Here is a 72,089-nt window from a genome sequence, read left to right on the forward strand (position 1 = left end):
TGCACTGCAGTTGGTATAGCACAGACAGGCTCAGTTCCCAATGATGAAGGTACTACAGGATCAGATACTGAAAGTGCCTCAGATTCAAGCTCCGAGGGCTTCTCATTTGCATTTACAGTTTGTCCATTTAACAAAGGAAGCAATAATTCACCAGCATCTAAAGTTCCATTAGTTCAGATGCCCAAGGGAATGGGTAGACGAGATCTTACCTCTGGACTCTATACTTAGGGTCCCCTGTAGAGAAGAGCTAGACCTGATCACATGCTGATCCATAGGATCTTTCAAGGGAGTTGAGCTCTGCGATCTTACAATTTTTTCTTTCCTTTTCTTTCCCATATTTACACAAGAAGAAAAAATTGTCCATAAGCGACGTGCCTCTTTGGAATGCAGCTTAGATGTGCCGGTGGCAGTGTGCCAATACTTGCCGCATTTTCAAGGCCCCTGAGGTCGGGTGCTCAATCCTTTGGATGCAGGTGAAGCCTGTGGTTACCTGTTGGGCAGGATCAGGATCAAGTAGGCTGCTAGCCCCATGGTGAATTTTAAAAGAAATGTGTGCGCTCAAAATAGCAGATGTGCGCGGAAATAGCACATATTTGCACTAGTTCTATTTTATAAACTTCCCACACACATGCACAATTATTGATGTGCAAATAAATTTACACACATAAAAAAGGGGCAGGCTAGAGTTGGGTCAGTGTGTTCTGGGATGGGGCCAACATTTACATGTATAAGTTGCAATTTTATAACCTGTGCATACGGAGTGCATACGGCTGTTACCTACGCATATTTACTTCTGTTATTTATCAGGTGTAAGTCAAAATAGAATTCTTTATAGCCAATTACTGACTGGGTGAAGGGACAGGGTAAACTGGAGGGGGTGCAAGCTGAATAACTAGGGAGGTCTAGATGAACTAAAGATAGACTGGGCTCACTGGTGAACTAATTGGTAAAACTGGTCATTTCTTTCACGTGCGCATGTTACAAAATGTGCTGACTTATGCATATAAAAGCCGAAAAGTGGTAAGGAAAATACGTGAACAACATTTCCTCATGTAAATGCCAAAAATAAGGAGCACACATATGTGTGAATAGTTGTATTTTATATAATAAAATAGATTTTAAGACTTTTGCACATGTTTGCCAGCGCACGTGGACATGGAAATTTTATTAACATACATGCATATATGCATGTATATGCATGCGTGTTATAAAATCAGCTATATGTGCATACACGTGCACATGATTTTATATTGATGCATGCAACTGCACGTAAGTGGGGGGAATTTTAGTAGATACGGACATGAATACAATTACTGTTTCCCCAGTTTGTCCCCAGCTCGCCCCTGTAAAGGAGAGGACTTCCTAAACCCCATAGCTAAATTGCCTCCCTTTTACCCTATTAGCCCCAAACCTTAAAACCCTGCTGACTAGCCTAGCTTTTTTTGTTACATGACTTACATGTTGCCCATAGCAGAAATAAAGTTATACAGTAGGGGACCCAGGTGTGCACTTGTGCGTGTAAATACTTAGCGCAGACTTCATGGCGCAGTTCTTGCCTGCTCTTGTCCTGCCCTTGCCCTGCCCAGACCATGCCCTAGCCTACCCCTTTTTGTGAAAAAATTTGTATGTGCTTATTGGGAGATACGCGTGTACTCGTGTGGTTTTTAAAATCTGCGCAGTCATGTGTGTATCTCCCAGCTTTGTTGTGCTTAGGGGATTTAAAATCAGCCAGTTAGTGAGCACTTTATGGATGATATAAAATGAATGGGCAATTGTGGTTGGCCCACATAAGCATGTATATGGGCACGTACCATGCTTGTTTTCAAGTTATCCTCTTAGAAGCATCTTTCCAATGGGTATATGGGCACACATACCTGCTCATATGTCAGCATGCACCCAGGGTCGTGGCTATTTTACAAGATGAGCACATATATGTGTGTGCATGTTATAAAATAGCCTTGGCGCCTACACACATAAGGTTTCAGCCTCATAAGTGAGGGAATTTTATAAGCGGCATGCATTCACCAGTTCATCCACCAGTTCACCCAGTTTAGAGCTAGGTCTTCCAAACCCTTCTGGTTTATTAGCCTGCACTCCCCCCAGTTAACCCAGACCCCTCAAACCCTTCAGCATTGCCTGGAAATATTTTTAACATTTAGACCTCTTTATTAGCAGAAGTAAACTTAAGCAGCCATGAACCTGGGTATTTTGCATGCCTATTTTTTGGCCTCGCCCTAGAATGCCCATCCCCCACCCACATTCCACCCCTTTTTTCCCCCAATGCAAGATATCTATGCATTGGATTTGTGCACACATGTGGGTGGCTTTTAAAATAGTAAGCCCTACTTGTGTGCACATCCCCTAATTGATGTGAATGCCAGGCTTTTAAAATTTATCTTTAAGTGTGAAATTTTGTAAAACGGGTAAAGAAAATATGCATGCTCCTGAATTACAAATATAGGTGTATATTGAAAAATACATACTTTGGGGGCAGAAATATGTGAAATTTTATAAAATACGCAGCTCCGCCCACACAATTTATAAAATAGTAGAGGAAATCTCTATGGACCCACTTACGCAGGCAAATGGTGTACTGCAGGCAATGTTGAAAGTTGGGATCTAAGTTTCTATCTTTAGCAGACAGAGCTATTTTGAAATTTCATTTGAAACAGTAGCTAGAAAAAAAGCAAAGATGGTTCTTCTGTTTTATGTTTTACACTATTATGACCTGGAAGCCCGTTAGTGTGAAGGGCATGTTAAAGCCTATGCCATAGAAGGGATGGATAGCAACCACAGACCAGTTTCCTTTGAAGACATTTGCAAAGTTGCTACTTGGAGTTCACTACATACATTCAACATTTATGTTACTTAAACAGTTTCACATAAAGATTTGTAATTGTGATCTTTTTGTGCTCCAGGAATTATTTCCAGGATAATGATTAATTTCTAACCTCTCTTTGCTCATTTTGTTTTAACTGAAGTTGTCTGAGTTTTTTTTTGTTTTTAAATGAAGACATTTAAATAGACAAGTGTTAAAAAGTTACCTCTCTTCGCAGCTCTTGTTTCTGTTTCTGTTCTGGATGTTTCTCATGCCCTGTTCATGTTTCATCTTGTTTGTTTTGTAGACAATCACTGTCTCACTGTTCCCCTATGCCTGATTCCAATGGATCACTTTCCTTTGGAGATAGAGAAGCTTTATCTAGGTGATGTCTGTTCTTTGAAGGCAGTAATAGTATGGACTCATCCAGCCCATTTCCCTTATCTTTTTGGAGCTGCACATTTTGTTCACATGATATTCTTACCTTGCCTGAAGTACAGAAAGAACTGAGGTGATTGGTGCATAGTGGCAGTTGATCACCCAGCCCCTGGGTATGAAGCAAATTCAAAAGCATGTTCAAAATTCAGAAGTTTGCTACAAGCTTTCCTGGCAGGCACAAGTGTTGACCTATCATTATCTTGGTGTCAGTGCAATATTTCTTCAAAAAAGAGATGTCACTAGTAAATAATTTGTCTTTTTGATAAGAAAAAGACGGATCTTCCACTTTTCAGAGAGATTTTAGAGCTATGTGGCTACTTTTTTAAGTCGGTCAAATGCACTGCTAAAATAGACAAGGAAATGATTAACACTACCTTTGGTAATGTAATTGTAATAAGATTTGCAGATGACAAATTAATTTAGTATTTTTAAAAACGTGATCACATATATTTGTACAGGATAAGACAATCCTCGATGGCTCCCCTAATATGAAACTATCTAGGTATAGAACTCAATAATTAGTATAAGATGTGCCATGCCGAATCAGAGAAAAGGTCCATCAAGCCAGCCTAGCCTCCTGCATCTGATAGTGGCCATGACCAATCTGGGTCATTAGGTAGTACTCACAGATCCCAAAGAGCAGGGTACAATTCCTTGTTGCTTACTCCCAGGGATAAGCAATAGCTTTCCACTATACACATGGCTAATAATTGTTTTTGTACTTTTCCTCCATTTGTTGCCAGAGGATGAGACATCAGCTATGCTTGATGTCCCAATGGCTATGCTTGATGTCATTCTCTGGCAACAAATTCCACAGCTTCATTGTGTGTTAAGTGAAAAAATACTTACCCCAATTTGATTTAAATATGTTACCTGATAGTTACATGGATACATAAGGGAAATTAATCATTCTCTATTTACTTGTTTAACCCCACTCATGATTTTATTATATAAATCTCTATCATATCCCTTCTCAGTGGTCTTCAAGTAGAAAAACTCTAACCTATTTAGCCTTTCTTCATAAGGGAGCTATTCAATCCACTTTAGCATTTTTGTAGCCCTTCTCTGGACCATTTCTAGTTCCACTATATTTTCTTGAAATGGGGCAATTCGAACTGCACACAATACTCAAGGTGTGGTTGCATCATAGATCTATTCAGAGGCATTATAATATTCACAATTTTATGTTTCCATTCTGTTCCATATAATTCCTATTATTCTTTTGAGTAGCAAATGAAAAGTAATCAGTGAAAATGCAAGCTATGGAATGGAATATATTTCCTATAAAGTATTTTTGCATTTTGCTTCCATTTTTAGAAAAATAGTATATCTGTGAAATATGGATGATAATGTTATCATTAATAATTCTTATAGTTTCAGTGGCACTTACAGTTATAAACTGAGATCAAAGTTTGAATGGCTTCATCAAACAAAATAGCAAAGGTAATGACAATCATGCTGATAGCACTACCAAACTGCTCCGATGCTTTGCACACTTGCTGCACCTCTCAGTGACCATTGGAGTCTTCATGCAGCTCTGCTTCTTTCATCGCTCTGCTCTCTATACCTTGGGGTTTTGATGCTGTCCTTCTTGCTGTCTTGGTCTGCACCTAGGTCCCCAAACGTTGGGGTTTTTTAAACCAGTGCTCTTGCTGCTTTGCCATTTCTCGGTGCCCAGACATGTTTTTGCTTCTATTTTTTTATTTTGTTTTTTACTTTTTGCCTTGGGTGTCAGAATTGGTTACATATGACACAGGTGATCTGTAAGTCGTGATCTATACAACTGAACCATCAGTTTGAATCCTCCAGGCATATTGCATAGATCTTACCTGCAAAGGTTACATGCCTCTTTGTCTCTTTCTTCAAAATTCTTTTCAAATGCCCTTATTGTACTTACTGTTTATTAGTTTCATCCATTATTTAGCCTTCTATAGAGAAGGCGACAGGATTAAATCCAGAACTAGTTTTCACATGTTCCTAACTGTAATTGGAACAGTGTTAAGCCAGCCTACCCAATCAGTGAAGAAGCTATGTTCTGGAGGCTTCCTCTACTTAGAAACAGGGGCCTGGTTTTGTATGTAAACAGCTAGAGCTCAACGGTCTATTTAAGTGGCAGCTGGAATTCAGTGTGAATTGTGGCTGCAGCTGTGTGCTCTCTCTCTCTCATTCTTTCTCCTGATAAAATGAACAGAGAGAGAGAGAGAGAGAGAGAGAGGGGGGGGGAGGAGTAAATCCAGAGCTTGTTTTCACATGTGCCTGTTGTCTAACAAGCTCTGGATTTAATTCTTCCATGCTACTCTTCACCCACCTGCACCAGGGTCTGCCTTTCTTAAACACACTTCCAAAAGTATAGGTCAAATTATTACTCAATTAAATTAAATGATGAGCTAAGGGATTCTTTGGAGTCATTAAAATATTACAGGTGATCCACAAAGAACCATTGCCCCCCCCAAAATAAAAATACAAAAAAACAAAAAGAAAAATCTGCCAACTTGGTGCCTATCCTCAGACTCTAAGAAAGGAAGTGAAAGGCCATAATACATCACCACTATGGGCTTAAGCAAAAACACAATACCTATACAAATGATTTGGGGTAGAATATATCCTTTATCACCAAAGCCAACCTGTATAAGATATCTTCTTCCCCCTATCCTCCTTCAACCCAAGATCTTCAACCCAACCTAAACAAATCATTCCTTCAACTAGTCCTTCTTAATGTGCAATTTGCAAACAGCAAATCTTACTTCCTTCAGGACCTAATTGAGGAATTCCAACTTCACATTCTATGTATTACTGAGACCTGAATAGGAGAAGACCCACTGTCACTCTCAGTCAGCTCAGACCACCTCTCTATTAAGTTCACCACTCAGCTGACCCATGAGCAATAGAGGAGGAGGAGTTGCTATCAAATTTAGCCACTCTCTCGCTCTTGATCTAGTTGCTATCATATAAATAGGCAAATCCAGCTGTCTTATACTTAAATTCCAAGGTAATGAAGGACCAACAATTGTCCTCATCTACCACCCAACTGACAATCATAACCCCTCTCAAAGTTAATTCTACCAGCTTCCAACTAAACATGGTTGATCTTGGCCACACTTTGTCTTGATTTTTCATTCTGCATATATCAAGCTAGACACCCCACACAATAATGGTAGACCCTGGTCAGACCTCCACCTAGTCAAGGCCTCTATATCAAACCCAAAACAAAGCCACTTATTCCTACACCTAAACTTCTCAATGACGTCATCCGGCCCTCCTCCTTACAAGCCCGAAGGTTGGTCCCAACCAGCAAGATATTCCTCAGGTCTCACAGTTGTTCCGGGGGGGCTTCCGAATGCAACCGGGAACTTGGTGCCCCAAACCTTCCTTCTCCCGGGCTCCCAAGAAATGCTGTCTGTGCTCCAATTTTATGCACCGACGCTCTCCAATGATGTCATCTGGCCCTCCTCCTTACAAGCCCGAAGGTTGGTCATGACCGCCAAGATATTCCTCGGGTCTCACAGTTGTTCCGGGGGGGGGGGGGGGGGGGGGGGCTTCTGAATGCGACCGGGAACTTGGTGCCCCAAACTCTCCTTCTCCCAGGCTCCCCTTATTGATATTTTTTTTTATTTCCTAATTGTGGCCAGATTTATTGGTATACAATTTTATTCTGGTTTTTGAACTTTCTGCATTTTTACTGCACTCTTCAGTGCATGATGATTCAGACAGATTAACTGATTGGGCACTGGATTAGAATTCTGTCAGCTGATTGATTTGCAAGGCTGATAGAAGGTGTTTAAATAGGAGATGCTATCCTTCCATATCATTCTGATACTTGGAGAGATTTTGTTCAGTTAAATCAAATAACACTAAAAAGTATTGCTTCATTGTTGTTATTTATCAATGTGTTTTGAGGTACTCATATCAATTTTTTCTATTTTATCATTTAGATGCAACAGATTTGAGTCCCCTGATGCAGGCATCAGAAGATTGCTGAAACATTGGTGTCGGGTGGTTTTATGGACTTTGTTTCCTTTCACCAGATTCTGGGAAGCTGTGTTTGAAACTGTTGGGATGAACGAGATAAGCACCATGCATATGAGTGATAATATTATCAAATATGTTGAAGTTTGCATCGTGGTGATTTGGAACCTATGTCTATTTGGAAGATAGATGTGGCACACCTGGTATCTTGTTTATAGTAAACTCTAGCAACAAACTAGGACCTAGATTTATCATTTTGCTATAAATATAACAAAAAAGGGGCATGGTTAGGGTAATTTTTGAGATTCCACACCTATGATATTTTGGGGAGGGGGAGAGGGAGAGAGAGAGAGAGACTGTTTATAAGGCTATCATATAAGTAAACTATTTATACTACTGTAAGAGAGGCAATTGGTAACTCGGGGTGAGGTTTTGGTGGTGGCCTAGGTTTTGGAGGCAGTTTTACATGCACAGTTAGAGGTATGAACAGCACAGTATACATCAGTGAAGATTTGATGTGAATTGGAGTGATAAAAGGTATAAAAAGATGAGATTTGTACAATGTATTCTCGACTCAGTTTGATGCACTCTCTACCTAGCTGCAGTCAAGCTAGGTCGAGAGTACAGTGTACAAATCTCATCTTTGTGTACCTGTCATCACCTGTATACCTGTCTTGAATTGACTGAAAATCATTTTTCCTAAAGAGAACATTGACTTTTGGTTGTACTAACCTGAGTTACAGCATGGTTGTCCAAAATATGTATTTTCAATTAAACTGTGTTCTTATTTTGTCAGTCTGTATATTTTTCTAATTGTCTCACTTTGCCCTTCCGCTTTGTATGCGGCATTGAAGAAAAAAAGTGTAACAATAAAATGATCAAAGCAACAAGTTTTAGCCTCTACTCACTTTTCTGTAGATAACGTCAACAAGTGAAAATGAAGTCCAGTTTGGGAACTTGTTCCAGATTCAAGGGAGGGGGCAGCCTTCCAGCCTTCGCCGGCCTAAGCCAACGAAGGCTGGAAGGCTGCCCCCATACCTACATGACACACAGTAACTATGGTTTGCACCTTTTCAGAAGAAAGAAGATCCATGCATTTTTAGCAATTTCTAGTTGTATTAGCAGTGACACACATAGAATAATATGAATAGAAAACATGCAAATAAATATAATAAAAGAACCTTGGATTAATTCACCATATGAATAAAACACACAAAAATAAGTAATTAGTGGCAAAATACACATCAATTGATTGAAAATATATACTACTGTATTGTTCTGAACACAATCTTAAAGCTTAGAGTCATTGTTTGGTATGATATGTTAATCACTGTCATTATTTTAAAAGTATTTTCTAAAGAGAGACATATTCCTTCAAGGAGATGGCTGATATGTTGTTGAAAAATATTAAACTTGTGATAACTTTTTGAAGCTTATAGTGCCATTCAAGCCCTGTAGCTCCTAAGTCTCATGACTTGCTGTGATAGTGCATGCACTTTGATAGTAGTTTTAAAGTAGTGACCAGGTAACTCAACTTTGTCCAGTCATGGTTTAAAAGTTCAAAATGCAAGACTTTATGGGTTGTGTATTTCTGATTTTGTATTGAAAATAACATTGCAAAACTGAGAATCCTGTGAAATAAAAGTACAAAATAAAGGCATGGGCAGAAGTTGCTTTGTACTTCTAGGATCATCTGGATATTTTATGTAACAGGAATAGGGAACATACCTTTTGGGGCCCGATGTGTAAAGGTTTAGCAGATATGTAAGGATCAGAAAATGTTTTTAAAAATGTACAATATTGAGACTAATGTGCCAATCATTCTTGTGGGTGTATTGCATGTTTTTTAAATAGCTGTGACTAGTGTTCATTGCAACAATTGATTATTATGAATTTGTAAATGATCCTTGATTTTAATATAGGAGTTATTTTGATTATTATGAAATATATAAAGACTGTGATTATTTCTGGCCATGTTATTTCTCAAAACACTTTTTTATTTGTTTGTTGAACTTTGAGCCTTGCTGGAGTGTGATTTGTGTGGCAAAATCAGCTACTTTCACAATGTAAAATGACATCAGAAAGACACCAAGAGCTATATTTAAACATAAAGAGCCTGATATTCAAAATGGCACTTAGCAGGGTACAGTCAGCAGGGGCCACTTAACCAGATAAGTGACTTAGGCCTGGAGAATAGTGAATCGCGCGGTACCGGGGAGCAGGGGGAGGAAGCGGGGGACGGGCCTTTCGCCGTCAGCGAAGTATTTGAGGAGTCCACCCTAACTCCACCCCAATCTAGGTATCGCAAGTGAAAAGGGACTTTTCCCTTTAGAAAATGACCCCCTTAGCCAGCTAAGGGGTGGGGAATGGGCAGATTGGGGAGGAGTTGAGGTGGCTGGATAAATTAATTGGTTCATTCAAAATTCGGAGTTAGCCAGCTGATTTATCCTGCCGTCTCTGGTCAGGCCAAAGGGCTGTCCTAAAGTTAGCTGTTTAACCAGCTAACTTTAGGACAGCCATGCGGTGGCTAAATATGGACGTCCACATAGCTTGAAATAGCTACATAAGTAGTCTATGCTCTAAAGTGCATAAAAGCTTACACAAGCATTATTATGCATTAAATATATTATAATGTGTGTTAACACTTGTGTTACTTAATGCACTTTAATGCATTTCTTTGTATTAGTCCTAAGCAATGTTAACATGGATTTAAGATGGCCTAATACACAGAGGAGGTAATTTTCAAAGGATTTATGTGCATAAATGTAACATAAATGTAAGGTTTGTCTTTTTGCGGACGACACTAAGATCTGCAACAGAGTGGACACGCCGGAAGGAGTGGAGAGAATGAGTCGGGATCTAAGGAAACTGGAAGAGTGGTCGAAGATATGGCAGCTGAGATTCAATGCCAAGAAGTGCAAAGTCATGCATATGGGGAGTGGAAATCCGAATAAACTGTATTCGATGGGGGGGGGGGGGGGGGGGGGGGAAAAGGCTGATGTGCACGGAGCAGGAGAGGGACCTTGGGGTGATAGTGTCTAATGATGTGAAGACAGCGAAACAATGCGACAAGGCGATAGCAAAAGCCAGAAGAATGCTGGGCTGCATAGAGAGAGGAATATCGAGTAAGAAAAGGGAAGTGATTATTCCCTTGTACAGGTCCTTGGTGAGGCCTCACCTGGAGTACTGTGTTCAGTTCTGGAGACCGTATCTACAAAAAGACAAAGACAAGGTGGAAGCGGTACAGAGAAGGGCGACCAGGAAGGTGGAGGATCTTCATCGGATGACGTACGAGGAGAGATTGAAGAATCTAAATATGTACACCCTGGAGGAAAGGAGGAGCAGAGGTGATATGATACAGACTTTCAGATACTTGAAAGGTTTTAATGATCCAAAAACAACGACAAACCTTTTCCGTAGGAAAAAAATCAGCAGAACCAGGGGTCACGATTTGAGGCTCCAGGGAGGAAGATTCAGAACCAATGTCAGGAAGTATTTCTTCACGGAGAGGGTGGTAGATGCCTGGAATGCCCTTCCGGAGGAAGTGGTGAAGACCAGAACTGTGAAAGACTTCAAAGGGGCATGGGATAAACACTGTGGATCCATAAAGTCAAGAGACCGCCAATGAAGAGTGGGTGACTCGCCAGAATGATGGCTACTGCCTGGGCACAATACCCTTATTCAATAAACATACACATGCTTACTGTGACTCAAACATCGCTCTAAGCTTCAACAGCAAGAGGAAATGGAAAAAAGTATTTGCACTCACAAAGAGGGGAGTAGCTGGCTTGTTACGGCGGTTACTACCCCAAACCAAATATGCCTGATACTTCACTTTCAATGCATATACAGCATAGCTCTCTACTTCAACGACAGGGGAGAAGAATAAATGATACTTCACACATCCAGCAGAGCTCTCTGCTTCAACGGCAAGGGAGAAAAAAAAGGGTTCGCACTCACAAAGCAGGGAGTAGCTGGCTTGTTACGGCAGTTACTACCCCAAACCAAATGTGCCTGATACTTCACTTTCCATGCATATCCAGCATGGCTCTCTGCTTCAACGGCATGGGAGAATGACTGATACATCACGCATTTCCAGCATAGCTCTATGCTTCAACAGCAGGGGAAAAAACAAAAAAAACAAAAAAACTGATGCTTCACGCATATCCTGCATAGTTTCAACGACAGGGGTGAAGAAAAAAAAGGATTCGCAATCACAAAGCGAGGAGTAGCTGGCTTGTTACGGCGGTTACTACCCCAAACCAAATGTGCCTGATACTTCACTTCACTTTCAATGCATATCCAGCATGGCTCTCTGCTTCAACGACAGGGGAGAAAAAAACTGATACTTCACGCATATCCAGCATAGCTCCCTGCTTCAACGGCAGGGGAGAAGAAAAAACAGCCAACAAGGGCTGTACAACATAGTCTAGGTAAAACAAATAAGCATGGGTGTAGCTTGCTTATCGCGGCGGTTACTACCTCTACTACCCCTAACTAATCAAGCTAGATATTTCACTTGGATGCAGCTCCATCACTGCTCTCTACATTAATGGTGGGGGTGGAAGGGGAATAGAACAAAGAGCTAAGAGAAACAGATAAGTATGAGAGAAAAAATGTGTGAAGCTTGCTGGGCAGACTGGATGGGCCATTCGGTCTTCTTCTGCCGTCATTTCTATGTTTCTATATGTTTCTATGTTTCATACTATAGCAATTTTCAAAAGCCACTTACTAAAGTGCACTTACACGTAAATATTGTATGGACAATTCAATGGTATATATTGTAACAATTTTCAAAAGCACACTTATGTGAGTAAAGTGCATTTCCGCAAGTAAAACCCAATTTTAAGAGTGCAAATGCTTTTTAAAATCAGGCCCAGAATTGTTAGATCTGTGTTTTGTGTGCAAATACATGCAAAACTGCACAATAATATTAGATTGGGTTACTGCAAATTGTGTTAAGCCACGTGATTTATAGTAAGCCTCTACCTAACGCAAAAACTTATCTACACTTCAAGAACTATAATTACATTTTTGTAAAAGCATTGGCAATGTAATGTGTCCATCAATGTCCCAGCTCTGCTCCCACCTCCATTGTACAAAAAATGTCCACTGCAGCCTGAATAACCTCCTCCCTGTGCCTTTTGAGTCTTTTAATAACCCTTCAAACAACTCTATCTGCACTGAGCAAGTCACTCAAGGGTCTTTTGTGGCCTAATCCACGCCCCCAGAATGAGTCACAGTCTGTTTTGGGCAGAATGATCTTCCATTGCATCCAACTGTGGCTCCTTCCCCCCATTCTGAGAGCTGCCATAAAGAGCTCTAAGCCCCAATGATTCTCCTCCCATTTCCCACTTCATCAACATTCTATAAAGCAAATAAGGATACGTGAGATCCTCATGCCCTCTGAAGGTGAAATTGTCACTGCCTGAACTTATGTTTTCCTTTCGCCTACACATGCATGGAGCAAAGGACCATCACTTCATTCAGCAGCATTTTCCGCTCTGGAATCAGCGGGAACAGGAAGGATTGGGGATCTCCCCTCTTTCCATCTGCCTCATGAAGCATTTCATGAAGTAGGTAGGGTTGCAGGGAGGGAGGGGAGACAGCGGGACTCAGACATCCATTGGCAATTCTCAAGAAGGTCATCAGCCAGGTAGGGTTATTCAGCCCATAGCAGGATATGATTCACTGGAGAGGGTTGCTAGGGCCACAGAGGGAAATTGAGTGACTTGGAGAGATTATGATTAGGAGGAAAGGGGTTTGGACCACACAGGGTCCTTCTTTTGCACTTGCAAAGGGGGATTTGAAGACATGACATCACCATGTGTGGTAATGCATACATGTGGCTGGCCATAGTATAACATCCTATTAACACCTGATGTATTAAAGGGTTTATACCATTTAGTACATCATGTGTTAAAACAGGGTGATTTTAATGCAGCTTTGACTATGAGATAGTCTTCCTTTTTTCTGACATAATGCATTCCATCTGTGGAATTGGTTAGTAGAAGAGAGGTCCTAGAATCACTTTAAGTTGAAGTCCTCTGGCAAATAGTAATGGAACCCCTCTGGATGGGGGAATTACTGAATGTGGCATTTAAAAATGGGGAAAGAGGTATTACTAGTGGAGTGCAAAAGGACAAGATCCTTGGACCAGTACTTTTCATAAGTGATATTGCAGAAGGACTATCGGGAAGTCTATCTTTATGTAGATGATAATATTTTTATCTTATTATAAAGTATAATCAATGTGAAATCTTATTTGAAAAACCTTTTCCCCTATAATAAAATAAAAATATTGTTAATAATAGTACTGTTCATGGTAGTTTTGAAGGGCTTAGGCTGATGGTTGAACAGATCATAGTGGTCGTTTTTTTTTTTTAGATGACACCAAATTCTTTAACAGGGTAGACAATCAGAAAGTAATGGGTCATATGAAAAAAGCTCTAATGAAGCTTGAGGAATGTTTTACAGTCTGGTAGCTAAGATTTAATGCTAAAAAATGCAGAACCCAACTTAAAAACCCAAGGGGTAGATTTAAAAAAAAAAAGCGCGATCGCGTACTTTTGTTCGCGCAGCAGGCGCAAACAAAAGTACGCTGGATTTTATAAGATGCGCGCATAGCCACGCATATCTTATAAAATCCTGGATCAGCGCGCGCAAGGCTGCCGATTTTGGGCAGCCTGCGCGCGCCGAGCTGCGCAGCCTGCCTCCGTTCCCTCCGAGGCCGTTCCGAAATCGGAGCGGCCTCGGAAGGAACTTTCTTTCGCCCTCCCCTCACCTTCCCCTCCCTTCCCCTACCTAACCCACCCCCCCCGGCCCTATCTAAACCCCTCCCTTACCTTTGTCCCTAGACTTACGCCTGCTAGAAGCAGACGTAAATCTACGCGTTCCAGCGGACTACTGGCGTGCCATCATCTGACCCGGGGGCTGGTCCGGAGGTCTGGACCTCGCCCCCGGACCGGCACCACGTCCCTGGTCCCGTCCCCGAAACGCTGCGTCCCGCCCCCCGAAACGCCGCGTCATTCGTCCCCGCCCCCGACACGCCCCCGACACGCCTTCAAAAAACCCCTGGACTTATGCGCATCCCGGGGCTCTGTGCACGCCGGCGGCCTATGCAAAACAGGCGTGCGAGGGCCCTGCTCGCGTAAATCCGGGCGGATTTACGCGAGCAGGGCTTTTAAAATCCGCCCGCAAGGGAGTAGTAAAGTCTAAAGGGTGAAATTCTGTTCACAAATCAAGAGCAGGATCTGTGGACAATTGTATTTGATGACTTCAAGGTGGCCAAACAGTTGGGTGGATAAGGCAACAGGAATAGCCAGAATGATACTTGGGAGAGGAATGATCAGCAGAAAATAAGAGGTGATATTACCCTTGTATAAGTCCCTCGTGAGACCCTATTTGGAATACTGTCTAGAGTTTGGAGACTGACGTTTGAAAGGATATAAACAGAAAAGGGTCTTTCTAGAGCGAGGCTACTAAAATGGTCAGTGGTCTTTGTTGTAAAGAATAAGAGGACAGACTTAAACATGTATAAGCTAGAGAAAAGGTGGGAGGTATAATAGAGGCATTTAAATACCTCAGTGGTATCTATCTATTCACTGTAGGTGGGTCACTTTAAATGGAAATGAGACTCTGGATCAAGGGTTCATGGGATGAACATGAACATAGGTAGATTGAGGAATAATAGGAAGCATTTCTTTACAGAAAGGGTAGTAGATGTATAGAATAGCCTCCCAGTGGAGGTGGTAGGGACATGGAGAGTTTATGAATTCAAGAAAGCATGGGACTAGAATAGTGAATCTCTGAGGGAGTCATAGGGATTGTAGAGCTGAACAATTGTGTGGATGGGCAGACTAGATAGGCCATATGGTCTTTTTCTGCCATTGTGTTTCTATGTATTTCTATTGTCCAGGTAGGTGGTCACCTGAGCGCCTTTGATTTCAAGACATTTTGGAGTTAACTTTCAAAGGAGTTACATTTGTAAATGTAACATGCTATTGTAACAATTTGCAAAAACCCATTTATCTGCTTATAGTGTACTTAAGTGTGTAAAACCTATTGACAATTCAAGGCATAAATTGCAGCAATTTTCAAAAGCCCATGTACATGCATAAAGTGCATTTACACATGTAAACCTTAGTTTTAAGCATGTAAATCATTTTGAAAATTATCCCCTATAGTTTAATAGAAGATCCAGGGCAGAAGAATGGTAAGAATAATGACTTTGTTAGAATGGCTGTATGATGGCACCGGTAGAGTGGGAAAATCTTTGTGTAGAAGACCATGAGTTATACTAAAGGATACAAATCTTTATGATACAAAAGTGAATACAGGTGAGAAGAAAACACGACCTGCATAGTTTTCATAGGAAATAGATGAAAAAAGGCAAAAATATTAGCATTCACAAAGTACAAGTGATCTTAGAAAGAGAAGGATAAGAAAGAATATCTAATAATGCTGAGAGAAAAACAGGGAAAGTAGTCAAGATAGCAAAGGTGCAAGTAGAGGAAAAGAGAGCAACAATAATAAAACAAGGTGATAAGATTTTTTTCAAGAATGTCTGTGAAAGGAAGACAAACAGAGGCAGACTTGTAAGACTGAAAGGATACAAGCAGGTGTGTGTGGAAAATGAAAAGAATAAAGTGTAAATGCTAAATACGCTTGTCTAGTGTTCACTGAAGAAGGAGTAAGAGAAGCACCACAGAGAGCTGGAAGAGGTAGCTATGCCACACCATTAGCATTAGAGAGGGTTTACGCAAAATTAGCAGAACTGAAAAAGGACAAAATTATGGGGTTGGATGGGATACATCAGAGAGCTCAGAGATGTCCTGGCAGTTCTGTTCAGTCAATCATGTAGATGTGAGTGTTCCATGGAACTGGAAAAGAGCAAATGTTGTCCATCATCTTAAGAGTAATAATAGGGAGGAGGTGGCTAGTTAGTCTCATGTCAGTGTTGGGTAAATTGATTGAGAGTCTGTTAACGGAAAGTATAATGAAATATCTAGAATCCAGTAAGATATGGGATCCGAGGCAACATGGGATTGAACTTTAAAGCATATAAGAGTGCTGTTATTAATAAGGGAAGCATTTTTCACTACTATTTAATTGTTTAATTAGATTTTATGGTGAAGATTTTTGTATAATAAAGAATTATGAGAGCATAAATTCAAATGCAGAGTGTTATATTAGAAAGTGTTCAAGTTTACCAGATGGGAAAGAGAATCTAGTCCCATTAAAAGGGTATGACTACAAGTAGTGTTGAGTGAGGTCTTATTTAGAGTTTGTGCAATGTCAGGAGGCAGGCCAAGGTAAGAGCAAGCAGAGTTCAAGCACAGTGAAGAGGCAGGCAACAGATTGGGGCAGGCAGAGAATGTACAGAGTCAAAGGCAAGTAATGGTCAGGGTAAGAAGCAAACAAGGCAGAGTCAGGAATCAAACTGGGTCATAGGAGAAAGGCAATAAAAGAACAGCAACTCACAGGAACGCATGGAACCAAAACCACCAAGTACTGGGCTTCCTTTTATAGGAGAGTAGTGATGATTTCATCAGGATGCACCCACAGGAAGGTCAATATCCAAAACCATTTAGGTGGATAACTCATGAGTTATATTTTATCCATCTAACACCAAGTTATCAATTTAAATGTTTAGTTTTGAATATTGACCTCTCAAAAACCTATGCAACTGGGCCTATAAAAGTACTGAGTTGGTGGAAGCCCGAGACAGAGCTGCAGGATACATCAGAGGATCAGGATGCTGGAGACCATGCTGGACTCAGGACCTTAAGGTGAAACGCTGATTGCTGTGCAATACCCTGCGGTCATCAGTGTGTTACAATCCAGTCATGGAGGCTGAACCACTTGAAAGATACAGAACATGAAGAGGTAATTCAGAGAAAGATAACCAAAATGGTGCAGGGTTTACATTAAAATCAATATGAGATGAAACTTAAGGATCAAATATGTACACCCAAGAGAAAAAGAGACATAGAGGGGATATGAAAGACATTTAACTACCTGAAAGGTATAAATAATGTGCCAGAAACAAACCTTTCTTAGAGAAAAGAATGCCCTAGAATCATGTGATGGGGCATATCTTGTATCATGCTGGCCTGTGCCATTTTGAATGCAAAGATCAACAGGGAAGGAGCCTAGGGGCAGCTCAGGGACCCACTGGACCATCTGTTATACCTTGGGAACATAGGCTAGAGTGGATGAGTAGGGTCAGTAGGGTAGTGGGATGCTATGTTGGTGGAGGGGAGCAGGATTTGGAGCCAGGGGGGAGAAGTTTTGAAAAGGCGGGGTTTGGATTGGGGGGGGCTTGGACATTCACCATGCACATTGATTCTTTTTTTGTTTTGTTTTTTGACCATGAAGGCCACATCTAAAGGCAGCAGTGGGTGGGCAGGGATCTCACAAGACCCTGGGTTTTTTTTTAAACACATGGTGGGGATGGGTGTCTGTGGGTACTCTATGGCCCTTTAAGAAGATGGTATGCATTTTGGGTCCTTCATATCTATTTTTCCCCACAGAATTTGACTACTGGGGAAAATACCACACAGTTTTATAAGCTGTGGTGCCAAGTACTGAATCTTTGGAAGCCCTTGTAGAATTTTTCTGCTCCGGGGGAAAATACAGTGACTTGGCAAATAGACCCCCAAGTTCGGTGTCTAGATCTTTTGAATATCAGCCTTTATGCTATCATGTTTAACCAGCTTTTTTACATTATGCTTATTGGTGCAGGGGATTTTCAATGTATACACACTAATATTTTTTGTTTAATATGCATACTAATTGTATGTGCTACAAACCCAAATTTCAACGGGCATTTTAAATATTTGAGTGCATTAAAGGCTATTTTAGCATACCTCCTAAAATTTTAAAGTGGCTTACAATGAAAAAAATGTGTATCATTAATTTAATACATGGTATTCATTTGGGACAGAATTAGTTAAATGAGAACCAAACAATAGTTGGAAAGAGATTATTAAACTAAGAAAGATATAAAGATGCTAAATTTCCACACTTATGAGGCACCTTCTTCAGCCAAAGAAGAAATCATGGTATTCTCCAGATCTTGGACTTTTAAACATTTGTTAGCCTAATTAAAGTATCTTCTCTCTCCAACTGCCTTTTTGGTTTTCTTTTAAGTAACTGTATTGCTGATGGGCTAACATCAACTTTCATTTTATTAGGGATATTTAATTAATTACACTAACATTAAACATTTTCTCTGACAACAATCATAAATACATCTGTGATTATTATATGCTTATATGCCTCTTCTGAAGTAGACTTGAGCAATAATCTTTCAGGTTTCAGTATAGGTTAATAGATAGAATACAATTCCATAATTTCTTTACAAAACAAACATTACATGAGTTACTAAAATGACAATTTAACTTCATATATGCAAAATGTGTATTACACTACCAATTTAGACATTACACATTACAAATTTATATATATTTCATATTTTGCAATAGTTTATACTTTATAATAAATTCACATGCAAAATGATCTGTTTTTATATCTTTTCCTACTTTGCCCTTTGAAATCAAGCATTCATAAGTAATTAATAAAGTGCTATACTCTTTATAACCTAAACACTTTTTTTCTAAAAATCTTAACATACAAGAAATATGCATTTTTTTTACGTTTATATATTTTTCATCTTATCAGGAAATATTAGCAAGATTTGCAATTGTAGCACATATTTAGTGTGGATTATTTGCCATGCATGATACCTTTTATTGGACCAGCATAAAAATTCTCCAGGACTGATATGACTGTTAAAGCTACTAGAAATAATTTTTCAAGTGATTCCACATGAACACTGGCACATTTTTCTTTCATTCCTAGTATTTGTTGGCTTCCAGAATAATGTGCCGTGCAGGGCTATTTTCTCAATAGGAAGTGAACAAATTACAATTGCCGAATCCCTTAGGCCAGGACATGAGAAAGTTGCCTGGTATTCATAAAATCATCCAGCTAGCCAACAATATATTATTCACAACTTTATACTTCAATTGGGTGAAAGTTAGAAAAGGCCTGAGAAAATTGCAAGAGAATAACTAACTTGGTGATAAGTAAAGTTTTGGTTGAAATGACTTATTATTTCTCTTATTCAGGATAATATCCAGGTTTTAGATATCCATTAAGAACTGATCTAGAAGTCCAAACCAGCAATGATCCAGTTGCTAATAGCTAGATTCAATAACAGATAAAATTGAGCATTTGATTTTCCTAAAATATATTACATGTTACAGTCTGATTGCAATGGTGCTGCCACAGATGAAACATGCCATCAGGAGAACCACATCTGTGCCTTTCAGAAGATGAACTGCTGATTGTCATAATTTCAGAATGATGGCATATCCTGGGCAGAATGACTTTAATGATAGTGCCTGTGCAGAATTTCCAGGACATCCAATAACTGATTCATTTTAGTAAAATGAGTGGATTTCATTTATAATTACTTTTGTTGAAATCTCATTCTGCTTATATAATGGGAATATATGGTAACTAATTGCCATTGTGAAATAAGTTCCAGGTAAGTTTCTCAGTATTCCTAAAATTGTAGTAAGTGTAGCCACGTCCTGCAGGCAGGAAGTTAATTACATAAACAGTTTGTGATTGGAGATGTGCAGCCTTTTTAAATAAAAGTTTGCAAACTAGTTTGATGAAGTTTGCAGGTTCGTTGAGTTAGTTTGTCAAACCTTTTTTTTTTTTTTTTTAACTCTGACACAAATCCTTCAAAACATTGAATCTACATCAGAGATTGAGCAATTTTGCATGATTCGAAGAGCTTGAAGCAAGCAGATCCAATGTAGATTCATGTAGATTGGTGAACCTGGATCTAATTTGGTCACTGTTTCCAAAATTTGCTGGGGGAAGTTTTGTCAACTTTACAAGCAAATTTGGGGAAAATCCTAAAATTCCATCAGCAGGCTGAAATTTGCCTGGTTTGAGTTTAACCTCAAACTTTTGCTCATCTCTATTTGATAAATTATTAGTCATGCAAATACACTATAGTACATCACCTGGACATTCTTAGAGGCACTTAAATGAGCAGCAATATATTCAGTAATTAGAATGGAGAAGAAGAACCTTACTATAAGCCAGGTTGCACAGACTGTTCCATCTTAAATAGTATTTTGCAGTTCACTTTAAAGGAGAGCTAAAGCAATCATGTTCCCATTATCAAAACATATTTCATATCCACTCTTTACAATACAGCTGGCAAAAGTATAAAGACAAAGGAAAGCCAAACTTTGCATTGCCAATAAATAAAAATAACAAAAAGCATGCATCTAGTTGAAAACAAATTGGATATACAGCTGACGTTTTCAGTTTACATAAATTAGTATGCTGGAGTGCGTTTGAACAAGTGCACTGAAAACAGAGAACAGGTTGCTTCCTTAGCTGAATAAATTCCCTCTTGTCACCTGTGACATCAATGTATCACAAAGGGATTTGCTTATCACTAACATAACTTGGAAAGTTCACTGAAACTAATGGACAACAGCTAGAGAAAGTGAGGCCCTCAAACAGATACTGTATCTAAAAACCTTAAAATGTTTACAAGGAACTTGATAACTTTATTTCTTTTATTCAGATTTTTCTTGTTTTCGTAAGCTTTTTGAAAGGCATTGGGGCCTATGGACTAAGTATTTTCCCATAGACAGTAAAGGGCCAATATACTAAAGTGTGTAAATCATGGCCATTAATGGACATCCATTAGTTCATGTTAATGGCCCATGTTAATGATATGCAAATTAGTTTCACATTAATTTATGAGCATTAAGATGTAGTTAGGCCTTTTTTGTTGATGGGTTTCTTTTAATTTTTGTGCATTATTTTTCTATGCAAAGTTGGTCTGCCCAATTTTTCATCTCATTATCTGCGCATAGGTTTTTCTGTAAAATCTCTTGCAAGCTAATTTATATCCATTAAAACACTTGGGTCCATACTCCAATGGCATTTAGACGGATAACTTGTGAGCTATCCAGATACATGATGATTTTTTAATATTTCCACCATTTACCTGGCTAAAGTTTAGCTGGACAACCCTTTTGAGTTAAAATTTAGCTGGATAACATAGGGGCATTCTGGGGCGGAGTTAAGTTAGCCCGATAACTTATCTGGCTATCTCTGGTTGTGCCATTGAGTAGTCCTAAAATTAACTGGATAAACTTATTCAGTTAACTTTAAGATAATCGGGTATTAGTCGATGATGCGGCTGCACTGCTAAATATGCTGCCGCGGTTAGCCGGAGAAGTTTATTCAGCTAACTTTGTAAGATGGCCACTAACTGAATATTTCCCACCTGTTAACATTCGTAAATAGGATTGTGTGTGCTAAAAGTGCTTTGAAATATAGAAGAAATCATTTCAATAACCTGCATGGAGTGGTAGTTACAAGGTTGGGTGAAGGAGAGGGGGAGTGGGTGATGCATATCTTTCCAAAGTGGTCAAATTACTGCTGAGCAGACTGGATAAGCCATCTGCCATCATTTACTATGCTACTGAGTTAACGCTTGTGAAGGCATTAGCACTCTTTTTAGTCCATTGGCACATAAATGGGAAAACCCTTTAATACATCTGGCCAATTGTTAGTTTATGTTCAAGAAGGGGCTGACATAGGGCCTCATTTTCTAAAGTATCGCAGGCCTGCGATACTTTAGGAAATGAGGGGTGGGGGCCGAAACGGGGGACGGGCCTGCGCTAGCTGGCAGCGATCTCACCCAATAGCGCCACCATAGGAGGTGTAGCTATTGGGAGCAAAATAGGCCGCGAAAAGGCCCTTACCTTTTCATCGTCCGCGGCAGCTTCGCGGAGTCGGCCCCGGTGACGCCCCGACTCCTCCTCTTCCGGGGCCGACTCCACCCCCATTTTGGTATCGAACGCGAAAAGGGACATTTCGTGTGCGAAACATCCCTTACTGCGTGCGATACATTTAGAAAATAAGGCCCATAGTGACTGGATTCAGCCACTGGCAAATATCCACAGTTTTTTCAAATGTTCAGGATTTTTCTCACAGGTTGCTTTAAAAAAAATAATTTCTGATGAAATGTAATGTCTGGGCTTTGGATAACACTCATGCTCTTTCACAGTTGCATAATTATTTACTAAACATCTGAGGAATTAATAAAGAAGGATGTATTCCAATCAATGATGATCGGTAATTGCTTTAAGGTTGTGCCACCCCTTGGCATTGTTGGTGCTTTCATTCCTTTTTCTCCTACAGTAATGTCCGCCCCCTTCCTCCCCCCCTTCACCCAGGAAGGCCTGAGAACAGGCACCGTTTTCTGCAGCACTGCAGCAGCTGGAAGACAGATTCAGCAGCAAGAATTTAGAAATTCTGCAGGATACTGAGCAACATTTCCATCTTGTATATTACATTCAAAAATAGTTTTCCAGTCTTGCTCCTAACTGTATAATTTGTTTTGCTTTTTTAATGGGTGAGGAAACGGGATCTCAAGCATCAGCATAGAAAGGAGATGTTGGCCATGAGGAGAGCAGGAAAAAAGAAAATGTGAGGATCAGGGATTGGAAGAGAAGAAGCAGACTGGAGAGAGGAGAGGAAGGACCAAGTTGATATTTTAGCATTGCACCTTAAAGGGACCATTAGATAAACTGGCCTCAAAGTTGCTTTGGAATAGAAGTAGAAGGGTTTTAGCCCCTTATTTCTCACAGAAACTTTACCCTATGAAGCTGGAAGGTAGGTTTCTGGAGAAGACCTGGTGAAGGTCCTTGTAAACAGAAGATATACTAAATTGTGTTGCTCATCTGAAGAGCTCTAAAGTAGCTATTGCTGAGGCTGAGAGGTTATTTTTAATTGGTTATTACAGAAGCCTGTAATCCTAATAAGGCAATTTTTAAGATCATGAAAGTTCTTAGATATGCATCATAGGGATACAGGCCATCTGTGATGAGAGATTAGATAGTGAAGTTTTTTGCTAGTTTCTTTATAAATAAGGTTCTGAAAATTCAGAAACAGCTTTTTTGCAGTGAGAGAGTGAATTTAATTAATGAGAGAGAGATAGTATTGCATGGTAGATGTTTATCACCATTTGCTGAGGTAAGTAGTAAAAAGATACAGTTTATATTGCGCACTTTAAACCCCAACCACCTCATGACTTGATCCATGTCCCTCTCATTTGTATTGAAGCAGTGAAATTATTAACACATTGTTCAGGGAACACAATTATCTCAGGTGTGATTGTCTCCTTTCACCTACTTTAATTAACCCACGCTACCCCCCCCCCCCCCATTGACTCCCCCATTCCCATGTTATTATTGCAGTTGTAATAGACAGCTCTCTGCCACACCATTCTTCGCAACAACAATTAAATTACTAACATGACATACTAAGCATATTCTCAAATCCCAGAGGTGACCATACCCTCACTGCTGAATTTCAACTCACAAATGCCCCGTAGTATCATACTACTGTGATTAATCACTGTTGGAGATGAGGATGCAGGGCCTCGCTCCCTAAATTGGATCCTTCATTACCAATTAGTTGTCTGCGGTACAATGATGTCCTGGTCTGGCAAAGAGAATAATTTGCTCATTAAGCAATATGAACATAAGTTGGGTGGAAAGCAGGCCAAGCCCAGCCATCAAAGCAGAAGACTTGACAGGCTACTTGTCTCACTCTCACCCACCAATACAACAAAAGAGTAGGAATATAGCACTGCTTGGTATTCTCTGCCCAGCCAGCTTTTGAACATTGTACTCATCATGCATCCCAAGACACGTCAAACCCCACCATGAGCACCATGGTAGCAACACTTCACTTGCTGTGGGCTCCCCACCATCCCAGTTGTGGCCACATCCCAGAAGCTGCACTGTCGCCCATAGCAGACAAGGCTCTCATGATCCCTACCTAGTTAAGCTACAATTTTATTGTAGAATATTGCAAAGTGGTGTGGGGGTAACCAAGCCTTGTCTCCCACTAGTTAAGCACAATACCACATGGCACCTGCATACATGTGTGACCACCATTAGTAAAAGTACCACAAGGTGCATGGTTTTGAGGCTATGTCTAGCTGTCACTAGCCTCCTAATTCTGAAAGCAGGCCTTGCCAGATGAGCCATTCTGAGATGAGCATGCATGCACAGATACATGTACAGAGCTGCCATAGAGCCACAGGAGACTGCTGCCTCAGCAGAGAGAACTGAATGGAAGGCTTGAGATGTGATGAATTGTCTGCCCTGGCTCCCCATAGCATTTTGTATTGGATTTCTAAGGATTGTCTACCTTGCCCTGATTTGGACCTGTAGCGCATAATTAATATCTTTGAATCACCACTAGAAAGAGCAGAGGCAAGTGCCATGCTCTCGACCAGTGTTCTGAGACCGCATGCCACCAGCTGTCCCGCAAACCAGGTTTTGCACTGCTTCTGAGAGACAGTACGCCATATAGACTGTCAAACAGGTACAGATCCCATGTAACGCCAACTGCCACTCGAGTAGCAATAAACATTAAGAGTGAAACCAGAGACAGCCCATAGCAAGGAAAGAAATGTGTAGCACTGTAATGCCATAATATGGCCACTGGAGGTGCCTATCTCTGAAGTGTTAGCTCGAGGGATCAGCTTGGTGAAAAGCCTTCCTCTTTGCCACCCCTTTCCTCTGGCTTTTACTTTGATTGGCAGAAGGGGTTTCCAGGCTAGCACTGCCACCCTTCCTTGATGCCAATTGCTAGTGGGTGCCGCTTCTCCAGGTGATGCTGCCTACCAGCGTTTGTCGGTTACCCCACTTTCTTCCTTTGATTGATATCTTTACTGCAGCGAATACACTTAGGAAAACGAGGGTCTGCCTTCACTTGAAAGTGCCTCCAGAACAGGGATATCTTTCATGATCCCTTCTCTACCTGCACTGGGGTAGATGCTGGCACTGTAGTTGAAGTTAGACCCTGTGAAAAATGCTGGGGGCATCGCTCTCATACTCTACATTGCATTGCCTGCTTTTGCTGGGGTTTGTTTGCATCACCCATATCACCACTTATTTTCCTCTTCATTGAAGTGGAGGCAGAAATGCTATTGACCAATCCTCCCAAGTTTTCTTTAGCTACTAGGCCCTCTCGTTCTGATTCAGTGAGTATTAGATAAGATTCTGGTGCTCACTGAATAAGATCAACTTAGAAGAGCGTGCAGCTGGTTTTGGCTTTTGTACTTCTGCTGCTCCACTCTGTGCACCTCCCCTGCTGTCTGCCTTGGACGGTTCTTCTGCTCATTCCCTCTGCTCCAAAGCAAGAAGGAGAGGAGCAGGTGGAGGTAGCACATTCTCTTAAAGTTTCAGTTTCTTTGGCCTTGAGCTACTTTCTACTCATGCCACTCTGTGGCCAGAAATGTTTCTCTTTAATTTTAGGTCAGCACTGACTTTTTTTTTTTAAATCACTGCTACCACACTGGGCTGCCTCTGTATTACTTCCTCTATCCCTGCCAACATCTGTCCTCTCCTTTTTCCTGACATGATGGAATGTGTCTGTATATTACAAATTAATCTATTTAGTGATGCTGTTACTGTTTCTCCACTCTCAGTGCTACTCATCATATGAAAACTATCTATGCTGTGTGCACTATTGCTGACTCCACACACAAAATAACTGTTAAACACTAACTTCCCTCCAAAAAACTGGCAATCTGGTATGACTTTTTCTTTAGTGTCTCAGTGTCCACTGCTTACTTCACTGGTGTCCAGAGACAAAAAATTACTAGCATTACTATAACTGTCTTCACACTGTCTCCCACCCTGACCCACCCCCAGTACAGAAAGAAAGCAAAATCAGCAGTTGTGCACAGTCTCTCTTTCTAGCATAGTGAGAGCGAGACCATTGCAGTACAGAGAAGATCAGAAGCATCTAATAAACAGTACCAAATCCTAAATTTTCTAAGTTTTTCTTTGAACTCTGAGAGAGCTTCCAAGCATATATCCTTCTCTACCAACTACTAGAAAGGAACTACAGAGCTTCTTGTGCACGCTCAGAATTTACAGAGGGAGAATGTCAGCATCACTTGATACAAATAGCCACTATAGGCTATTAGAAAATGTTTCTTTTTGTGCTGTACATTTTTCTCTTGTACTAAGAATGCTTCTCTGGGTGTAGAATCTATTGCCACTTGAGATTTGGTTGGCTGATGGCCTTCTTATCGTCATTGGAAAGAGTTCTTTGTTCTATTGTTTTTCCTTTGTACTGCGGACCACGATGACTTAGATTGGTATTTATTATTTAATAAAATTTATGAATCACTTTCCAGATATAGTTAAAAATTGCCCAACACGATGTGTGTATGTTGCAGGAACAAATATGGTAAGTTTTAAATTTAATAAGGTGTCATTTGTTTTGTCTGATGTGATTGCTGTGTATTGTATGTATTATGTTATTGTTATGTAACATCTGTCAGCTACCTTGATGGCATTACAGAAAGATGGGATACACATTTTGGAAATTAAAATAAATAATTAAGGACCAGGATTGGGATAAATAGAATTGGGGTAGGGGGAGAGGGAGAAAATGAGAGAACTGGGGATTGGAAGGGAGAATAAGAGAGGAACTGGGATGGGCATGACGGGAAATGAGAAATTTCAAGGAAAAGGGAGGAAGAAAGAGGGAGAATCAGGAATCTGGGCTGGGGCAAGGGAAGGAGGTTCTGAGATTGAGGAAGGGCAGGAAAGAGTGGGAGGGGAATCAGAAGAGGGAGGATCTGGGATTGAGGAAGGGCAGGAAAGAGTGGGAGGGGAATCAGAAGAGGGAGGATCTGGGATCAGGGATTGAGGGGTGAGTTTCAGGACCTGGGAAAAAGAGACAAGCAAGGAGAAAGTTCCAGCCAGGAGCTAGAGGTTAGAATTCAAGATCGAGAGAGGGAAGTGTCCCTAGCCTGCTCCAGTCTAGTTCCTCCTTGTATCCCCATCTCCTCTCTAACCTCCCACCTAATCTGGCTTACACACAAACACACACGCCTCTCTAACACACACAAACACTACCTCCCCTCCATTACTGTCTCTCTCACCCCCCCCCAGACACCCCCAGCTGATTCTCTCTCATCACCTCCAAAGATCCCCTTCTCAGCCCCTAACCTTGCCAAAAAGGTCCCCCTTTGTTCCTCTAGTCCCTCTTTTATCCCCAGTTGATGCTCTCTGATTCCCCTAATGATGTTTCCCTCATTCCTTCCTCCTTTACTATAATAATTCCCCCTGTCATTCTCTCCTTCTATCCCACCCCTACCTCAGCTCCATGATCTCCCTCTCATCTCAGCTCATACCTCCTTCACTTATGCTGATCCAAGACAATAAGAGAAGGAGTTGAACAGCAGTGATAGGAAAGGAGGGGAGTGGCTGGATCAGGGAGAAAAAACAGTTTTTCTTTGTTCTGCTCTGTCCCGCCCGGCCTCCTTCCCTCCTCTCCTGTTCTCTGCATGCTGCCCGGGAGTGGAGGGGCTGGAGCAGCAATCAGAAGTCTGTTTTCTGCTGAGTGAGATTCAGCACAGCTGGAAAACAGCACATCTGTGCCCCCTCTCCCCCCCCCCCCCCCAGATATTTGCCACTCTAGGCACAGGCGTAGTGTGCCTGTTGGCAAATCCAAGCCTGAATGATGATGAAAGAGCTAGTTGTCGTAGTCTGTGCACTTAACCCTGAAGGAATGAGGCGGTTGACTAAATTATAACTGAGAATTGCATGGGTAGAATGTTTTACAGTTAAAATTTTGTTAATTCTTTCACTTCTTCAGGGTTAAATAGATAGGCTAGCCTATCAGTTATATAACAGAAGAAAAGTTTGATAACCTGTGCTTACAGGAATTTATGGGTAAATCAAGATCAGTCCTAACATTAAGCTACAGTATCTTATCAGAGGTTCATTACTGACAATCAGTGAGAAAAAGGGACACTTACTTTCAGCAGTTTCCTCCACTGTAAATTCAAGGGAAAATAAAATTTACATACAAATTGTGCAGATGGTATCTGGCAATCACTACCTGCACCTCTTAAATTTGATGGACTGCTAGTGCTTGTGTTTTGGAGGAGCAAGCCTTGGAGAAGCAACAAATATGATGTCACCTCTTTCATTTCAAGGAGCAGGTAGAGATGCCAGTCTTATAATAATTCAGTTTCTTTAATGGGAAGAAAATCTCTGGAACCTCTCTTGCACTCTTCTCTGTCTCCGGGGCTTCTTGCTAGTCATACAGAAGACAAGACCTCACTAGTTGGATCTTTTTCCTTCTCATCGGTGTTGATGACACGAACTATTCCAGGCCTTAGGAGCAGGTTGTCATTCTCTACCTGGCTCTTCTTGTCAACCACCTCAGTATACTTCCCTTTTGATTGCTGGGTAGTCTTAAGGAAGACGTCTTTAAAGCAGGCCTTCCGCTCCATATCTGGACAATAGACATAGTTATAGAGGGCACCTGCCAGGACCGCTCCTAAGAGAGGCCCCAGCCAGTATACCTAATAAAAGGAAACAAGCGGGATAAAAGTTGCGAACAAGTTCTTCTGAAAGAAAATCTTCTCTATGCAAATGTAAGTAAGGTGAGAAAGGATAACAAAATCAAATTGTCCGAAATTTAAAAATGCAAAATTGAGGCATTTTTGGCAGTGAATAGAAACAGAAAAGACGTCGGCAGGTAAGATCACTTGGTCCACCCCATCTGCCCATTTATGAATACTATGCTGTTATAGGTCTTTCCTTGATCTGTAGTTTTCTCCTGTCATCTGTTACTAAAGTACTTTTAGGGTCATTTTCAAAAACCTATGAGCAGGAAATATAAGTGTGTAAAAGGGAGGGGACGTCGTTTTGAAACAACACGACTAATACAACAAAACAGTCTGTTTTGCTACGTGCTATTTCTAAAGAAAACTCTCAATTAAATTTGGTGGTTATTTTGTTTAATTTAAAAAAAAGGTAGATCTCTTACTGCCATCAAAATTTAAAAACCGACTTGGAACTTCCCCTATATCGCCCCCCCCCCCCCCCCGTCCCAAGTCTGGTGCTAGTTTGTTGTATGGCCATACGCTGTACATCCATGCAACGAAATGGCACCGGCCTCAGACCCAACCTGCACCATTTTTAAATCAGGACCCAATGGGGCAGGGATGCATGGAGATGGCTCCTACCTTATTTACACTTTGGAGACCCAGAAGAAGGGGTAATAGACGATGGGGAGCATAGGGAGAAGCCTAGGGTGGTTTCCATTTTTAAATTTCAGTGGTGCTGAGTATTGTTTCAGTGTGGGGAGAGGGACCCAGCCCCTTAGTTTTCTTTTGGTTTTCAGATATTTTTGGTTTCATTATTTTTATTTTATTTATTTTAAATGAAATACATGTGAAAGAAAAATTCCCACACATCTCCCCTGCAATCATGGGACCTGAATCTGACCCATAGGTTTCATTCTCAAGCAAGGACCATGATATCCTCCCCTACTTCCCTGGGACACAGGGAGCACTTCCATCACAGATTCCCCAATCCTAGCAAATTTAGGCAGCTGAAGACCCGACTTGAAGATTGTTCCAGGGATCCTCCAAACTGGGCCAGCCTAACAAATCATTTTATAAAAGCAGAGTGGAATTTATGTGGGTAAATTTCAGTCACTCTTTCTCTTCTTCATAGGGGGAGATGGTGGAATTTTAGGGGTGTGATAGGATTAGCAGTAGAGAGGCAAGGCTTAATATTTTATACTTTGGGGGGTACAAGATGGGAAGCCTTTTGACAAGGGGCTTTCGTATGTGTGTGTGTGTGTGTGTCTGTGTGAGTGTGTGAGTGTGAGCGTGTGTGTGTGTGTGTGTGAGTGTGTGTGAGTGTGTGTGAGTGTGAGTGAGTGTGAGTGTGTGTGTATGTGAGTGTGAGTGAGTGTATGTATGTATTTGGGGGGAGAGGTTCAGTGTCTCAGGACGAAGGATCAAATATGATCCTTGATGGCCCTTTAGGTATTCATGGCTGGGGGTTCCAAGAGCCTCAGCTGGCATGTTAGCCTGCCGATAGGGATGTGCTTTCATATAAAAGAAAGCAGAAAATAGAGTGCGTACTCCGAAATAGTGCCAGTCTCAGGACTCACCAATGGCATTTAGAAGCATGGAACCAGATTGATAGGAATGACTGGGGATCACTTCTGTCCTGGGAGACTACCTTAACGTGCTTGGGGGAGGGGAATCCTGGAGAGAAAGCCTGTGGAGGGCAGGGGGGGCTTTATATTTCTTTATTTCAGGTATATTAAGTCAGTGTGTGCTTCAAGCAAATGGCATGTATGAAAATGAAACAAAACAAAATGAATGATAACCCCCCCCACCCACCAATGAAATGAAACAGAAATGACCCCCCCCCATACAACTCTTCCTGCTAATGCCCTTGGTGAAGCTTCGTGTGGATTGTGATGTTTATTGCAATCCGTATTAAACCTTTTTTACTTATTAATGAGCTGCTTTGCATTCATGGGGAATGAGTGTTCTATATTCTCTGTCAATTAATGACGGGGCAAAAAGAGGTGACATAGGATTCTTATTCAGATCTGTGAGGAGTGGGTAAGTTTTGCTAGTAATTTTATGAGGAGTGGAGAAGCCTGTACTGCAGAAACCCAGTGTGGTGATGGCAGGATAATTTTAATATAAGAGTTGTTATGCTTTAAGTGTGCAATTTTTAGGGGTGTTTTAATTATTTTGAATATTGTTACATTTAATTTAGTTTTAAATTTATAGAATGCCATTCCAAGGGCTGAAACCTCATTCAAGGTGGATAATATAACTCAGCCTTTGTTAGGGGTGGCTATAAATAACTATATGATACATTACAATCAAATTACAATCAATGGTGCCGATAAAATACAGTGCGCTCAGCCGAGCATTTGGACGCAGGGTGTATAGGCACTAACTAATCCCCTTATACAAATGCATGTGAATGAGGCTATTGGCTACGTCGGACCCTTTCCGATTCTCCAACTAGGTACTCTTACATACAGTCTGAAACTTCCCCCAGCATTGAAGATTCATAATGCGTTCCATGTCTCACTATTGAAACCATTAATCCTTAGTGAGTTCTCAATCCAGTCACCTGAACCTACACCTATTGATGCAGAAGAAGACATCAAATACAAGGTAGATGCTATTCTTGATGTCAGAAAATGAGGCAGAGTATGGGAATACCTCCTGTCATGGGAGGGTTATGGACCTGAAAATAACTCTTCGGAACCTAAAGCAAATATCATGGATAAAGAGATGCTTCAACAATTCCACAGAATGCATCCTCGGAAACCAAGACCAGGTAGGAGGTCTGGAGGGGGCCCTTTGAAGGGGGGTACTGTTGCGTCCGTTGGTCTCAGATGGCTTCAACCCTTGGGCCTCACCTTTTTCTCTGCTCTCCCCACTAGCCTTGGGAAGATGGCTACTGCCGCGCCTGCAAGCCTATCTCTCCGGCATCTCTGGAACGGCTATGGCGTTGCCTCCCGCCATGTTTCTCCTAAGAGCTCCTAGGGTGCGCGCGTGCGTGCACTACCCACATCTTTATTCCAGCTACGGCACGAACCTCGGGGGTGTCCCCCTCGAGTGACGTCACAACATCTGGGTATTTAGCCTTCACTTGTTTGCTAGCTCGTTGAGTTAGCAAGGATTGGATTCGTCCGGTCTATGCTACTCTGCCGCTTCCTGCTGCCGCTGGAAGCTCTACCTTACCCTTCGGGGTATTCTCTAACCTGGGTACCCGCTCCTCGGGGGCCCTCTGCTTTCCTTTCAGGTGCCTTACTGGGATCAGGTACTCGCTCCTCGAGGGCCTGCTCTCCCTGCATCGGTGCCTGTTACCATCTACTTCAGCCTGGTGGAATCGCCAACCAGCTTAGAGAAGAGACGGCTGAGGGGGGATATGATAGAGGTCTTTAAGATCATGAGAGGTCTTGAATGAGTAGATGTGACTCGGTTACTTTCACTTTCGAATAATAGAAGGACCAGGGGGCATTCCATGAAGTTAGCAAGTAGCACATTTAAGACTAATCGGAGAAAATTCTTTTTCACTCAACGCACAATAAAGCTCTGGAATTTGTTGCCAGAGGATGTGGTTAGTGCAGTTAGTGTAGCTGGGTTCAAAAAAGGTTTGGATAAGTTCTTGGAGGAGAAGTCCAATAATGGCTATTAATCAGTTTTACTTAGGGAATAGCCACTGCTATTAATAGCATCAGTAGCATGGGATCTTCTTAGTGTTTGGGTAATTGCCAGGTTCTTGTGGCTTGGTTTTTGGCCTCTGTTGGAAACAGGATGCTGGGCTTGATGGACCCTTGGTCTGACCCAGTATGGCAATTTCTTATGTTCTTATGTTCTTATAGCATCTGAAAAAGTATGTTCATTTTATGCATCCTAAAGAGGGATCTTTAGAACTGCATTTCCATTTGATTTGATATGCATTTCCATTCGATTTGATATGCTTCATTTTTAAGACAAAGAGCATCATGTCCTTTTGCCCCTGAAGCAGCTCACACATGAGCGAAACTCGACCTGAGTCAGGCAGCTTGTAAAGATTTGTGATAATAAAGAATCCCTGGTGTTTTTACCGATCTTCTACTCTTTGGTCACTACTTGCAATATTGGATCAGTTTCTGGTTTGTTTCTTTAGGCTGATACAGGCAATGATGGTTCTTGGTGGAGGTCCGAGGGGATCCTGGGTATCTACTGGAAGCTGCAGGTGAGTGGAGAGAGGGTACACAGTGGATCAAATGTGTTGTGCTTGCAACAGGGAAGGAAAGAGGTTGATCAGACCTCGGGATGTTAGCCCCCACAGGCTTGTTTGCTAAAAATTGGAGGTATGAATGACATCAGATAAAGACTAAACTGGTCTATCTACTCTGCCCAGCAAACCATTTGTTAATGGTAGTAGCAACTGCAGCACCATACAGACTACCCAAACAGAAATGTAAACTTTAGGTGTAATAGAAAAGTTTCTCCATTTCTTCATTTCCATTCTCTAGACAGCAGTGATCCTCTGTGTTTTTCCCATGGCCTTTTAAATTCCATTACTGTTTTCTCTTCACCACCTCTTCCGGGAGCATATTCCATGCATCCATCACCCTTTCCATGAAGAAATATTTCCTGACATTGTCCCTGAGTATTCCCCCTTGGAGTTTCATATCATGAGTTTTACAGCTTACTTTCCATTGGAAAAGATTGAATTTTTGTTCATCATTAATTCCATTCAAGTATTTGAAGGTTTATGTTATATCTCCCCTTTCTCTGCTCTGTTCTAAGGTATACATATTAACTGCTCCTTCAGTCTTATCTCATATGGCTTTCCATACTAGGGATGTGAATCGTTTTTTGACGATTTAAAATATCGTCCGATATATTTTAAATCGTCAAAAATCGTTAGGGCCACGATACAATACCAATTCCCCCGATTTATCGTCAAAATATCGTAAATCGGGGGAAGGGGGAGGGCAGGAAAACCGGCACCCTAAAACCCCCTAAAACCCACCCCCGACCCTTTAAATTAAATCCCCCACCCTCCCGAACCCCCCCCCCAAATGCATTAAATTACCTGGGAGTCCTCGGTAGCGGCGGTCCGTGGCTAAATCGGGGGAAGGGGGAGAGCACGAAAACCGGCACACTAGATCGTGAGGTCTTCAGCCGGCGCCATTTTTCAAAATGGCTGCCGCAAAATGGCGGCAGCCATAGACGAAAATGATTCGATGCAAGAGGTCGTTCCGGACCCCCGCTGGACTTTTGGCAAGTCTTGTGGGGGTCAGGAGGCCCCCCCAAGCTGGCCAAAAGTTCCTGGGGGTCCAGCGGGGGTCAAGGAGTGATTTCCTGCCGCAAATCGTTTTCCGTACGGAAAATGGCGCCGGCCATACACGTATGGCCGGCGCCATTGTCCGTACAGAAAATGGCGCCAGCAGGAGATCGACTGCAGGAGGTCGTTCAGCGAGGTCCGGACCCTCGCGAGGTCCGGAACCCTCGCGAGATTTCCGGACCTCGCTGAACGACCTCCTGCAGTCGATCTCCTGCCGGCGCCATTTTCCGTACGGAAAACGATTCGCGGGAGGAAATCGCTCCTTGACCCCCGCTGGACCCCCAGGAACTTTTGGCCAGCTTGGGGGGGCCTCCTGACCCCCACAAGACTTGCCAAAAGTCCAGCGGGGGTCCGGAACGACCTCTTGCGTCGAATCGTTTTCGTCTATGGCCACCGCCATTTTGCGGTGGCCATTTTGAAAAATGGCGCCGGCTGAAGACCTCACGATCTAGTGTGCCGGTTTTCGTGCTCTCCCCCTTCCCCCGATTTAGCCATGGACCGCCGCTACGGAGGACTCCCAGGTAATTTAATGCATTGGGGGGGGGGTTCGGGAGGGTGGGGGATTTAATTTAAAGGGTCGGGGGTGGGTTTTAGGGGGTTTTAGTGTGCCGCTGGACCACCAGGTAATTTAAGGCATTTGGGGGGGGGATTTAATTTAAAGGGTCGGGGGTGGGTTTTAGTGTGCCGGCTCACGATTTTAACGATTATGACGATACTTTACACACACAAACGGCAACAATATGATTCCCTCCTCCTCCCAGCCGAAATCGATCGTTAAGACGATCGAGGACACGATTCACATCTCTATTCCATACAGACCCCACATCATTTTGGTTGCCTTTCTCTGAGCTTCCATCTGTCCTTATCTTTTTTTATTCCACTCTTTTAATTGATAAACATCTGAACAACAGCAATAATAAAAAGCAACACAAAAAAAATTGGATATTAGGATATAATGTTCAAATCCATGTTACCCATGACAATGGTATCGTATTGCTGCCTCTAAGTTTCGTGAAAGTCCTACAAAGTTTTCCAAAGCTCATGAAGTTGTCTGATGTAGTTTATCATAAATATCGGTTTCATTTCTATGTACCATTTGCTGAGTATCATCTGTAAAACTAGGGCTAAAAGAATATCTAACAGTTTATATTGGTTTGTAGAGAGTATATACTGAAAATCATAGGAGCACAAAGTGACCACCCTGTAAGCTATGGGCAAGCAAAGGGGAATATTTTGGTGATAAACTTCCAAATTTGGCCCCAGAAAGGCTGAATTTTAATACAATCATATCATCTCTGCTGTAGAGTTTTGTCCAAACTTTTGCAATGCTAACACAATCCAATGGGATGCAAACCTGCTCTGAATAATTTTACAGAGATCTACAAGAGGAAATACAAAGATTGAGTGAGACTCGCTGAAAGAGAGACCCTCATGGACTGTGACAAAAACTCCTTCCAGTTGCTTGTCCTTATCTTTTTTGAGATGAGGTCTCCAAAACTGAAAACAGCATTCCAGGTGAGGCCTTACCAAAGATCTGTACAGGGGCATTATTACCTCCTTTCTCCTGCTGGTTATGCCTTAATGTGTGTTATAACATTACAGTTCAATTTTCAAAGGAGTTACACATATAAATGTAACATACTATTGTAGCAATTTACAAAAGCCATTTACGTGCATAAAATGCACTTGCACAAGTAAATCCTATGGACCGTTCAATGGCATATATTGTAGCAATTTTCAAAAGCCCACTTACACAGGTAAAGTGCATTTATATGTATAAAACCCAGTTTTACTTGTGTAAATGCTTTTGAAAAGCAGGCCCTAAATGTGGATGTAGGGGTTGGGAGGGGGATCAGGTCATATGCCTCCATTATGTCTAAAAATAATAAATCCAGATGGTGCCAGACACTATGATAGATACTAAATTATGAAAAAGTCTAGCTAGAAAATGAAAGTATGTATTTTGAACTAGAATACATACTTTCATTTTCTAGCTAGACTTTTTCATAATTTAGTATCCATTATTTCTAAGTCATTTTGGGGGTGTGGGGCTGGGGAATCAGGCCTTAAATCCCCGAGGTTTGGGAGTATTTTTCTCTCTTTTTGCTGCCACTTAACTGGATATTTTATAAAGATATCTGGTTAAGTGACAAGTTATCTGGTTACATGCAACCGGATAACTTTAAAACCTAACTGGTTATATTCAAACACAGCTAATTAGATTTTAAAGTTAGCCATCCTCATGTAGCCAGATAACTTTAGGCTTTATTTATAGTGGGTCATTTATCCTGCTGAATATCCAGGATAAGTAATCTGGCTAACCTTAGCCAGATAAATTATCTGCTTGCCACTTTACCAGGCCCGGTACCATCGGGTGTGTAAACCGTGCATACACGAGGGGTGATGTCGGGAGCAGGGAGAGACCCGCATGGCCAGTGGTGGAGCCAATCCCACCGGCGGTAGAAGCAGAAGGTGACCCGCATGGCTGTCTGTGGTCCCTATCCCAGGCAGCAGAATAAGTAGGAAGCCCGCATGCCACATCACAGCCTGCCAGAGGAAGCATGTCCTGCAACTTCTCATGTGCTAGTCCCACGGTGTTCATCATTCGCGGTGCTATGACTTCCTCTGTGTTCATCTCGTGATGTATGAGATGAGCATAGAGGAAGTGCTAGCCCCACGAGTGTTGAATTCCGCAGTTCCAGCATGCAGGAGGAGTCGCAGAATGGCTGCATTTCCCAATGAAAGTGAAACATCTCCATGCAGCAGCAGCAGCAGCAGCAGTATCAGAGGAAGAATAAGAGGCCCTGCGGACCCTGCCTGCCTGGGGAAACGGCACAGGATGAGTTTTCTTGGGGGTTTGTTTAGTCCCATTTGTGAGACTGATGTTGTTCTGAATGATTCAGAAACAAGAAAATAGCAAAAAGTAAAACTGAAGATGGGAAAGTAGAAAAACACTTTTTATTTTATGATCATTTGCAGGAAAGATTGCAAGTAAAAGTCAAATGGATGCATATATATGTGTATGTGGGAACGGGAGCCTGACTGGGATGGGAGGGATGGGTGTGAATGGGTATGTGGGATGGATGCATTGGTGTATTTGTGTGCATGCATGTGCATGCATAATTAGGAGCCTTCCTGGGATGGGTGGAGTATGTGTGCGAATGGGAACCTGCCTGGTATGGGTGTGTGTGTGTGAATGAAAGTCTGCCTGGGATGGATGGGTGGATGTGAATGGGAACCTGCCTGGTATGGGTGTGTGTGTGTGAATGAAAGTCTGCCTGGGATGGATGGGTGGATGTGAATGGGAACCTGCCTGGGATGGGTGGGTGTGTGTGAATGAAAGTCTGCCTGGGATGGATGGGTGGATGTGAATGGGAACCTGCCTGGGATGGGTGGGTGTGTGTGAATGAAAGTCTGCCTGGGTAGATGGGTGGATGTAAATGGGAGACTGCCTGGGATGGGTGCGTGTGTATGTGTGTGCCTTCCTGGGATGGGTGAGGCCTTCCTGGGATGGGTGGGGCACGTGTATGAGAATGGGAAACTGCCTGAGATGAGTAAGTGTGTGTGAATGGGAATCTGTTTGAGATTTGGGAGAATGTGAATAGGAATCTGCCTGGTATTTGAGTGGGTGAGATTGTGTGAATGGGAGCCTACTTGGGGGTGTGGGTGTGAATGGGAGCTTGCCTAGGTTGCATGTATGTATGTGAGAGAGAATGGAGCTGCAGGTGGATCCCATCCTGCCAGCAGGTGAATTGAAGAGGAGGGCCCAGGGCTGCTGGCATATCCCAATCAAAGAAGAGCCCGAGATACCTGATAGTGTGTGAGAGAAAGAAGCACATAGAAACATAGAAACATAGAAATGACGGCATTAAAAGACCAATCAGCCCTTCCAGTCTGCCCAGCAAGCTTCAACTCTTATTTTCCCATACTTATCTGTTTCATCAACCACCAACTTCGACTCTTATTTTCCCATACTTCGACTCTTATTTTAATGTGTCTGAACTTGTGTGTATATACAGTATATAAAAAAGAGAGAAGAAAGTTTGTGCACCCCACTCCTACTAATCCACGACAATCTGAGTATGACTAGAAATCAAAAGTTTCCAGGTATGGAGAGCAAGAATTTTTAAAAATCCTTCTTAGTTTTATTTTTTGGGTGTTATTTGATGTGTCTATTGTTTGGAAATATTTTATTGGTGTTTGGGACATTTAAAAATGTATATGAGTTTTTAATTATTCTATTATTTGTCATCTGTTTTTGAAATATTATTAGTATGTTTTTACTATTATGATTATGTATTTATTATATTTCTTGATTTTGTTTGATGTTTGAGGAGTGGTGATGGTTTTGTTTTTTTATTGTTGCTCTGCATAGCAGGGATGTGCTATTGTTCAGGACAAATTAGGCAATTTCAATGAAATTGCCTAATTTGTCCTGGTTCGGGGACCTCGAAACCCGAACAAATCTTTCCTGAAATTTTGGGAAAAATTTGGTTTTGGGTTAGTGCGCACTAGCATTGGGGAGTTAGCGCGCACTAACCCGAAATTTGAGGTTCGGGCCTTTGTAATTCGGGGGGACCCGAATTTCGGGTTAGTGCACGCTAACTCCCCGTTAGCAGGCACTAACATTTTAATGTTAGTGCACACTAACCCGAAACCAAATCTTTCCCAAAATTTCGGGAAAAATTTGTTTTGGTTTCAGGGTCCCCAAACCAGGACGAATTAGGAAATTTCATTGAAATTTCCTAATTTGTCCTGAACAATAGCACATCCCTATTATGCAGTGCAACAATAAAGAAACAGAACCATCACCGAAAACGAAGCCCGGGCTTTGCATATCCCTACTGCATAGAGTCTGGCTTCTTGTGGTTTCCAGTTCAGGTTTTGTCACGTTTATATTTCTATTTTATGGTTTCTCTATTCTGTATTTGGTGAGGGTCTCTTTATGTTCTGCATGTGTGACTGAGGTAAGATATTCTCCTAATAGGAAGTGTATTAGTGTTTTAGGGTTTTTGGAGAGTCAAGCCCACACACAACAGACCTAATACCAGGTGGGTTCCAAGTATTTTTTTTTTGCAGGGATTTCTTGTTGGCATCACAGCAGTGTATGTAAATATAATGTAAGTGATATTTTTATCTTAGTATACTGGACTATGTTACTTTTCATGTAAAATGTTGTTATAAATGCGTAACTCTAGCTATCTGTGTGGAGTGGGCTAGGAGTAGCTGGGAGAAGGGTGTACATTGTGCAAGGCTGTAAGGTTTGCCTAGGGCATCTAATACTCTTGCACTGGCCATGGATTCTGGGGTAGGGGGTGAAGATCTGGAGATTGGGGAAGGCGTCAGTTTTAGAGTTTGTATCTCTGGAGGGAGCTGGGCTTTTTTTTTTTTAGTGGGCCCGAGACAGAGACTGAATGAACTGGGGTGGGGGGTGGCAGCGCAGTAATTGTTTACACAGGGCAGCAAAAAAGCTAGCACTAGCCTTGCCTTTACTAAATGTTATGTCCTAAAATTTTCGTGCGGATTTTTTCATTAATGTGGTAACATTTTACTTTACTTGCAATATAAAAAGCAAATGAGATGCATAGTACACAATAGTTTAAGTTATGCGCTAAATTGGAAGTAAAGTATAAAAGTGTGCACAAATGTAAATAAAGATTTTATTTCTATTTTATCTTCAATTGTTGGAGATAAAAGTTAATTTAGCTCCAACACTTTCATACCTCTTAACCATTGAATTAGAAACATTTAGAAGTTGCCTGATCTAGAGAGCCCAAGCCTGGGGTCACCACATTCAGGAAGGCCAAGTCGGGGTGCCTGTACCAGAGTTCCAGAGCACAAAGTCTCACAACCCCTCCAGTCTAACCTTCCTGTCCACTTAATCCCTGCTCTCTAATGCACTCCATTCAGCCCACCCACCCATTTAGTCTCCCAACCCCTAATCCACCGACTATTCAGACTACTCACCTACTGGACCCCAAACTCATCACCATACCCTATTAATCACCTATCTTATTTGGGGGGGGGGGGGGTCGTTGGGGGTGCATTAATGGGTTTGGGGCCTGCTGGTATAGTAATGAGTTTGGGGATTAGTAATGTAATTTAATGGGTTAGTGGAATGTGGAAGGAGCGTTTGGGGATTTGGGGGATCAGGGAGTAAATTAATGAGTTGAAGAGTTAGTGGGATATGTTAATGAGTTAGGGAGTTAGTGGGATTTGTTACTGGGTTTGTGAGTTTGTGGCATATGTTAGTGGATTGATAGGTCAATGGGGTATAATATTGGGTTTGGGCATGTAAGTAGGTTAGAGAGTTAATGGCGGTTTGTCACTGAGTTGAGAGGATCAGTGGGAATGTTAATGGGGTTTATTATTGAGTTGAGGGGATTAGTGGGAATGTTGATGGGTGGGGTGTGCCAGTAGGTTGAGGTCCTTAATGGAGTGTATCAGTGGGTTTGGCTCTCCATCCTAAAATGCACTCCATTGAGCCTCCTAACATATTAATGCACTCCACTGACCCTCTAAACCCAGTAACATACCCCACTGATGCTCTAAACATCTAAACTGACCCCCTAAAACATTAATATAATCTGATAACCACACTAAAACAGTAACATATCTCATTAGCCCCATAAACCTAGTAACATACCCCTCTAAATGGCTGCCCTTACAATGTAACATAATTAACTGATGCCAGAAACCAAGAAACATACCCCATTGATTCCCTAAACCTGGTAACACAACCCACTGAACCCCTAACACAGTATCAAGCTTAAATAACGTCAGAAATCCAGTCACATATCCTGTTAATCCCCAAAATCAGTTACATACCCCACTGACCCTCAAACTAGTAAGGTATCCTATAAACCATCCAAACTCAGTAGTGCATCCCATTGACACCCTAAACTTAGTGACCTACTGACCAACTGACACCCCAAATCCAAAAATGTATCCCATAGATCCCCCCAATACACCACACTGAACTCCAAATCCATTAATGTACACCAATGACCCACCAACATATCCCACTGAATCTCCAAATCTAGTAATATACCCCATTAACTTCCTAAGCCTAGTAATTGATCTTATTGATCCTTCAAACTCAGTAGCATACCCATTGACTCTCCAAACCATTGAATATACCAATTGAACCCCTAAACCTTGGAAAGCACCCCACTGATCCCCTATCACATTAACATAGCCTAGTGACACCTCAAACCAGTAATATACCCGAATGATCCCCTAAACCTAGTAATATACTCCAAGGACCCTTCTAACATAGCAGGATAGCCCACTGTCACTCCAAATCCAGTAATATACCCCACTGACTTTGAAAACTAAGTAACACACCCCACTAACCACCAACCCAGTAACATACCCCATTAACCCACTAAACCTAGTAATGCACCCCACTAATCCCCTAATGCAGTAACTTAGCCCACTAACATTCCAAACCCAACAACATACCCCATTAACCCATCCTACCTCCTCTCATCTCCAGAAGGGGGGCATACTGCTGAGGGCAATGAGTCTAGCCTACTTTACTTATTAATTTATTCACTGCACTTTCAAAGACGGGACTAATACCCTTCAGAATCAGATTAGGAGGATTGGTCCCCCAGTTCTGAAAAGGGATTGGTCCCTTATTTGACAGTGTAGTAATATAATCACTGCATTGTCAAAGAAAGGACCAATTCTCATTCAGAATTTTCTGATTGGTACCTTCTTTGAAAGTTCAGTGACCCGCAGTAAGTTGTAAAAATGTATTCCTGGAGCTGGGAGAAAGTAGGCATACCTCTTCCTGCCTCTCAGGAGGGGGAGAGGGGGGATTGGTTGTTTAGGTGGGTGGGAAGCAGGATGATGTTAATTTCCATTTACTTCTCATTAAAACTGATGGGAGTTAAAACTTCAACTCCTGAAATGAAGTGAAGTTTCAGCATGAAAAGGTAAATAAAAAAGTGTGCTAATTTTTGCTGCATTGGAAGTAATTCCATATGCAGTTCATCAGCATGTATTAGCATGCAAAGTGCACTAAACTTAGCCTACGATTTTACTTTTCATGGCACAAATCTTTTGTGCCCTAAAACCCTTTCCTGTATCAGAAGTAATTTTTGCATGTAGAAAATATGCACTAGAACACAGCAAAATCTAAAAACCTTCAAAAAAGAACTAAAAACCTGGATGTTCACCAAAGCATACCAAAACACCCAATGACTCTCAGACATTATTTTCCCTTCTATCGGCACTATGCAAACCATGTGGAACCAACACAAGAATGTAATAGAACACATAATTGAACCTGTATTGTATGACAAACGAACTACGTCTACAAAGCCTACAATATCTATGTTAACAATCTATAAAGTCTACAATATCTATGCTAACAATCACATTAATCTTTCGGACACCCTGTTAAACATTGAAACTTTGTAAACCGTTGTGATGGCGAAACCAAACGATGGTATATAAAAGTCGATAAATAAATAAATGATACCATCAATATTAATACTGTACTACCACAGTTTATTGTATTGGCCACAAAGTAAGAAACCTAAAGGCTTTGAAAACTGATCCCCAATGCATTAGGTTAATCCAATAAAAAGGTATCACTTACATTGTGTTTGCTGATCTTTATTTATGCGTATTAATTATGAGAAAGCTAAATGAGGGTTCTATGTATTTGAAAAACATTTGCTAATTAAGGGGGTTATTTTCCAAGCTGTGTTATGGACTTTTTGCATGTGAAAAGTACCATAACGCATGGTACAATGCTAATTTAGAGTGAAGTTTGGGGCAGGATTTCTGGCCAAGTATGCTGGCTTCGTAAGTTGCGAAGCCATATTCCACAGTTTTAACGCAGCCAATAACTACACCTCTTTCATTTGCATTAAGCTGTATGATATGGCTTTATCACACTTTGTGATGTTTTTGCTCATAGCATTGTTAGTCTTTTAAGCTACCTACCACCACAGGGGGGAGAGAGAGTGAGAGAGAGCAAGAGCAAGCCTAGCCCCAATGCTCTTATACTAGGTAGGCATTTATACCTCTATATGAGGCCCACATTGTTACTCGAGGTGAGGTTTAGGTAAGAGTGTAGGGGTTAGGGGCCACTTTGACATTCAGAGTGAGACATATGAACAGAACAGTGCTTTCTTGTGAAGATTTGATGACCTTCGGAGTGAGGAAACTCACCCAAAGATGAGATTTGTGCAATGTTCTCTCAACCTAGCTTGATGGACTCTCTACCTGGGTAACATCAAGCTAGGTTGACAGAACATTGCACAAATCTCATCCTTGGGTGAATTTCCTCATTCTGAAGGTCATCAAATCTTCACAAGAGAGCACTGTTCTGTTCGTATGTCTCACTCTGAATGTCAAAGTGGCCCCTAACCCCTACACTCCTACCTAAACCTCACATCAAATAACGATGTGGGCCTCATATAGAGGTATAAATACCTACCTAGTATAAGGGCATTATAGCTAGTTTCTCTCCCCCCCCCTCTCTCTCTCTCTTTCTCTCTTCCCCCCCCCCCCAGTGGTTATATATAGGAATTACAGCAGTTGTGGCACTTACCACAAAGTGTGAACAAGTTAACACACTCTGCAGTAATACCTATGTGAAGCACTATCATAGCACACTTTGTGATAAATAAGTTATTACCATAAAACACACCCCATCTTCCTATCCATACAATAGTTTGATGAATCTAGGCCTAAGGCAGATAAAATGCACCAATGACTGCACTGGGTAAAGCAGTGATCACTTTCATTAGCACAATTTCTTCTGTTGTTGTATTGCAGATTGCACATTTCTGTGTAAAGAAATGATTTATAGACACAGGGGCCAATTTACTAAAGGGCACAATCATTTACCATGAAGCTAAAGGTTATTTTTTAGCATGTACACTGAATAGTGGCCCAATTATTAATTATTTAACATGGATGAAAATCTGTGCTAAATCAGACATGTGCACACACTAAAAGTTGGCATGCATGCATGTGCAAAATATTTAAATATAGTGATATGAGCTCATTGGCTATTTTCACTCTATTCAGTAAAGACTGCTAAATTTACTGAAGCCCTAGTAAATGTTGCACCTATTACAAACTGGTGATATCTATTCATGAATCATTCAAAAAATAGTCCAAAAGCATAAGAGTGAAAACATTAAATCAAAAGATAAGACACTCCGGCATAAAAATAAATATTTGTAACAAGGCCTAAAAATAATTTAATTGAGGACCATGATAACACCAGGGAAGGTACTGGGTAAAGTACTTTTCACCACGATACCGGTCATGTATAATCATTAATCCAAAAAGTCTCTTTTTTTGTATTTTAACAAAAATGCTCATTAAAAGTCCATATGGAAGTTGTGGAGATTAAGATATGCAAACAAACTTACTTGTGCTGAAAAGTCAAATTCAACTATACCAGTATATTCAAAAGGACAAATCCAACAATGGCCAACATGGCACCATGTTTCAATGATCTCTGTTTCAGGGGCATCAATTCATTAGAATACTGGCCCAAACATTCATGTGTGAATACATCCAAAACTTTCCAAAAAGTGAAGGATAGCTAACTTGTGCTTTCTGTAAAATATCATGAAGACATATGGAGGTATAAAAATGCAAGTGGAATTCAGAATTTTAAATTTTAAATTTTAAGTTTTTAGATGAGGACTTGCAAACTTAAAGATTGCTAATCATAACACAGTATGGAAAAGTATGATAAAAGAGTGTAGTAACAAACTTACTATCTTCAACTTGGCAGAACGAGCAGCAAAATCTTAGCAGCAAAGGAGATTCTCTTGCAAAGTCTTCTGTGAAAATGCTAGTGGTTAGTGCCATATTTAAAGATGGTGGTTGGGAAAACCCACCATTGACATCATCAGGGACTGCCCTTTGTAATAACGTATGCAAACAGGATTAGTGTAATGAACTCGCATAATTTGTTAAAGATGGCCACTGGGGCCTGCCCCCTTTTTCACATCACGGGAAAACACATCCTAAAAAAAAAATCTAAAATGGCCACTGGGGCACATCCCCTTCTGACATCATGGGAAAGACTAGTGTAATGAACTGGCTTGTTTTTTAAAAATGGCCACCAATCACACCCCCTTTTGACATGGGAAAACTCCTCCTGAAAAGGTTTTTAAAATGACCACCAGGACATGCCCCCTTCTGACATCATGAAAAAGACATTCCATGAAAAGGTATAGGATTCCTTCAAAATAGCCATTGGGGGATATACTGCTGATGTAATAAGGTCCGCCCCTTTGGATGACATCCATAAAGAGGCCGTCAGGATAAAAATACTGCTAGCAAAACCAGCGAAGATTTTTAAAAAAGACAGTCCATACAGTCTCATTATTTAAGCCATGTGGAGCTCGGTGTTTAATTGGAAAATCCAAGATTGTTTCTTTTGTGCCATATGGAGAATAATACAAATATGAATAAAGCAAACAGTGCTTTATTCATATATTTATTTCTATGCAGGAGTGTCTTATCTTTTGATATCTATTAATGTCCATGAAATGGGAGGGAGAGATGTAGAAAGGAGAGAAATAAGGAAAGGTAAAATGGAAAAAAACCCAGGAAATGCATTCAGAAGACAGACAAGAGGAAACATTTCAAACCCTATGTTAAAAACCTTCCATCTCAGACAAAGGTAGATAAATATTTTTTTGTTTTATGCAACATATATTTCTCATATAATTTCTCATTATTAAAAATTTCATGTGTGACAAATGTCTTGCTCTACAACTAAAATATGTTTTATATTTTATTTTGGCTGGTAACTAGAAAAACTTGCTGGCTACCAAATTAAAAAAAAATGTTCTAGCATGGTCTGATGATATGAAAGTAGTGACAAAGCAGAGGGAAAAGCTGATAGTATGCTCAGTTCCACAAGGAGAGGAATCATTAGTAGGAAGGGTGAAGTAATGTAATCTCTGTATAGATCTCTGGTAAGACCCCACTTAGAGTACTGTTTCCAGCTCTGGAGAACACATCTAAAAAAAATGCTTTAGCAAGATGAAGATCATTCCAAGATGGCCACCTAAATGGCTCATGGCCTGCACTATAAATTGCAAATAGACAGGCTTTTGGAGCTGAAGTTTAAAAGGGAGATAGGATAGAAATACTCAAATATCTCGCAATAAGACATTAGAACGCAACATTTTCTGTTGAATGGAAAAAAACTCAAAAAATATTTTGTCATCATATGAAGATATTGGGAGGAAGGTTGAAGAAGCATCTGAGATAACATTTTTTCACTGTGAGGGTGGTGGATATCTGGAACAAGTTTCCAGTGGAGGTGGTAGGAGTCAAAACAGTGCTAGCTTGGTACAAACACAAAGAAATCTTAACTGTAGAATAAGAGTGGAAAAGTGGATCAGCAGTGGATTTAGATCTATGGATTCTCAGTAGGCAGGTATTAATAAGCAGATTAAGTGGACCAAGTTGTTCTCATTGGTTAATATTGCCTTTTTTTTTTTTTTTACAGGTACTAAAGTATTTTCTTTCTTTCTTGATTGTGCCATAAACAAACACAAAGACACACACACACACACACACACACACACACACACAAAACAACTACAATAATAATACAAAGAACAAGTAGAAGGTCTGATATTCTAGATTGTCTTTGCTCAGTCCCCATGGATTTCCTAAGGCAGATGTACCCGTTTTGTCCTCTTCCTATGGTCCCACAAAGCAAACATTCACCAACTTTCAAAACACAAAAATCCTGATGCCACATCCCCCTCCCCAAATTTGGCATAGTTAGGTTTATCCAGTCCAAGGTAATAAGAGAGGATCAAAATATACACATACATATACACACTGTGACACAAACAGACATAAGAACATAAGAAATTGCCATACTGGGTCAGACCAATGGTCCATCAAGCCCAGCATCCTGTTCCAACAGAGACCAAACCAGGCCACAAGAACCTGGCAAGTACCCAAACACCAAGATCATCCCATGCTACACCCACTCTCCTGGATCCAGACTCTCCCTGCTTAGAAAGTCTGCTCTGATGTTGTTTTTCCTGTGATGTGGGTGGCTGAGATCATCTGTAGATGCATTTCTGCCCATTCCATAAGGAGATCTGTCTCCTGTGACATTTGCTGGCTTTTGATTCCACCCTGGCGGTAGATATAGGCTACCGTTTTTGTGTTGTCCGACATTACGCAGGCCGCTTGACCCTGGAGTACGTGGCTGAATTGTAGACGTGACAATCTGACTGCCTGGACTTCTGGGCAGTTGAATTTCTAGAGGCCTTCTTCCTTGGTCCAACACCCCTGGGCCATCAGTTCCTGACAGTGAACTCCCCAGCCCTGGAGGCTTGCATCTGTCATGAGGACCAGCCAGTTTGGAGGGAACAGGGGTACATCCCTGCTCAGATGAGCTTCCGCAGCCATCACTGGAGCTAAGAGCATACTTCCATTGGTAAGTGGAGGTGAATCGAATAATCTTGAGACAGTAATGTGACAGCAGGGAGTGTTGAAGTGGCTGCATGGGTGCCCTCGCCCACGGGACTAATTCCAGGGTTGCCGCCATCACATCGAGAACTTGAAGACAGATCCACACCATCGGGCGTATCATGCTCATCAACAGACCCACTTGGGACATCACAGAACATAGAAACAATGGCAGCCTCTCAGTTCTATTGAGCAGAAGCTAAAAATCATGTTAACCAAATGATAAGTGTAATATCTTATCATAATAAAGTTTGTATAATGAAAATAATTACCCAGTGATTTTCCCATTTCATCATGATAACAGCAGGCCCAAGGGATCGTGCGGGATTCATGCTAGCACCTGTATAGTTGATCTGTTAGGAAAATAGAAGAACCAAAGAGAGACATTATGGGCCTAATTTTCTAACAGCCCATATAAAAGAGCAGGCAAATATGAACATAAATTACACCAATTTTCAAACCAAATTAAAGTGCATGTGTTTGCTTTGAAAATTATCTCACCAAAACCACCTACACACAATTACAGCTTCTGATTTGTATGCAGAAAACTTTCTGGAAAATTTTCATGCATATTGTTGAAATGTAAATATATGCATGAAGGTGCAAACCCCTCCCTACAGGAACGCCTCTTCTTAATCAAGGTAAACTTGACCAGGATACAGGATATACCTGCATAAGCTTAGCCGCATATCAAGAGGAGAAATTTTATAACAGGCCATTTCTGCAGGTAAAGGCTGTTTTACTCATGCAAATGCCTTTGAAAATTACTCTCCCTAGCATGCAGTTTTTAAGTAGGGCAGCTAACTAGCCATGTCTGCATGTGCTTTTCAGCCTACACAGATCCACTCAGTTTTCAAACATGAGGTGCCTGCATGCTTTGTGCTGGACTGTCTGCTAGTTGTGTGGCTAGAAGTATGTGCAAACACTTTCACAATATTAAATGGTGCCGTCAAGCATGGGTGTTAATGGCAGGCCTATTGTGCGCTTTCATTTTTGAAACTGAAATGTGTGTGTGCAGTTTCCAACCACACCTCAAAAATACCTCTTTTGTAGGTGGCCAAAAGTACCCGAATACTTTTCGGCAAATACAAATCCACTTAGCTGGATATGACTGACTTAGGCCTGGATTTTCTAAAATCGCAGGCCTTAGTGAATTGCGCGGTACTGGGGGCGGTGGGGCGAAGCGGGGGGGGGGGGGGGGGGCGGGCCTGCGAAAGTCGGCAGCAATTGCACCACCGCGGTGCTATCGCTGCCGGCTTTCGCAAGCCAGTAGCACCATTGTGAAAGGTGGCATGTTACTGGCGGCGATAAGGGGCTTTACCTTTTCGCCGTCAGCGATGTCTTCACCACATCCGCCCCGGTGCCGCCCCGACTCCTCTCCTTCCGGTGCCGACTCTGCCCCGATCTAGCTATCGAGTGCAAAAGCTATAGGAAATGACCCCCTTAGGTGGGTTAACTCTTTTTATCCACATAAAAGGCCCCTAAGTCTAAAAATTTACCTTTATGAATATAATGACATTTATAGCTTTTGTATCCTTTAACCCATTTTCCTCTTTCCCCAGGAATTAAATTGTTGGTTATTCTTATATATATATACAATTACAGAGATCTTATCACAGGGTTAATAAAATTATTAAAGATGTGCAGCCTCAAAAATTTTATTTAGCTTTTTATTTTCATGGTAGGTTTTCCCCCCAGGTTTCATTTCATTGAATGTTTATTTTGTTTCTGTTTCTTTGCAGAAATGAAATAAATATTAAAAAACAAACAAAAAATGAAATGAGGGTTCCCCAGACTTCCATGTACTCACTCACCCTCCCCCAAAAATTCCTGGACCATAACCTTAATTTTTTGGTCCTCAAAAACTTTTGCAATACATTTACCACTTACCATCCGTCCTCCACCAAGTCACCACTACATCCTGTTTAAAATGGTATTTGAATCTATAATATCTATAATAGTATTTGTAGCAATCTATAGCCTATGAAATATAATATATACTGATTGAACTGTAAAGCCCTAATCTGCTAGAAAAGTGTGACATAAAATAACAATGATGATGATGCTACAATTTTCATGTTTCTGTATTGAAATAGATAAAGATATTACTTACAGCAAACAAATGTCCAATAGCAACAGACAATCCAATTGCTAAAGCTACTGACCCAGTGACATCATTCCTTTTTGAGTCACAACTGGCAAAAATAGTAAAAATCAACTGAAATGTAATTATCAGTTCAATTAGTAGGCCATGACCAGCTGAAAGCTTGTTATTTATCTGGAAAGAGAAAAAAAACATAGCACTATAGCTGAGGGGGACAGATTGTTTTTCAAGACATTGCAAGATTATTTTCTGCTATGCAATAGCAGTTACTATTGGTAACAATAGCTAAACATTACACATGTTTATTAAACACCCTGAACAAATTTCAAGAACAAGTATCATAGGCCTTAAGCATGCAGTACTAGTTTCTAGGCCTTTCTGGCTAAGCACCAATTACAAAACATGGATAATTTGTCAATAAACCAGCATGGAAATTGTGTTCCTTGGCCACTGAGCACGTCCATCTTGTGATGCCAATTTACCTTCACTTTTAGTGGAATAGAAAGATGGGTTGACATCACAGGCTGCTCGTACTGCTGGGGACAAGGTGAAAACATCCATTATCCATGGCAAGTGATTGTCCTGCTGATTTACTGCTAAACTACTTTACTTAGTTTGTTTTTAACATCTCTAAAATGGTTATGGCCAGGCATGGATGAAGAAACCATGAAGATAAGATGCAAATTGTTTCCATTTCTTGCTGTCATGGCAGAAAAGTGCCAGCAACATAGCTATGTTAACCTTTATGTGGGGGAGTGAAAGAAAATGTCTGGGAAGCTGGGCAGAAGTGAAATATTTCTTATCCCTGTTAGATAAATCCAATGAAAGAAGAGGTTCAGATGGGACAGATCTAGATTATTTTTTTTTTTTGCCATGGTAAAGTGAGGATAGAAGATTGACTAATGCACAAATTTAAAGCTACAATAGGATGAGAGCAGAGCTGTGTTACCAATTTCTTATCAATAGGCCCTCATTAGGTCTGCTCCATAGAGAGCAACATTTTTGTTATAAAATAATCTAACAAGAGGCTAACAGGAGCCTCAGGAATCCCCATCTAGCACATCCCTGGTTGGAAGTTAACAATGGGAACTAAACAGAGTCTACTGCAGGAGTTCTCAATCTAGTCCTTAGGACACACATAGCCATTTGTTTTTTCAGGCGTTCCACAATGAATTTGCATGAAAATACATTTGCATGCATTTTCTTCATGTCATCATGATGACAGTGGGTCCAAGGGACCATGCAGGATTCATATTTAATGCCCACCTCAGGGAGGGGTCATGCTTCCCACTCCTGCAGCACATGGAACCACTCAAGCACGGTGGGAAAAATAAAAATCAACTTGGGTTCAGTGGAATGGGGGAAGGAAGGCAAGGCCGCAAAGTGGATTTCCACCATACAAACAAAACAACAGTCCACTCAGCAGGTGAATTCCAAATGAGAAAAAAAGATTTACTTAGAAAATCAGCAGCTATGAAATCAACATCCAGAAAGTTCAATAGCTAGGAAAAACCACTCCATTTGTTCAAAAATTCAAAAACACACCGGTGCTTATAACAGTTCTTAAGTGACTAAGTCTACACAACTCCAGGGCACTCTGCATTTTCTCCCATGAGGATTCTGAGCCCCAGGAATGAAAGTATAGAGTCCTTCTTGAATTTTCTCAATGCACTCACAAACAGCAAGATGACAATCCAGACAAATCGTGTTTCTAATGGTTAGAAATTCTTAGGCCCGCTTCACCTTTTGCAGAAGAGTTGCTTCTCTTCCACAGATCCACTGATGGTATCACTGGACAGGTCATCACTCCCTGCTATCTTTCCTTGCTCCCAATACCTCAACTCCATTTGCATCATCTCACACTCCAGCGATCTCTCTTCAAGAACTTTCCCCACGGCCTCATGAAAAGCACTTTTATATCATCTCAATCTCCCCATCCCTTTGGGAGAAGGACACTCCTATCGCTCACCTACAAGTTAACACCCCTCAAACTCCTATTGCTAGAAGATTCACAATATTACATAAAGCACACACTTTCCTATAACTGGGCCTAAATAGCCTTACATAAGCAAATCTATGTCATGCATGTTCATTGTGGATATTCTGAAAATGTAGCCATTTGAATGTGTCTTGGTACTGGGCTGAGAATCACTGATTTTTTTGTATTTAACAACTATCAGACACTTTCTGTATTTAGAAGAAAAGACTGGAATACTTGAATGGATAGATTGACTGATGCACCCTTGTGGTAACTGTATGTGATACATATTTGGGCTTTGTTATAATTGATAAAGTTTGGAAATGTGTCTGATTTCAAGTAGGCTGGGAAAGGTGGAGGTCCGCATTATTTAATAACTTATCTCTGGGGGAGATTATCCTCATTGTATAAGTCTGCTGTGCTGCAGGGTTTGCTTTGTTTGGGGAGATGGTCGAGATGTGTGGATGACAAAGAGAAAGAGTTGCATTACCAAAGTTTTGCCAACTGTAGTATGGCTATGTTAGTATCAAAGGGCTTAAAGAGTTGAATTGAAAATCTTCATGATTATAGTGTTAATTCAAGATAAAAATTAACACGCCTTTCTTTTATAGTATTATATGGGTCCTACAGTAACATTAACTACTTGTATCAAAGAAAGAATATTCTGGAAATAGAATGTTTGTTGATGAACTTTATAAAAATGAAAAACCTTGAAACTAAATTTATTTATTGTAAGTTTGAACTAAAATAGTTATGGATACATTTTATAGGACGTTCTAGACATCTCTGAGTTGTACTACATAGACTTTATTGTTTTTTAAAGTTGAAGCTTTCCAGTAGTATAACTAAAAAATATCAGTTACCGTGGTAATGCCCAAACCACCTGCTACAGCTGAAGGAGTGACAAGATAGAGAAGACCTGCCCCTGCAATGGCACCAAGACATTGTGCAATGATGTAAAAGATTGATTTGGAAAGACTGATCTTCCTTGTGCAGACCATCGCAACTGTTACAGCAGGGTTGATGTGAGCTCCACTGATATGCCCAAAGCACTGCACCATGCTTGCAATGCTAAGTCCAAAGCAGAGGGAAATTAAAACCAAATGTGCAGGCGTAAGGTTGGTGGTTTCACTCCAGTTGATTGTAGAACCAAGGCTGAGACAAACAAAAATCAGCATGGCCAGAAATTCTCCAGAAACAGCTTTCCAGAAGGACTGTGTCCAGACACCTCTGAATGCCACCATGATGGTTTCACATTTACACCCAGCTGCGCATTTACTGAAAGGTAAAGGAAGACAATCACAAATTTACATTGTTTAAAGAATTTATCATAGTGGTATTCACTTCCAGTTGTCAAGGGGGGCCACAAACCAGTCAGTTTTTCAGGATATCTCTAATGAATATGCATGAGATAGATTTGCATGCACACAGCAAATTGCATCCAATTATATGCAAATCTGTCTCATGCATATTCATTAAAGTAACCTGAAAACCTGACTTGTTTGTGGCCCTCTATGACTGGAAATGAATACCAGTGCCTTATGGGGTCTATGTACTAAAGGACATTGGCATTAATGCTCATGATTAAAATGTATTAAAATAGACATCAACTAATGTTCATGTACAATGAAAATACATTTAATGTTCATATATATTAGTTGCATCTGTGTTAACATTACTGCACAGTAATTCTAAGATGCAAGCAAATGAGCTAAATAAAATGTAAATTAACTTAACTTTTCTAACACTGCAAAGTTAGCTACACCAAGGCCTGGATTTTCCATTCTCACAGAGAATGGTGAATCCAGCGGTAACGGGGGGCGGGCCTGCGAAAGCCGGCAGTGATCGCACCACCGTGGTGTTATCGCACTCAATAGCGCCACTGTGAAAGGTGGTGCAATTGGGCTTGCTACTGGCAATGATAACAGTCCTTATCGCCGCCAGTGAAGATAATGCCACGTCCGCCTCCTCGCCACCCCGACTCCGCCCCCGGCAAGCTATCGCACGCGAAAAGTCCCTTTTCGCGTGCGATAGGCTTAGAAAATGACCCCCCAAATGAGGTGCTTCAGCAGGTCATATTAACTTGGGCATCTGTGGTCCCAAATCCCCCCTCCCCCCCAATACAAAAGGTCCTTCTGTGACCTTGATCCACCCCATCCTTCACTCCCCATGAAAATTATTGTCTTTTACAGATCCCCTTATCATATCCCACTGAAAGTATCTTGGCATCTGGGTATACCCTGTCCCAAAATCTTAACTCACCCCTGAAAGGAACCAGTTTACATTCAGCCAGTAGTGGTGCCAAATACAAAATGGTGCCACTAACACTCTAACTCACAAATGCACTGGAGAATTTTGGGGGCGGAGCAGGAAGGTCTAGATACTTTTGGGGAGTAAGAGAGGTGGTGGGATAGGGATGGGAGACCTGGAAGCCTTGCCATTTCTTGCAGGGGAGGGAATGTTTAATGGAGGAACTGAAGAGCTGACACTACGGGCCGGATTTTAAAAGGGTTATGCGCATAAGGTACGTGCGTAACCCTTTTAAAAAAAACCCCTGCGTTTGCCGAGCCTATATTGCATAGGCTTCCAGCGCGAAAAGTTACACCTGCTTCGAGCAGGCGTAACTTCTTTGACAGAGGTGGGGGGAGGTTTAGATAGGGCCAGAAGGGTAGGTTAGGTAGGGGAAGGGAGGGGAAGGTGGGGGGAGGTGGAAGGAAAGTTCCCTCTGAGGCCGCTCCGATTTTGGAGCGGCCTCAGAGGGAACGGGCTATGTGCATATCTTATAAAATCTGGTGTACTTTTGTTCGTGCCTGGTGTGCGAACAAAAGTACGCATGCGCGTAGAATAATAAAATCTATCCCTATATTGGTAGGGATGGGGATTTTTTCCTAAGCTATGTAGCTCTCTCATTTTGGCCCATTTAGCATATCAGTTTGGTACATATCATGCTGGTTATACTGCAGTTTAGCACCTAAATCCCTATGTGTATGGATGCTAATAGCTGCCTTATCCAGGGCTTCCCAAACCTGAGATAAATTAGTATACATCGGAGTCTCATTATATACACATTTATCTCATGTGGATATCCTGAAAACCCAACTGGCTCTGGGGTCCCCAGGACAAGTTTGGGAAGCTCTGGCCTAATCCATCTATAGTGGTAGGTGTGAGCATCTAGGAGTGGAACTACCAGTGCTATTAGTATGGAAACTGACAATATTAAATATATTTGTAGATATTCAAAATAAAATCTTTAGATCAGGTATTTATTTATTTATTTACTTATTTATTTAGACATTTTATATACCGTTGTTCCATGTAAAGATCACAACGGTTTACAATAATGACAGAGAATGATGGATTACATAGGAAGTATTCATCAACAGACTTTAACATCTATCAACTGAATTCTCAAATACATATTAATTAAAGGTCAGGGCATGAGACGTGAAGTGCAAAAATAAAATAACAAATTTCACATATCATTCTGTATGTAGTATAGCAAACTTACAGCATGGTTATATTGCTGAATATCCCCATCAAAATTGCTACTTAGCCAGATAAACTCTATGGCAGGTCTAATTTAAACGAATGACTTAACCAGATGAATACAAATATCGCTACTTTGGCTAAATTAACAGGATAAGTAGCACCTCCCCAATATGCCTACTACCTACCTACTAGATATCTGACTTTCTACTTAGCAGGATAGGTGACTTGTCTGGCTACAGGGTGGCTGCTGAGCATAGCCAGATTTTCAGCAGCTACCACTGCTACTTATTCAGCTAAGTAGAACTGTGTATTAGATCCCTAATGTTTAATAAATAAAAATATAAGGAACTTGGTTTTTGAAGCAGCATACAAATATATCACCTTTTTCAATGTGATGTCTTTCATTTGATATTAAATAGTTTAAAATGATACTTTTTAACAAGAGAAGGAAGAGATAAAAATTATTGGAAAAAAATCTAGTGCTATTGAATTAGGAGTACCTGGCATCTATAGTTTATTCTCACCAAAATACATGGAGTGAAAATACAAGTTGAGGACTCAATGAGATTTATTCAAAGCAGACTCTGTTACCATTCTATGCCAGTGGCAGCAGTTTTTATTGAATAAGGTCCATTCTGCCTCTCTAGGATTAAATTCTCAAGTAGGATGAAAGGGGGAATTTAGAACCCAATGAGAATTTATCTATACATTTCATTCAGTTAAACAGAACGATGCTTAAACTGAAATAAAATATGAACGAAGTATCAGATAGTGAGCATAAGAGGGCGCATGTGACCACTTCAAGAGCTCCTTTTGTGCAAGAAAAACAAAACAGAGCAGTGCAATGCTTAGAGATGTGACCCAGGCGAACAAAGAAAAGCTATTTACATAGATATGCTGGCCTCTCCATCCCTTGGAACAAAATGTCATGTGGAAGCACAGATTGTGATACAGATATTTTCCCAGGTCACTATGATGGCATTTATACTTAAAGATTGTCTTCCTTTGCTTGTCTATGATAAAGTAAAACATACACACTTAACTGGTGTTTCTTCTTCTGCGTGTGTAACTTTGAACAGAAAGCATCAAGGAACACCCTTAAACAAACAGCGTTTTAACATTCAGTTCTTTCTACAGGGACTCTTTTCAAGTGATAGAATTAACTTTGCATGGAAAGGTAGATTTATAGTCATTTCTTTATGCAATGCTTCTTTTAACGTTTTAAAAATGACTTAATTAATTAAAGCTTAAATATTGTACTAGCAGCATCACTACAAACAGCTGGTTCATTCTCTTAGCATTCCTTGGGCACAGCTGCCTGCCACTTTAAATGGACTTTACATGCTGTAGACTTTGATTTGATAGACAGGCAGGTACTGGTGCAATATTGCATGTGTACCTTGTCTGTTTGCATTGGTGATTCTTCCTGATGAAAAAAAAAATTAAGTTTTCATTTTAACAGATCCTAAATCCAGTATTGAAAGAGTTTTGCACAGAAGCAACATTTATTGTCCTTTTTCATTTCGTTAAAAATGTAATTTCCGATTGATTCAACGGATAGATGAAGAGTCACGTATACTCAGGGAGTAGTGATGGTGGGGTTATATACAGTAAAGCCCTCAAGCTTATTACTGCTCTTCTCAAATCTATATAATAAGAAAGGGGAAAGTCTAGGGCATGAAATATTGATTACAATGTTTTTTGCAATAGCGCTTTCCTCTGGCAATCTGTGTTAGTAATTGGAACCCTGTGTCCTCATCCATCTAAGGGGGAGTTTAACAAAGACTTGCTCTATTGAACTCTCTTCTTCTAGCCTCTAGTACAGAAAGCATTGGTCAATATTTTTGCATATATGTATTTATCTTACCCATTGTGTGCAAATACTATATACCTTAAGCTGAAACATGCTACTGCTTTATGATAATTCTGCTATGCAAGAAACAATGCAACCAGATGCGACAAGGTACATATATGGAGAGGGGAGAGGGCAAGGGCAGGAAAGGGGTGTGTGCTAGTAGTAACTGTAATATAGGATGGGACTCAGAAAGACAGCTAAAGAAATTATGTTCTCGGGAGCCAGGAGAACAGGACGAAGAAAGGAAGCAGCTTTACTAGTCCATTGTGGACTTATCCATGCTGACATGTATTGCATGTTTCTTTTGAAAAGAAAGCTAGTGCCATGGTAGGAAAATTGAAAATTTCATTTGATCCTCATCTTGCACTACAAGAAAATGCTGGCAAAGACATATTCCGGTGCAGCTTTTACCTTGGGTAAATCATACAGAATTCTTTCAGTTCCTCCGAGGCAAATGTAATAAGGTGCACTCAGGAGAGGTACAGTTTTGCTTGTAGTCGTGAGCACATTTTTGTGTGAAAACTTGCCTTCCAATGCAGCAAAGAGTTTTGCACACAAAGAAATGAGCACACAACAATGAGCGTACACATCAGTAACGTCCCTTGTAAATCCCTCGCCAATGAACTCCTGCTTTCCTAATGCTGGAAATTTTACTTAAGGTTTGTAGTGCTACTGTCAGTGTATAGGGCTGACTGGGAGTTGTGGTGCTGGGGACCTGCGCTTTGGATTTATGTGCATGTAGGAAATTTGTGTGCATAAATCTTCCCTGTATGACCCAAAACAAGATTACATTGCAGCGAAACTTATTATTTTATTCAGCAGCAGTAGCTTCCCTGTAAAATCACTCAACACCAGCACAAGCCCCTCCCCCCCCAATGTAATTCTGACTCCAGTCAATTTAGTAGAAGCGGGTAAAAGAAAGACTGGCTGTACATTTGTCAGCTTTCCCTCCAAAGCCTCCGCCTGCCTGTAGTCATCTTCTAAAGCAAGCCAGGGATTGGCCACCAGCACACAGATCTGAATTTTATGAGGATCAATGATCTGCCTCCCCATTTTTCCCTCCAAAGCTTAAAATGCACATACCAGATCAAGAAGAGATCACTGCGCCAGAAAAATAAAAGGCATCCTGTGAGAATGGGAAACCTGGGAATGCTCATGGTTAATGTGTCCAGCTACCCAGCCACCCACAGCATTCATAGGAGCAGCAGCCAGTGCTTCACCCACTCCAGCAGGACACCTGCTGTCCTCCAGCCTAAACTGAGCCACACCGAGCTCCGGCCCGATTCTCCGTGTACCTCAGGTTGGCATTGGGAATCTCTTTCCCCTCTGCTTCATGCTGCTGTGTACCACAACAAAACTGGGGTCCTGATTTAAACATGGATTATGTGCATAAATCATGCTTTTATGCATTCTAAGCTTTTTTTTAGACACATTTTCAGGTTTCTGTGCTTTTTTTCAACCCCCGATACATTAGCACACCATTACCTTACTGCATCGGGAGTTAAATTATTATTATTATTTTTTTTTTTTGCGAGTATATTAAGAAACTGTGCACTGAATTCCACGCACTTTATTAAATGGGTCCTCTGTCAGTCAGTCCTTACCAAAACACTGGCATCAGCACTGGCTATGAGGCAGCATATTCTAAGTTTCTTTACTTAGTAATAAAGAGCGCTGTTCTCAACTCTTAGTCATTGGAGAGGGAAAGGAATGGCAGAAAGAGAGGGAAACAGCCATCAGTTTTAAGGAACATTTATCTTGAGTCCTCTTTAGCTGTAATAATAAAACAAGCATGAAATCATACCATCAGCAGTTAAAGCAAATTCTATGGAGAGCCATAACATGCAATAACCAGAAATGAAGACATACTTAAAAGGTACGGTATTGATATGTTTTATTAAAATTGTGAAACATATTAATCCTGAAGCAGCTAGTGAAAACTGTGTTTTAAAAGTACCAATCTGGTGCAAATTGCACAAGAACCTACAAAACCCAATGTTTATAGAGACACTTGCTGCATACTTTATAAGCTTCCAGTTTAACTCCTGTTTGTCACACTTATGCTGCACATTTTATGTCTCAGATATAAAAGGTTCTTTTCTATTAATCTGTCCCTGTAAGGGAAAATACTCATGCATTGCTCTCCATCTTTAATGTAAATGGAACAACTTCCTGAGGTTTCATGCTCATTGAACAACCTCCTTCAAGATAGTGCCATCCAATCAATACATTATACCAAAGAATGCAAACTTTTTTGGGCAAACAATATTTAGCACAGGGCTCAGCTTAACACAATTTTCAGATAAAGTGCATGTTGGCAATATGAATAACTTAGCAAAACAAATATTTTCGCAACTAGTAGCAAGAATGCTGTCCCAGGCTAGAATATTATAGGCATTCATCAGAAAGTTTGGTAGAATCTCAACCAAACAAACTCAAACAAATAGTGGTAAGGAAGTAAACATTCCTCTTGTAAAGCAATCTGTAAGCACTGATTGCTATAGTTTGGGAGGATAAAAATTGTGAAAGTGAACCACAGCAAAACAATTTTAGAAACCAAAAACTGACCCAGTGAGTATCACAGTGCATGGAGTGCAGTACTAATTCTATTCTGTATGTGCAAGCAGCAAAAGGCAAATGCTGAGTTGTCTCTGCTCCTCCTGAACAAACTATTATGTTGCTCTAATGTTTTTGCAGCTACGGTCTGTTAATTGTCTTCCTCTAGCATTTGAAGATCCAACATGCCTGTCTGAAGTTTCTTTTAGATGGGAAGACAGCTTCATAAACGTTTGATATGGAGAATCTGATTGAACTGGCTTTTCAAAAAAAAAAAAATAAAATTATGAGTTGCATCTGTCTTATCTAAATCTGCCCTCTAGAATTACAGTTTAATTGGAGCTATAAAACCACAAAATAAATAGACCTGCTTTCTCTTAATTTCTCCTAGGTTTTCTCTCCAAACTATATTTTATTACAAAAATAAAGTCTGGACTTTTTTGTTCTAATAGAAAAAAACAATCTTGAATCTTGGACAAATAAAACACTTACCCCCAGCCTCTTGATGCTGGTCTGTCACTCATTCCTTCCTTGCATAGACTGGTACCCTGCCTTGAAGACTCAGTGTACAGGGAGTCGGGTTACTGCAACTTCTCTGATTGGGTTGTTGATGTGCAGGGTGTGGAAACATTTTGAACCATGCCACTACATTTTTTTTTTTGACTCTGTATAGTCTTCTTTCTTCACCTGCTCGTTTGTTTTATACCACTCATTTGGTACCCATCAGTGACAGAGTATATTTTTGGCTTATAAAAGAACAGATTGATTCATTAAGATAGCATATTGCTTGTTCCGATAATTAGTAAATATAAGACCACTTAATGGACAGAAAATGAATCTTACTTGTATCCTAAAGAGTAAGCAGCATTTTAAATGGAAAGTTAGAAACTATTTGTAACTGCTTATCTAGTAATCTATACTGTGTTCTGGTGTAGTTCACACTGCTCTTAGGACATCACTGATACTGTTGGGTTTTTTTGTTTTTATCAGTATGGAAGCCATAGTGAAAGACATTAGAATATCCAATACTAACATACACTGATTATTATAAATTACAACAATGGGGATTCATATATGATTTTTGGTGGGTGTCCAGATTAGCATGGCTGGCATGTTAGTCCACTTAGATACATAGAAATAAATGTCAACAAACAAGTTGTAGGTGAGATGTTCATAATGGACTAACTTACTACATCTGTGACTACCTTTCGAGAACTATGCTCCCTTGAGGTCAGTGAGAAATGTGCTTGGGAAGAGGTTGCTTGAATATGCAAGAAAATTGTACGGTTGAATTACAAGTGCAGTACTTGTTTTTAAAGCTGTAAAATGCAAGGATGGAGAGTGACTTTGTTTAGAGAATGGTGAAAAAGCTGAGGGAGATGAACGGCAGAACTTACAGCTGTAGGAAAACTGTGGAGCCTATGCAATAAACTTTAACATACATTTAAGGCCCTATGGTGCACACTAAAAATAGCGAGCTATTCAGGAAGGCCTTATCATGTACATTAAAGGGGTCCTAGAATATGTTAGCATGAGCATGCAAACATCTTCACGTCTACATATGCAAATGAGGAAATGTCATATGCAAATGAGGGGTTAACGAGCTCATGCTAAATAGCATGGAATGTTCACCCACCACAGTATTTACTAACTGGATGCTATTTAATATCTGCTAGGACCTGGTGTTAACTTATTAAAATGAGCAATGTTTGTGTGCAAACATATTCTTTTATGCAACATTTTATAAGCTGAGTTAAAATCTTTGCATTACAAATCAGTATAATGCAAATAATATCAGGATTTCTTGTCCCACTATGTTTTGCCATGTGTGCAGGGTTCACAATCTGTGCGTGTGCGCACTTGTACGCAGCTTAGAATGAACAGTGAACATGTTGTGCGTCCCATCTGAGCTCGGCCCGCACTCGGGCCTGCTCATCTCTCCAACTCCTCTGCAGGTCCCAGGTTGGCCTCTCCAGCAGCAGCTGGAAGCTCCTCCAGGCATCGGTGTCCTGCGGCAGCAGTTGCTGGGCCTTCCTCAGCATGCCAGGCTTCACGGTGGAGCTCGGCATCCTCCTTGGCTTCGGCCCCACCCCTAGGCACGTGCGCGCGGACCACCCGGTCCCTTATAGGGCCAGGGGCGGGTCCAAGCTCCGCGGTGTGCCCAGATTGAACACAGTACAAGAGGAAGCACCTGCCTGCACTTCCTCGCCTTAGCAATCGGGTTGACACCGTGTGTGTGTACTAGTTTGCCTCCGTGTCTCTTCGCCTGTTCCAGTCTTGTTCCAGTCTTGTTCCAGTCCTGTTCCAACATCCTTCTGTTCCAGTGTCTGTCTGTTCCAGCGTCTGTCTGTTCCTGCGTTCCCTCAGGTAGTACCTCTTGGACTGACTGCTGGTACTGACCTCTGCCTGCTCTTGACCACGCTGATCGCTGCCCGGATACTGACCTCTGCCAGCTCTTGACCACGTCTGATCTCTGGAACCTGACCCCTGCTTTGGCTGACTACTCTTGGACTGATCTTTGGAACTTGACCTCTATGACTACTGACCATGCCTCCTGGATTCCGGCCCTGCTCCTAGCCTTGTCATCAGGCTTCCAGTCTAGACGTCGAACGCACACTCTTGATCCTGGTGGGCACACCTTTGAACTTCCTTTCTGGGAGACCCTGCGAGGCCCACCTAAGTCCAAGCGGCGCAGGTCCCCAAGAGCTCCACCTGGGGTGACCACGGGCTTCCAGTGGTGAAGCTCCAGCTAGCCTCTGTCTCTTCCTGTGCTCCACCTCCTGGTGGCAGGTGCTTCCTGGGTCCGACCAGGGAGCCGCCCTACACTGCTCCAGAACAAGGGTCCACCTCCAAGCGCAACAGATTGCCAAAGCCATGGACTCGGCAAAGTCTCCCGCCACCGGGGCCCTACCGGGTCTGGCCACAGCTGTCCAAGAGCATCAACAAGCCTTGGAATCATTAGCCTCTTCAGTTGAAGAGCTTCTTTCCCAGTTGCAAGATACAGCTCTGGCCAATCCGATGGGTCTGTCGGCCTCCCTGCTACCCAGAGCATCATTGGCTCTTCCAGCACCTCCTCGATTCAATGGAGATCCACACCTCTGTCGGGGCTTCCTCAATCAGTGCTTCATGCAATTTGCACTGCAACCCTCCTTGTTCCTGAAGGAAACCATGAAGGTGACTTTTATCCTTTCCCGCTTAGAAGGAAAGGCTTTAGCATAGGCTTCTCCGCTGTGGGAACACTCTGATTCCATGCTCTCACAGTTATCAGAGATTGTCACCGTTTTCAAGCAGACCTTCGGAGACCCAGGCCGCCAAGCTGTAGCCAGCCATAATCTTCTCCAGCTTCGTCAAGGGTAGAAAACCCTCTCTGAGTACACGGTGGAATTCAAGAGCCTGGCTACCGAACTCGGGTGGCAAGAGGATTGTCTGTTGCAAGCAATCTTCCTAGATGATCTCTCCAGTGCTTTCAAGGATGAACTCGCCATCCGTGAGACTCCCACATCTCTAGAGGAACTGATCTCCCTCACCAGGAAGATCGACACCGACTCTGGCAACAGCGCCTAGAAGTAAAGGCCTCTCGATCTCCTACTCCACGCCCAACGCGTGCCAAAAGTCCTCCATCTAAGGCTTCATTGGCATCACCACCGCCTGCTGAAGAACCCATGCAGGTTAACCATGGGCGACTGGCTCTGACTGAACGTCTTCATTGGAGGAAAGAAGGTCTCTGCCTTTACTGTGGTGCCTCTGGAAATCTTCGGCAGTCCTGCCCAGGCCGACCAGGAAACTGCAACACTTGAGCCCAAGCGCTATTGTCACCGGCCCCCAACTTCTACTTGTAGTCTGCCTTGGCATTGAGTCTTGCTTCTTTGCTACCACTGCCCTTGTCAACACAGGGGCAAGTGGCAGCTTAAGAACATAAGAACATAAGAACATGCCATACTGGGTCACACCAAGGGTCCATCAAGCCCAGCATCCTGTTTCCAACAGTGGCCAATCCAGGCCATATAAACCTGGCAAGTACCCAAAAACTAAGTCTATTCCATGTTACCATTGCTAGTAATAGCGGTGGTTATTATCTAAGTCAACTTAATTAATAGCAGGCAATGGACTTCTCATCCAAGAACTTATCCAACCCTTTTTTAAACACAGCTATACTAACTGCACTAACCACATCCTCTGGCAACAAATGCCAGAGTTTAATTGTGCGTTGAGGGAAAAAGAACTTTCTCCAATTAGTTTTAAATGTGCCACATGCTAACTTCATGGAGTGCCCCCTAGTCTTTCTATTATCCGAAAGAGTAAAATCACGATTCACATCTACCCGTTCTAGACCTCTCATGATTTTAAACACCTCTATCCCCCTTCAGCCGTCTCTTCTCCAAGCTGAAAAGTCCTAACCTCTTTAGTCTTTCCTCATTGGGGAGCTGTTCCATTCCCTTTATCATTTTAGTAGCCCTTCTCTGTACCTTCTCCATCGCAATTATATCTTTTTTGAGATGCGGCGACCAGAATTGTACACAGTATTCAAGGTGTGGTCTCACCATGGAGCGATACAGAGGCATTATGACATTTTCCATTTTATTCACCATTCCCTTTCTAATAATTCCCAACATTCTGTTTGCTTTTTTGACTGCCACAGCACACTGAACCGATGATTTCAATGTGTTATCCACTATGACACCTAGATCTCTTTCTTGGGTAGTAGCACCTCATATGGAACCTAACATTGTGTAACTATAGCATGGGTTATTTTTCCCTATATGCATCACCTTGCACTTGTCCACATTAAATTTAATCTGCCATTTAGATGCCCAATTTTCCAGCCTCACAAGGTCTTCCTGCAATTTATCACAATCTGCTTGTGATTTAACTACTCTGAACAATTTTGTATCATCTGCAAATTTGATTACCTCACTCGTTGTATTTCTTTCCAGATCATTTATAAATATATTGAAAAGTAAGGTCCCAGTACAAATCCCTGAGGCACTCCACTGCCTACTCCCTTCCACTGAGAAAATTGTCCAGTTAATCCTACTCTCTGTTTCCTGTCTTTTAGCCAATTTGTAATCCACGAAAGGACTTCGCCACCTATCCCATGACTTTTTACTTTTCCTAGAAGCCTCTCATGACGAACTTTGTCAAATGCCTTCTGAAAATCCAAGTACACTACATCTACCAGTTCACCTTTATCAACATGTTTATTAACTCCTTCAAAAAAGTAAAGCAGATTTGTGAGGCAAGACTTGCCTTGGGTAAAGCCATGCTGACTTTGTTCCATTAAACCATGTCTTTCTATATATTCTGTGATTTTGATGTTTAGAAAACTTTCCACTATTTTTCCTGGCACTGAAGTCAGGCTAACCGGTCTGTAATTTCCCGGATCTCCCCTGGAGCCCTTTTTAAATATGGGGGTTACATTAGCTATCCTCCAGTCTTCAGGTACAATGGATGATTTTAATGATAGGTTACAAATTTTTACTAATAGGTCTGAAATTTCATTTTTTAGTTCCTTCAGAACTCTGGGGTGTATACCATCCGGTCCAGGTGATTTACTACTCTTCAGTTTATCAATCAGGTCTACCACATCTTCTAGGTTCACCGTGATTTGGTTAAGTCCATCTGAATCATTACCCATGAAAACCTTCTCCAGTACGGGTACCTCCCCAACATCCTCTTCAGTAAACACCGAAGAAAAGAAATCATTTAATCTTTCCACGATGGCCTTATCTTCTCTAAGTGCCCCTTTAACCCCTCGATCATCTAACAGTCCAACTGACTCCCTCACAGATTTTCTGCTTCGGAAATATTTTTAAAAGTTTTTACTGTGAGTTTTTGCCTCTATGGCCAACTTCTTTTCAAATTCTCTCTTAGCTTGTCTTATCAATGTCTTACATTTAACTTGCCAACGTTTATGCATTTTCCTATTTTCCTCTGTTGGATCCTTCTTCCAATTTTTGAATGAATATCTTTTGGGTAAAATAGCTTCCAATTTTTGAGTGAAGATCTTTTGGCTAAAATAGCTTCTTTCACCTCCCCTTTTTTACCATGCCGGTTAAAAGGGGAGGTGTCATGGATGACATTGTCAAGATCCTGAACATTCCTCTTCAGCCACTGGAGGTGACCCTCCGCATTGTTTCCATCCAAGGAGAACACCTTCCATGGCTCATCACCCACCGAACGGTGGCTGTCTGCCTTACTGTGGACACTCTATGTGTTGAAACGTTCTGCACACCCTGTCATTCTGGGGCTGCCCTGGCTCCAGGTCCAAGGACCTCAATTCGATTGGCATTCCTTTCAGTTGGTGCAGTGGGGTTCCAAATGCCAGAAGACCTGTCTATGACAAATATCTCCAGTGGTAACCATCTTAAAGTCCACCACCATTATTGGCTTGCCAAACCAGTACGCCAAATTTGAGGACGTCTTCTCGAAGCAGAAGGCAGACACATTACCACCATTGCACATAGTGAATTGCCCTATAGAGCTTCTGCTGAGCACGATGCCTCCCAAGGGCAGAACCTATCCATTGTCTCATCCAGATGCCCTCACCATGTCCGAGTATATTAAAGAAAACCTAGAAAAAGGGTTCATTAGAACCTCTGACTCTTCCGCAGGAGTGGGTTTTTTCTTTGTTAAGAAAAAGGATGGAGTATTAAGTCCTTGTATTGATTATAGAGGGCTTAACGCCATAACCCAAAAAGACTAGTACCTGTTGCCTCTCATCAGCGAGCTGTTTGACTGCTACCAGGGGCCTCGGATCTTTACCAAGTTGGATCTGAGGGTGCGTACAATCTTGTGCGCATCCAACCGGAAGATATTTGGAAGATCGCATTCAACACTAGGGATGGTCACTATGAGTACATCGTGATGCCCTTAGTCCTATGTATTGCCCCCGCTGTCTTTCAACGTCTCATGAACAAAATTCTCCGAGACCTCTTATACTCCTCTGAAGTCATATACCTGGACGACATCCTGATCTTTTCTAAAGATCTAGAATCACATCGGGATCATGTCAAGACCATACTTCATCGTCTAAGAGAGAGCCACCTCTATGCCAAATTGGAAAAATGCATCTTTGAGCAAAACCACTTGCCCTTCCTAGGGTATATCATCTCCTATCGAGGATTCTCTATGGATCCAGAGAAACTTCAAGGCATCCGAGCTGGTCTCAGCCAGTTGGCCTCCATGCTTTGCAACGCTTCCTTGGTTTCACAAAGCTTTATTGCCAATTATTCTACCCTAGCCGCTCTGCTCACCGCCATGACAAAGAAGGGGGCTAATACCCGTGTATGGACTCCCAAAGCACAAGCCACCTTTCAAATGCTAAAAGAAGCATTCTGCTCCGGCCCTTGCCTGAAATACCCAGACCCAAGATGCCCATTCGTCGTAGAAGTAGACACATCTACTATTGGGACTAGGGCAATATTAAGTCAATTTTCTCCCAAGGGTACACTGATATCATGTTCATTCTATTCACACAAATTCTCGCCTACAGAACAAAACTATACAGTCGGAGATCGGGAACTCCTCGTGGTCAAGTTGGCCCTCCAAGGGTGGCATCCCTGGTTGGAAAGGGCACAACATAAATTTACCATTTTTACCACTCATGAAAATCTCGGACACATAAAAGAAGCACAACTCCTGAATCCAAGGCAAGCCCGATGGGCGCTGTTCTTCGAGCGATTCAATTTCGAACTGCGCTACCGACCAGCCTCAAAAAACCTCCGAGCAGATGTGCTCTCCAGATCTTTTGAACCAGAAGATATCCCCGATTTTCCAACACATATTATTGACCCTGCCTGTGTATTTCTCGCAGTGACTACTACAGTTCCTCCCGGAAAAACCGTCATTACACGTAGATTACATGAGCGGGTTCTTAAGTGGAACCATGATTCTAAGTTGGCAGGACATCCGGGCCATGCAAGAACCCTTGAGATGTTGCAGAGATTTTACTAGTGGTCCAGTATGGTGCAAGACTCCCACAACTACGTAGATTCATGCCCCATCTGTGCCCAACAGAAACCCCCTACAGGGCGATCATAGGGTCTCCTCCAACCACTTCCAGTTCTCACCAAACCGTGGTCAAACATATGGATGGATTTCATCAGGGACCTACCACCATCATAGAACAATACCGTGATCTGGGTCATCATTGACGTTTTTCTAAAATGGGTCACTTCATTCCCCTGCAAGGCCTTCCATCGGCCCCAGAATTGGCCAAATTGTTTCTAAGGCATGTCTTCACCTCCATGGTCTCCCCAAAGAGATAATATCAGACCGAGGACCACAGTTCCCTGCAAGGTACTGGCGCTCCTTATTTAAAAAATTCAACATCACCTTGAATCTCACGTCAGCTTATCACCCCCAGGCCAATGGCCAAGCAGAAAGAACCAATCAGACCCTGAAGACATTCCTCCGCTCATAATTGAATGACCAACAGGACAATTGGTCTGACCTGCTGCCCTGGGCAGAGTTGTTGCATAATAACCACGTCGCTGCTGCCACCAATTTATCACCATTTTCTGTGGTGTTTGGTCGACAACCACGGTTACTGCTGCCAGTGCCTCTCGCTGTTCCATCACCAGCCGCTCAGTTCACGGCTCACACCATTCATCAGGTGTGGAATCAGGTTAAAGAACGCCTCAATCAGGCTGCCGAACATTCCAAGCATATATCCGATGCTCACAGACGTCCCGCTCCACTCTTCCGCCCTGGCTAGAAGGTGTGGCTGAACACCCGACACATAAGGCTGCGACTCCCCTCACACCGTCTGGCACCTAAGTTCATCGATCCTGTTCCAGTACTCTGGATAGTGGGAGCAGTGTCCTACCAATTACAACTGCCACGTGCCATGGGTATTCACAACACGTTCCACGTGTTTCTGTTGAAGCCGCTAGTCCTATCCTGGCCCTCTTGCAAAGAACACTCACCATCTCGGATCTCCACAGAACCAGATTCCACTCTCCAGGTAAGAGAAGTCCTCGACGTCCGTCGGTGTCGAGATAGATGGGAATGCCTCTTATTCTGGGAGGGTTACAGGGCCTAGGAGAACTCGGGGGAACCTTCCCACAATATTCTAGACAATGAACTCCTCAGAACATTCCACAGGGCTCATCCTGAAAAATCTCGCCCGTGTAGAGAGAGGCTTGGGGGGGGGGGGGTACTGTTGCGCGCCCCGTCCACACTCGGCTCACGCACAGGCCTGCTCACCTCTCCAATTGCTCTGCAGGTCCCGGGTCAGCCTCTCCAGCAGCAGCCGCAAGCTCCTCCAGGCCTCAGCGTCCTGCAGCAGCGGTCGCCGGGCCTTCCTCAGCGCGCCAGGCCTCATGGCGTGGCTCGGCATCCTCTGTGGCTTCAGCCCCACCCCTAGGCACGTGTGCGCGGACCGCCCGGTCCCTTATAGGTCCAGGGGCGGGTCCAAGCTCCGCGGCGCACCCTGATTGATCGCAGTACAAGAGGAAGTGCCTACCTGCACTTCTTCGGCTTGGCAATCGGGTTGAAACCGTGTGTGTACTAGTTTGCCTCCATGTCTCATCGCCTGTTCCAGTTTTGTTCCAGTCTTGTTCCAGTCTTGTTCCAGTCCTGTTCCAGCGTCTGTCTGTTCCTGCGTTCCCCCAGGTAGTACCTCTTGGACTGACTCTCTGGTACTGACCTCTGCCTGTTCTTGACCATGCTGATCGCTGCCTGGATACTAACCTCTGCCTGCTCTTGACCACACTGATCACTGCCCAGATACTGACCTCTGCCTGCCTCCTTGACCACATCTGTTCTCTGGAACCTGACCCTTGCTTTGACTGACTAGTCTCAGACTGATCCTTGGAACTTGACCCCTGCTTTGGCTGACTACTCTCGGACTGATCTTTGGAACTTGACCTCTGCGACTACTGACCACGCCTCCTGGATTCTGGCCCTGCTCCTAGCCTTGTCATCGCAGACACTGTACTGGACTTCCTTGATCCATCAGGCCTCCAGTCTTGACGTCGACCACGCATCCTTGATCCTGGTGGGCACACCTTTGAACTTCCTTTCTGGGAGACCCTGCGAGGCCCACCTAAGTCCAAGCAGCCTGTGTCCCAAGGGCTCCACCCGGGGGGACCAAGGGCTTCCAGTGGTGAAGCTCCAGCTAGCTTCTGTCTCCTCCTGTGCTCCACCTTCTGGTAGCAGGTACTTCCTGGGTCCGACCAGGAAGCCGCCCTACTTTGCTCCAGAACAAGGGTCCACCTCCAAGCGCAACAGAACATGAACTGGTAGGGATGGGAAGTTGTTTGCAATGAAATAGGAAATATCATCTGTATTTCCTATTTTGTTGCATTTCTGGAAAATCAAAAAGCGATAGGAAAAAACAAAATTTTGTGTTGCTTTTCCTATCATTTTTGGGGGAGGCTTAAAAAAAAAAGCAAACTTTAAAAGAAAAAACCCCCCAGATTCCACCCAAATACTATTTATTAAAAATCAGAGCCCCTTTACCAGTGGACATCCACCCCTGTTCTGACACCCCTAGTTCTCACCACAAAAACCCAGTAGTCTAGTGGGGGGCCCAGAAACGACCTCAGTTAAGGTTTTGCTTTTTGGGGTTTTTTTTTTCATTTTTGGGGGTTTTAGCTAAGCCCCCAGCTTTGGGCCTCTGCCGAGACCCTGGAATCCCACTCAGGCCTTTGCTGTGGTCCTTGTTTTGGTCCTTGACCTATGCCTGAGTCGATGCCAGCTTCTCGGCCTCCCGCTTCTAGGCCGACGAGGTTCAGGGCCCCCCGAATGAAACAAATTAGCCTTAATCATTGCGTTTTGCCCTTTTTTTTTTTTAAATGAATGCACATCCCTAATGTGTATGTAAGTAGGAATTTGTAGAAAAGGTATGTGCTAGCTGTACTTTTTTCTAGAAATGAGAATTGCAGTCAAATGTATTCATCCCCAAAGGGCTCTGAGTACAGATCTACACAAGTTCATGGCCTTAATTTTTCAGCCCTTTGTTATCAATTAACTAAACCCTTTTAAGAGCATGTACAGTTTACTGTGATCATGCTAGTTAGTAGGGAGGGAGCCCTGAAAAATGTCATTATTGTATAGTTTTCAGTCCAGGGGTGGGCCATTTCGGGTCCACCCCCCAGATTGTTGTTTTTAATGTCATTATGCCATTTTGTTAACTTTTTTTTTTAAATAGAGCCCCCCCCCCTCCCGCAGTAGACACCACAAATACCTGGTGGACTAGTGGGGGGCCCAGGAGTGACCTCCTGCTTCTGGGCTGGCAGCTGCCAATGGTACCAGTAGGCCCTTAGGACAGGGACCACTGGTATCATTGGGCAGTTCTTGTCAAATGGTAGGGGCAATGGATGGGCCACACCATTTTCAATAGAGAGGAGCTTAGATACCCTCACCCTGTTCCAAAAGGTTTTGAAGGGATTTAAAAGGTTTGAATGTTTGTGGTGACATATTCTGTGTAAATCAGTTTAAAATGGGACCAATAATTGGGAGTTTCTGTGACCAAACACCAGCGAACCCTAAAAGGAGAACTGGGGGACCTATCACATATTTTTATTTTAAAAGAAGTGTGTGTGTGGAAAGCTTATATTTATGATGGAGTCATATAAAGTAGTTTTTACCTTATAGATGGAACTGTGACACAGAGAAAGACTAGAACTCTCACAAAACCAGTTGAAAAAGAAAATTTGGGTTTAAAAGCTAAACTTTTAAAAGGCTCAGACTTTATTTGCTTTAATGCAGTACTGATTTACACCACAGTAGATTCCATTTTGCAGAAGTGCTGTATAGAATTCTGGTCAGCATCAATGTAAATGAGGTAGCTGCCACCATTTTGTGTGCCAGATCTGAGGGGGGTGCTGTGAAGAGACCGGTAGAATTATACACATGAGTTCCTCACTGAGCAAGTAACTCAGATCCCATTCAAGTTTCAAAGATGGCTCTAAAATTTCCCAAGTCTCATTCCTAAAACTTAAAATAATGAAGGGGGGTGTCCATAAGAGGAAAATATAATACAAACTTTCCCTAAAGGTTCCCGAAGAGCTATTTAAGTTGATGACAGCATCAATGGTAGGATTCTCCCCAAATGGTTATAGTTAGAATTGAGTCTGTGTGACAGTTGAGAGTGAGACAGAGCCTGCTCAGAAAATTTTCCAAAGTGTTAGAAAGCATACAGAGGAAGGCACACTCCATAGAGTGTTTGGGCATTATGTGTGTGAATGTATATAAAGTGTTTTAGTGGTGGAAATTCAGTACCCTGTAGGTAAGAGCCAAGCTGGGATCAGTTAATTCAGTAATTTTAATAACTTCTAGGGATGTGAATTGTTTTTTGACGATTTAAAATATCGTCCGATATTTTTTAAATCATCATTAATCATTAAAGAGTGCAATACAATGGAAATTCCACCGATTTATCATGAAAAAATCATTAATCGGGTTAGTGCACGCTAACGGGAGTTAGGACACAACCTAAAAACCCACCCCAACCCTTTAAAACCGCTCCCTTAGCCTCCACCACCCTCCTGACCCCCCAAAAATGTTTTAAAGTTACCTGGTGGTCCAGTGGATGGCCGGCACCATTTTTAAAGATGGCACCGGCCGTCCAGTGCTCCTACCATGTGACAGGGGCCGGCCAATGGCACGGTTACCCTGTC

General features: G+C 41.9%; 1 protein-coding gene across 2 annotated transcripts; it reads right to left on the reverse strand.

The window, feature by feature from the left end:
* Positions 1-28,163: 28,163 nt before the first annotated feature.
* On the reverse strand, positions 28,164-59,987 carry AQP4 (aquaporin 4). 2 transcript variants are annotated; one of them, XM_029592690.1, is made up of 5 exons: positions 59,956-59,987; positions 52,427-52,841; positions 49,595-49,759; positions 47,754-47,834; positions 28,164-28,679 (listed from the first exon to the last, which is right to left on the reverse strand). In XM_029592690.1, the coding sequence occupies exons 1-5, from the start codon at positions 59,985-59,987 to the stop codon at positions 28,413-28,415; spliced, it is 960 nt and encodes a 319-aa protein (XP_029448550.1). In that variant the 3' UTR covers positions 28,164-28,412. The 2 variants fall into 2 exon arrangements, with proteins under 2 accessions (XP_029448550.1, XP_029448551.1); XM_029592691.1 differs by lacking the exon at positions 47,754-47,834.
* Between the last annotated feature and the right edge of the window lie 12,102 nt (positions 59,988-72,089).

This window comes from Rhinatrema bivittatum, chromosome 2, assembly GCF_901001135.1.
Source record: "Rhinatrema bivittatum chromosome 2, aRhiBiv1.1, whole genome shotgun sequence".
NCBI lineage: Eukaryota > Metazoa > Chordata > Amphibia > Gymnophiona > Rhinatrematidae > Rhinatrema > Rhinatrema bivittatum.

Coding starts and splice junctions, on each gene's coding strand:
- AQP4 (XM_029592690.1), bottom strand. CDS start 59,987: ATGAGTGACAGACCAGCATCAAGAGGCTGGGG. Junction 52,842..59,955: donor CCAGCATCAAGAGGCTGGGG/GTAAGTGTTTTA, acceptor TTTACCTTTCAG/TAAATGCGCAGCTGGGTGTA. Junction 28,680..47,753: donor TGAAATGGGAAAATCACTGG/GTAATTATTTTC, acceptor TCCTTTTATTAG/GTATACTGGCTGGGGCCTCT.